Genomic DNA, 72,089 nt, shown 5'->3' with positions numbered 1-72,089 from the left:
ACACAGTAACACCAAATACAGCTGGAAACAATATCCAACGCTTCTAGCTAGGAGTGAAATCTGTAGTACAATCTCATGTTCGGCTATTGGGTGACTGAGTTAGGCTCAAACACAGCGTTTACTTGCAGCAGGTCGAGAGTGAAGTCAGACAAAAATTGAGCTGATGTTATGGCGTGCATTGCAGTTGAAACTTGCCACTCCCGGTCGTTGCATTTTGAGGCAGAGCAGTCAGTTTCTTTTATGAGAATCGCCTAAATGCTTAATCATAGCTCTTTTCTTTAGGATATGGAAAATCAAACGTGAGGTGACTCAGGAGACATTATGAGATTACTCTGAACAAAGTCCGTGAGATAACAGCCAAGGATGTGGGTATCTAGGCTGTATTACTGTTTCATTTTTAATCTACAATAAAAGACTAAGATACCAGTGATAATATGATATGAGAACTCATGCCAAGCTGCACTCTTCTTATGAGGCTAAATTAATGAAGGTCTGCATGAGCCAAAGGGCAAGCCTCGTATGAGGTACAGTTTACATTGGTTATAAAGACAGTGATTCATGGAGGGTAAACTACCTTACAAAGGAGCAACCCGGATGGGTTCAACAAAGCATGGAAAGTACTTAGTTTAGTTACTGCAACTATTAAGGTCCTATGTAGTCATTTTCCTAACTATGTAAATTTAATTGATCAATGCGTGAAAAATATGAATATAATCAAACATATTCTTAAGCGTACAATGTAAGACTACGAGTATTTGTCATCTGTTTCTATGATCAGTAGTATGAGAGTAGCTGCCAGACAAGTCACATTCAAATTAAATGGAATAGTTCAGTAAAAATATACAATCAGGAAAAATGATTTTTTACAAAATAATGTTATGAAGATTTGTTTATTGTAAAACCTGGTGAGGGTCATTTATGAATGTGACCCCGTACTTCATCACACCACTTAGATCCTCAGATTACTGAGATAAAATCAGCTGAGGTGGGAATGAAAGAATAGTACCTCCCCTGTGACTGTGACATTCCCGATGCATTTGTATTCAACTTTAACTATCCCTGATGCTTAAACAGTATACCAAACTTGAAATAGCCTGGTAGTTTAAAATGGATTTTGAACTTAAAAGAGAGAAATGAAGTCAAAATGTGTAGTGAGGCTTGTTGGCTGTAAATTACAGCATGAAGGTGCCTTGAAGTATTTACGTACCGGTACTGCGATGAGTAAGGATGGAAGTATGGAAGTTTCAAGGATTACTTGTATCAATGGGTACATCAGTGGAAAAAAGGCTTCTGGTTCAGTGAAAACAGTCGTAAGAAATAAGGAAGTGAGTGTGGAAGAAAAACAAAAGTCGTTGCATAACAGTATTCATGTGAAACATAGAGCCTGGTGGAAGGACACAAGGTTGGAGTAAGAGCAGCAGAAATATTTAAGAGGAAAATGTGGAATTTTATGTAGGGTCAAACAGACAACTGTGGAAGTGCAGGAGCGTTGCCATGTTGATGGAGATACGACTGAAAACCATAGGAAAAATAAGATGCTTCGACCATTTGGAGAGGATGAAGAACGAGAGGCTGACTTGAAGAGTGTGTGTAAGCGTGGTGGAGAATGGAGGGGAAGGGGGAAAACGAGGATGAGATCAAGGGATGGGGTGAAGGTATATATGAAAGAGTAGGAGGTGAGAGTTAGAGATAGAGCAACTGAACGGTAGCGGAGAGAGCGACAGGAAGGTGATTTGTTTGTGACTCTGTCTAACGGGATTAAGATGACTGGCTATAGATAGAGAGAATATTCTTCATGTACAGCTGTTTGAAGAATTTCATTTTTTTTTTTTTTAGACTGTTAAGCCTATAACTTTAACCATTTATCTGTGATGACGTATTTTCTCCTGTGTACTTTATCGCGAGATAGGTCATCATTACTAAAGACTTTTCGTGGTAAACAGGTCGATACTCATGCCATGTAAGAAGAAGATTTTGTCATCATTCGACTTGCCCTCCTCACTCAGAGAACATTTTACCCTAAATCACGGGTGGGATTAATTTCGTTCACGTTTCGTACATTAAGTAGTGTCATTTTATGGTGCAAACAAGGCCGTGCACACGGAGGAGGGTCGGTTTGGAGGGCATAACCCTCCACATTTGGAAAATAATGAAAAATTTAATTAAATAACAACGCAACTCATTAAATCAATTAAATCCTGTTAAGCATGTTACGACAGAAAAATAATAGAAAAAGTTAAAAAGTTCTACAAAATATAAGTTAATAAGGATAAGGTAGCAAGATCTTACCCCAGAATCCACTAGTTATAAGTCTCAGATAGCATATATTCTCAACTGGTGTACTTTGCTGTACTAAATATCTAGCTTTTAAAAGAGTTTAGAGTTCAAAGGGTTAACCTCATTAGCCTGAGGGAAGACTTTATTTATGTACTTGACACGTTTGGCTGCTTTAATTTAGTGGAGGAGAGTTTTTTTTTTTTTTTTTTTTTGTTTGTTAGAGGTGAGGGGTTCAGTGCAGCTTTTGTTAACCCCATGAACATGAAATGTTTTGTATTCTAAATAAAAAATCTAGAGGTAAGAAGAACAGATCAGGTCATCATGGTTAAAGGTAAGTGAAGTGCAGTAATTCTTTTTAGGACACATGTTTTGATGATCTGTTGTGCTATTCATTCCTTGGTAAATAATAATTCCTCAGTAAATTGCATAAAAATTGCACGGATAGATTAATCTTCGACTGCTACATGGAAATCAGTTAAGTGAGTTAGTTGTTAGGGCAAAGGTGTAATATTCTGAAACATCTCCCATATTTATAAGACTCCCTCTCTGAATTGCCTTAACTTCCTAGGTGGTCTGTCCATTGATATCCACATTGCTTTCACTACCAAGGTTTTTGTATAGTTCAGTATGTTGAAGGTTGGATTAAAACAAGAATGTGTCATGTTTCCATGGTTGTTCAGTCTGTATATGGATGGGGTTATAAAAGAGATACAAGGTCTCAGGTAGTGGGGTGTTCGTAGGAAACCCCAATTTCAGAAGGAAGAGGACAACGAACGTTGACGTCAGCAGCATTTTTATTCAAACGTTTCGACATTTAAAATCTTATATGTAGACCGTATGTCTGTGTTTTTTTCACTCGCACAATATTGTGTTTTTAGTGTTTTGACTTGATTTTATGTTTCCCATTTTTAGATGATGACATTTTAAATGTCGAAACGTTTGAATAAAGATGCTGCTCACGTCAACGCTCGTTGTCCTCTTCCTTCTGAGATACAAGGTAGGGCAGTGGATGTTGGAGCTGCCCTCGTGAGAGAGGACAGTGTTTGGAAACTCCTTGTACTGTTGTTTGCAGATGATATTGTGTTGTTAAGTGAAGTCGAAGTAGAGCTGGAAGGCTTGGTGGATGAGTTTGGGAGAGTGTGTAAGAAACGGAATCTGTAGGTGAATATAGGGAGGAATAAAGTGATGGTCTTCGAGAGAAGTGAAGTCAGTGAATGAACAGTGAGGTTGGATGGGGAGGAAATGGAGCATGTAAGTGCCTTTAAATACTTGTGCTTAGTGTGATAAGTAAAGATGGAAGTTTAGAGGATGAAGTGCTTGAAAGGGTGCAGCAGGGTAGAAAGGTTGCTGGTTCCTTTAAAGCAGTGATAAGAAACAGGGAAGTGGGCATGGAAGTGAAAAAGCTAGTACATGACAGTATTGTGATACTAACTCTAACGTATGGAAGTGAAGCTTGGACCTTGTTGGAGGGACAGAAGTCAAGAGTGAGAGCAGTGGAAATGAGTTATTTGAGAGGACCATGTGGAGTCACATGGAGAGACAGACTGACAAATGATGAAGTAAAGGTGCGTTGTGGTGTGGAAGTGGATGTGATAGGAAGCGTTAGGAGAAACACACTGAGGTGGTTTGGCCATGTGGATAGGATGGAGAGTGAGAGACTGACGAGGAGAGTGTATGTGAGTGAGGTGGAGGGGGGGAGAGGGAGGGGGAGGCCGAGGATGAGGTGGAGGGATGGAGTGGAGACGTATATTTGAGAGGGGGGTGTGAGCTGGGAGCAGGGCAGTGAAATGGCGGAGGACAGAGCGACATGGAGGCAATTTATTTGTGACCACCTCTAACGGGATAAAGGAGTCTGGTAATAGATAGATATATGGTATGTAAATTACCCCGAGTTTGTACCTTTTCAGTACTTTAGTTAGTTACAGTACCTAAGTTTACCGTATTGCGTTACTTGGTTTAGCGGATAATTACGGTGCTCCAGTCAGATTAAGCTTGTGCAAGTTTTTATCCAAGGGATGGTTGGGCTTTATTGCTCACGTAATGCAGCTCAAGGATGAGTGAGACTGGTCACTTTCATCTTAAATATCAAGACCAACTTGCCTAGTCCCGGGCTTCTACGCTCCTCATGGGGCAACACAGGATTAAATGATGAATGAATGAGTGAATGCAATAAAGTGAATAAGCTATGTTATGAAAAAAGTATTTGTTTCTCAAGCCACCCCCCCTTTCAAAAATCCTGCACACCACCCTGGAAGCAGATACCTACAGATAATAAAACGCCAGAAATTGTGAAAGAGCAGCTATAGAGTAAGGTGGGACAGGAAAGGAAAGTGAGGTTATTTTGGAGAATCTAAGTGAAAATTTAAAACTACCTATAGTTTCCTCTTTGCCATGTATAGCGCATGGTGAATATAGTAATTTGGAGCATAGCTGAAAAAATAATGAAGGGCAAGATGAAACAGAGCGGGAAACAGATATCGTCAGTAATAAGGGAGATCCAGATACAATCACTATTTTGTGTGTGTGTGTGTGTGTGTGTGTGCAAACTCTGATACACCAATTTTCTCTTTGGATTATTTCAGAGAGAATGAAGAGATTTAAAAAAACATATTCGACTTCATTTTGGTCTTTCTCCACGGTTTCCTACATACCATTCTTCTTATCTGCATAGCATCGGCTCTTATTAGATACAATAATCAAATCTCAGTTAATAATATATTTAAGGACTTTCAAGGCTCAGAAGTTCTGTGAACCTGGGTATCTAGTTGAAATATTATCGCCTCTTGCATAATATACGCATTTTACTCTAGTTCAGAAATTCATTCTTAGATTTTTAGTGGAAAAGTTTCTAGAGAAGGGAGAGAAGTTGTATGCGGCCTTGACGGATTTGGGGAAAGCATATGACAGGGTGGTTAGACAAGGATTCTGGAAGGTATTGAGAATATATGGAGCAGATGAGAAGTTGCTGATTGCTGTGAAGAATATGTATGAGGATGATAAGGCTGCAGTGCGTGTAGATAGTGAACTGAGTGAATTTTTCTATCTGAAGACTGGATTGAAAAAGGGATGTGTCATGTCTCCATGGTTGTTCAATCTGTTTATGAACTGGGTTATAAAAGAGATACAAGGTAGAACAGTGGATGTTGGAGCGGTCCCAATGAGAGAGGGCAATGTTTGAAAACTCCTTGTACTGTTGTCTGCTGATGATACTGTATTGTCAAGTGAAGACAAAGGGGAGCTGGAAGGCTTGATGGACGAGTTGGGAGTGTGTGTAAGAAACGGAATCTAAAGAATGTAGGGAAGAGTAAAGTTATTGTCTTCGAGAGAAGTGAAGTCAGTGAATGTACAATAAGGCTGGATGAGGAGGAAATGGAAAATGTGAGTGCATTTAAGTACTTGGGTAGTGTGATGAGTAAGGATGGAAGTTTATAGGGTGAAGTGCTTGAAAGGGTACAACAAGGAAGAATCGTTGCTTGTTCATTGAAAGCAGTGATATAAAACAGGGAAGTGAGCATGAAAGTGAAAAAATTACATGACAGTATTGTGATACCAACACTAACCTATGGAAGTGAAGCTCGGACCTTGCTGGATATACAGAAGTCAAGAATGAGAGCACTGAAAATAAGCTATTTGACAGGAGCCTGTGGAGTCGCATGGAGAGACAGACTGACAGATGAGGATGTGAAAGAGCGTGTCATTTGTTAGGTAAACCCGCACAGGAAAATACATTTTGTGATTTTTAAAATCAGTATAATGATAAACACTATGCAAACATAAGATAAAAAAACAACCTATATCACAATATCATCTAAATGGTTAGTCTGATGGGGTGAATGGACACCCCGGGGGGGGGGGTGGAGAGTGCCCCTCTCTCACTACAGCAGAGACAGGACTAAACCAATCATCGTTGCTCCCTCCCCTCACAGAATCAGAGGAGTACTGGAACGGAGAGAAATATTCGAATTACCGGCTAGAAAATATGAGCTTTTAAAAAATCTGGAGTGCCAAAACACCCCACCTGACTAAGGAAGGGTTATTGATACAGACAAAACGATTACACTTTCCTGTATCCAAATACTTAGTCATGTTGCCCTCGGCCTAAGTTACAATCTGGAGGCGTTTGGGCATGCTGTATGCTAAATTGTGAAGTATTCAGCATTTATCTCCTTGAACCACATGTTGGGAATCTCATCCACAAGGCGAAGCACTGACGAGGTCATGCATGTTGCAAGCTTGCCCTTCATATAATTCCACGCGTTTTTTATGGAATTATTATCTGGAGAGTTACCTGGCTAATCCAGCACTTCAGTGTCATGATCTGAGAGGAATATCATAACCTCTTTTACCTTGTGACATGAGGCAGAGTTCAGCATAAAATGTGCAGCCATAAATGTCATAAAATTGTAGGAGATGGTTGTTCTTCACCTGCATATACTGATCAGCATTCGCCAGCATGTTTTTAGGAAGGAAGTAGAGGCCTACCCTTCTCTCTTCCCCACTAAAACAATCCCACACAATTAAGCGATCACTGTACTTGCTCCTGTCATAGAACATCACCTTCCACTAGTATTCTGAGACCCATTTTTTTTTTTTTTTTTTTTTGCAAAGTCAAGGCCTTTCCGGCGATTTCTTTGATTTCTAGACTGGTAAACGTGACGGCAGGTTCATATCTTTCTGCATCTGGTGTTGGATGGTGTAAATAGCGAAACATTTTAGGAGCTTGGGGTGATTAACTTTGAGATGTGCAGTCGTAATACTAGGAGTTATAGGCACCTCAAGTCATAGGAGACTCTTTGTAGCCTTCGTTGTCTTGTTCTGTCATTCTGGGCGAGGTTTTTTTGGCGGGACAACATTTAGTGGGAGGCCAAGGGCATTCTCCTCAGTGACCTTTCTGACCAGCTGGTTCATCGTGCTATTTTTATTGGTAAGGATGTTCTGCCTCAAAGCGAGAATAAACGTTTTTCCTCCTTACTCTGGCCGGATGCACCCGTATCTAATCATTTCAGTGTACACAGTAACACCAAATACAGCTGGAAACAATATCCAACGCTTCTAGCTAGGAGTGAAATCTGTAGTACAATCTCATGTTCGGCTATTGGGTGACTGAGTTAGGCTCAAACACAGCGTTTACTTGCAGCAGGTCGAGAGTGAAGTCAGACAAAAATCGAGCTGATGTTATGGCGTGCATTGCAGTTGAAACTTGCCACTCCCGGTCGTTGCATTTTGAGGCAGAGCAGTCAGTTTCTTTTATGAGAATCGCCTAAATGCTTAATCATAGCTCTTTTCTTTAGGATATGGAAAATCAAACGTGAGGTGACTCAGGAGACATTATGAGATTACTCTGAACAAAGTCCGTGAGATAACAGTCAAGGATGTGGGTATCTAGGCTGTATTACTGTTTCATTTTTAATCTACAATAAAAGACTAAGATACCAGTGATAATATGATATGAGAACTCATGCCAAGCTGCACTCTTCTTATGAGGCTAAATTAATGAAGGTCTGCATGAGCCAAAGGGCAAGCCTCGTATGAGGTACAGTTTACATTGGTTATAAAGACAGTGATTCATGGAGGGTAAACTACCTTACAAAGGAGCAACCCGGATGGGTTCAACAAAGCATGGAAAGTACTTAGTTTAGTTACTGCAACTATTAAGGTCCTGTGTAGTCATTTTCCTAACTATGTAAATTTAATTGATCAATGCGTGAAAAATATGAATATAATCAAACATATTCTTAAGCGTACAATGTAAGACTACGAGTATTTGTCATCTGTTTCTATGATCAGTAGTATGAGAGTAGCTGCCAGACAAGTCACATTCAAATTAAATGGAATAGTTCAGTAAAAATATACAATCAGGAAAAATGATTTTTTACAAAATAATGTTATGAAGATTTGTTTATTGTAAAACCTGGTGAGGGTCATTTATGAATGTGACCCCGTACTTCATCACACCACTTAGATCCTCAGATTACTGAGATAAAATCAGCTGAGGTGGGAATGAAAGAATAGTACCTCCCCTGTGACTGTGACATTCCTGATGCATTTGTATTCAACTTTAACTATCCCTGATGCTTAAACAGTATACCAAACTTGAAATAGCCTGGTAGTTTAAAATGGATTTTGAACTTAAAAGAGAGAAATGAAGTCAAAATGTGTAGTGAGGCTTGTTGGCTGTAAATTACAGCATGAAGGTGCCTTGAAGTATTTACGTACCGGTACTGCGATGAGTAAGGATGGAAGTATGGAAGTTTCAAGGATTACTTGTATCAATGGGTACATCAGTGGAAAAAAGGCTTCTGGTTCAGTGAAAACAGTCGTAAGAAATAAGGAAGTGAGTGTGGAAGAAAAACAAAAGTCGTTGCATAACAGTATTCATGTGAAACATAGAGCCTGGTGGAAGGACACAAGGTTGGAGTAAGAGCAGCAGAAATATTTAAGAGGAAAATGTGGAATTTTATGTAGGGTCAAACAGACAACTGTGGAAGTGCAGGAGCGTTGCCATGTTGATGGAGATACGACTGAAAACCATAGGAAAAATAAGATGCTTCGACCATTTGGAGAGGATGAAGAACGAGAGGCTGACTTGAAGAGTGTGTGTAAGCGTGGTGGAGAATGGAGGGGAAGGGGGAAAACGAGGATGAGATCAAGGGATGGGGTGAAGGTATATATGAAAGAGTAGGAGGTGAGAGTTAGAGATAGAGCAACTGAACGGTAGCGGAGAGAGCGACAGGAAGGTGATTTGTTTGTGACTCTGTCTAACGGGATTAAGATGACTGGCTATAGATAGAGAGAATATTCTTCATGTACAGCTGTTTGAAGAATTTCATTTTTTTTTTTTTTTTAGACTGTTAAGCCTATAACTTTAACCATTTATCTGTGATGACGTATTTTCTCCTGTGTACTTTATCGCGAGATAGGTCATCATTACTAAAGACTTTTCGTGGTTAAAAGGACGATACTCATGCCATGTAAGAAGAAGATTTTGTCATCATTCGACTTGCCCTCCTCACTCAGAGAACATTTTACCCTAAATCACGGGTGGGATTAATTTCGTTCACGTTTCGTACATTAAGTAGTGTCATTTTATGGTGCAAACAAGGCCGTGCACACGGAGGAGGGTCGGTTTGGAGGGCATAACCCCCTCCACATTTGGAAAATAATGAAAAAATTTAATTAAATAACAACGCAACTCATTAAATCAATTAAATCCTGTTAAGCATGTTACTACATAGAAAAATAATAGAAAAAGTTAAAAAGTTCTACAAAATATAAGTTAATAAGGATAAGGTAGCAAGATCTTACCCCAGAATCCACTAGTTATAAGTCTCAGATAGCATATATTCTCAACTGGTGTACTTTGCTGTACTAAATATCTAGCTTTTAAAAGAGTTTAGAGTTCAAAGGGTTAACCTCATTAGCCTGAGGGAAGACTTTATTTATGTACTTGACACGTTTGGCTGCTTTAATTTAGTGGAGGAGAGTTTTTTTTTTTTTTTTTTTTTTTTTTTTTTGTTAGAGGTGAGGGGTTCAGTGCAGCTTTTGTTAACCCCATGAACATGAAATGTTTTGTATTCTAAATAAAAAATCTAGAGGTAAGAAGAACAGATCAGGTCATCATGGTTAAAGGTAAGTGAAGTGCAGTAATTCTTTTTAGGACACATGTTTTGATGATCTGTTGTGCTATTCATTCCTTGGTAAATAATAATTCCTCAGTAAATTGCATAAAAATTGCACGGATAGATTAATCTTCGACTGCTACATGGAAATCAGTTAAGTGAGTTAGTTGTTAGGGCAAAGGTGTAATATTCTGAAACATCTCCCATATTTATAAGACTCCCTCTCTGAATTGCCTTAACTTCCTAGGTGGTCTGTCCATTGATATCCACATTGCTTTCACTACCAAGGTTTTTGTATAGTTCAGTATGTTGAAGGTTGGATTAAAACAAGAATGTGTCATGTTTCCATGGTTGTTCAGTCTGTATATGGATGGGGTTATAAAAGAGATACAAGGTCTCAGGTAGTGGGGTGTTCGTAAGAAACCCCATTTTCAGAAGGAAGAGGACAACGAACGTTGACTTGAGCAGCATTTTTATTCAAACATTTCGACATTTAAAATCTCATATGTAGACCGTATGTCTGTGTGTTTTTTTCACTCGCACAATATTGTGTTTTTAGTGTTTTGACTTGATTTTATGTTTCCCATTTTTAGATCACTGATGATGACATTTTAAATGTCGAAACGTTTGAATAAAGATGCTGCTCACGTCAACGCTCGTTGTCCTCTTCCTTCTGAGATACAAGGAAGGGCAGTGGATGTTGGAGCTGCCCTCGTGAGAGAGGACAGTGTTTGGAAACTCCTTGTACTGTTGTTTGCAGATGATATTGTGTTGTTAAGTGAAGTCGAAGTAGAGCTGGAAGGCTTGGTGGATGAGTTTGGGAGAGTGTGTAAGAAACGGAATCTGTAGGTGAATATAGGGAGGAATAAAGTGATGGTCTTCGAGAGAAGTGAAGTCAGTGAATGAACAGTGAGGTTGGATGGGGAGGAAATGGAGCATGTAAGTGCCTTTAAATACTTTGCTTAGTGTGATAAGTAAAGATGGAAGTTTAGAGGATGAAGTGCTTGAAAGGGTGCAGCAGGGTAGAAAGGTTGCTGGTTCCTTTAAAGCAGTGATAAGAAACAGGGAAGTGGGCATGGAAGTGAAAAAGCTAGTACATGACAGTATTGTGATACTAACTCTAACGTATGGAAGTGAAGCTTGGACCTTGTTCGAGGGACAGAAGTCAAGAGTGAGAGCAGTGGAAATGAGTTATTTGAGAGGACCATGTGGAGTCACATGGAGAGACAGACTGACAAATGATGAAGTAAAGGTGCGTTGTGGTGTGGAAGTGGATGTGATAGGAAGCGTTAGGAGAAACACACTGAGGTGGTTTGGCCATGTGGATAGGATGGAGAGTGAGAGACTGACGAGGAGAGTGTATGTGAGTGAGGTGGAGGGGGGGAGAGGGAGGGGGAGGCCGAGGATGAGGTGGAGGGATGGAGTGGAGACGTATATTTGAGAGGGGGTTGTGAGCTGGGAGCAGGGCAGTGAAATGGCGGAGGACAGAGCGACATGGAGGCAATTTATTTGTGACCACCTCTAACGGGATAAAGGAGTCTGGTAATAGATAGATATATGGTATGTAAATTACCCCGAGTTTGTACCTTTTCAGTACTTTAGTTAGTTACAGTACCTAAGTTTACCGTATTGCGTTACTTGGTTTAGCGGATAATTACGGTGCTCCAGTCAGATTAAGCTTGTGCAAGTTTTTATCCAAGGGATGGTTGGGCTTCATTGCTCACGTAATGCAGCTCAAGGATGAGTGAGACTGGTCACTTTCATCTTAAATATCAAGACCAACTTGCCTAGTCCCGGGCTTCTACGCTCCTCATGGGGCAACACAGGATTAAATGATGAATGAATGAGTGAATGCAATAAAGTGAATAAGCTATGTTATGAAAAAAGTATTTGTTTCTCAAACCACCCCCCCTTTCAAAAATCCTACACACCACCCTGGAAGCAGATACCTACAGATAATAAAACGCCAGAAATTGTGAAAGAGCAGCTATAGAGTAAGGTGGGACAGGAAAGGAAAGTGAGGTTATTTTGGAGAATCTAAGTGAAAATTTAAAACTACCTATAGTTTCCTCTTTGCCATGTATAGCGCATGGTGAATATAGTAATTTGGAGCATAGCTGAAAAAATAATGAAGGGCAAGATGAAACAGAGCGGGAAACAGATATCGTCAGTAATAAGGGAGATCCAGATACAATCACTATTTTGTGTGTGTGTGTGTGTGTGTGTGTGTGTGTGTGTGTGTGTGTGTGTGTGTGTGCAAACTCTGATACACCAATTTTCTCTTTGGATTATTTCAGAGAGAATGAAGATATTTAAGAAAAACATATTCGACTTCATTTTGGTCTTTCTCCACGGTTTCCTACATTCCATTCTTCTTATCTGCATAGCATCGGCTCTTATTAGATACAATAATCAAGTCTCAGTTAATAATATATTTAAGGACTTTCAAGGCTCAGAAGTTCTGTGAACCTGGGTATCTAGTTGAAATATTATCGCCTCTTGCATAATATGCGCATTTTACTCTAGTTCAGAAATTCATTCTTAGATTTTTAGTGGAAAAGTTTCTAGAGAAGGGAGAGAAGTTGTATGCGGCCTTGACGGATTTGGGGAAAGCATATGACAGGGTGGTTAGACAAGGATTCTGGAAGGTATTGAGAATATATGGAGCAGATGAGAAGTTGCTGATTGCTGTGAAGAATATGTATGAGGATGATAAGGCTGCAGTGCGTGTAGATAGTGAACTGAGTGAATTTTTCTATCTGAAGACTGGATTGAAAAAGGGATGTGTCATGTCTCCATGGTTGTTCAATCTGTTTATGAACTGGGTTATAAAAGAGATACAAGGTAGAACAGTGGATGTTGGAGCGGTCCCAATGAGAGAGGGCAATGTTTGAAAACTCCTTGTACTGTTGTCTGCTGATGATACTGTATTGTCAAGTGAAGACAAAGGGGAGCTGGAAGGCTTGATGGACGAGTTGGGAGTGTGTGTAAGAAACGGAATCTAAAGAATGTAGGGAAGAGTAAAGTTATTGTCTTCGAGAGAAGTGAAGTCAGTGAATGTACAATAAGGCTGGATGAGGAGGAAATGGAAAATGTGAGTGCATTTAAGTACTTGGGTAGTGTGATGAGTAAGGATGGAAGTTTATAGGGTGAAGTGCTTGAAAGGGTACAACAAGGAAGAATCGTTGCTTGTTCATTGAAAGCAGTGATATAAAACAGGGAAGTGAGCATGAAAGTGAAAAAATTACATGACAGTATTGTGATACCAACACTAACCTATGGAAGTGAAGCTCGGACCTTGCTGGATATACAGAAGTCAAGAATGAGAGCACTGAAAATAAGCTATTTGACAGGAGCCTGTGGAGTCGCATGGAGAGACAGACTGACAGATGAGGATGTGAAAGAGCGTGTCATTTGTTAGGTAAACCCGCACAGGAAAATACATTTTGTGATTTTTAAAATCAGTATAATGATAAACACTATGCAAACATAAGATAAAAAAAAACAATCTATATCACAATATCATCTAAATGGTTAGTCTGATGGGGTGAATGGACACCCCGGGGGGGGGGGAGAGTGCCCCTCTCTCACTACAGCAGAGACAGGACTAAACCAATCATCGTTGCTCCCTCCCCTCACAGAATCAGAGGAGTACTGGAACGGAGAGAAATATTCGAATTACCGGCTAGAAAATATGAGCTTTTAAAAAAATCTGGAGTGCCAAAACACCCCACCTGACTAAGGAAGGGTTATTGATACAGACAAAACGATTACACTTTCCTGTATCCAAATACTTAGTCATGTTGCCCTCGGCCTAAGTTACAATCTGGAGGCGTTTGGGCATGCTGTATGCTAAATTGTGAAGTATTCAGCATTTATCTCCTTGAACCACATGTTGGGAATCTCATCCACAAGGCGAAGCACTGACGAGGTCATGCATGTTGCAAGCTTGCCCTTCATATAATTCCACGCGTTTTTTATGGAATTATTATCTGGAGAGTTACCTGGCTAATCCAGCACTTCAGTGTCATGATCTGAGAGGAATATCATAACCTCTTTTACCTTGTGACATGAGGCAGAGTTCAGCATAAAATGTGCAGCCATAAATGTCATAAAATTGTAGGAGATGGTTGTTCTTCACCTGCATATACTGATCAGCATTCGCCAGCATGTTTTTAGGAAGGAAGTAGAGGCCTACCCTTCTCTCTTCCCCACTAAAACAATCCCACACAATTAAGCGATCACTGTACTTGCTCCTGTCATAGAACATCACCTTCCACTAGTATTCTGAGACCCATTTTTTTTTTTTTTTTGCAAAGTCAAGGCCTTTCCGGCGATTTCTTTGATTTCTAGACTGGTAAACGTGACGGCAGGTTCATATCTTTCTGCATCTGGTGTTGGATGGTGTAAATAGCGAAACATTTTAGGAGCTTGGGGTGATTAACTTTGAGATGTGCAGTCGTAATACTAGGAGTTATAGGCACCTCAAGCCATAGGAGACTCTTTGTAGCCTTCGTTGTCTTGTTCTGTCATTCTGGGCGAGGTTTTTTTGGCGGGACAACATTTAGTGGGAGGCCAAGGGCATTCTCCTCAGTGACCTTTCTGACCAGCTGGTTCATCGTGCTATTTTTATTGGTAAGGATGTTCTGCCTCAAAGCGAGAATAAACGTTTTTCCTCCTTACTCTGGCCGGATGCACCCGTATCTAATCATTTCAGTGTACACAGTAACACCAAATACAGCTGGAAACAATATCCAACGCTTCTAGCTAGGAGTGAAATCTGTAGTACAATCTCATGTTCGGCTATTGGGTGACTGAGTTAGGCTCAAACACAGCGTTTACTTGCAGCAGGTCGAGAGTGAAGTCAGACAAAAATCGAGCTGATGTTATGGCGTGCATTGCAGTTGAAACTTGCCACTCCCAGTCGTTGCATTTTGAGGCAGAGCAGTCAGTTTCTTTTATGAGAATCGCCTAAATGCTTAATCATAGCTCTTTTCTTTAGGATATGGAAAATCAAACGTGAGGTGACTCAGGAGACATTATGAGATTACTCTGAACAAAGTCCGTGAGATAACAGTCAAGGATGTGGGTATCTAGGCTGTATTACTGTTTCATTTTTAATCTACAATAAAAGACTAAGATACCAGTGATAATATGATATGAGAACTCATGCCAAGCTGCACTCTTCTTATGAGGCTAAATTAATGAAGGTCTGCATGAGCCAAAGGGCAAGCCTCGTATGAGGTACAGTTTACATTGGTTATAAAGACAGTGATTCATGGAGGGTAAACTACCTTACAAAGGAGCAACCTGGATGGGTTCAACAAAGCATGGAAAGTACTTAGTTTAGTTACTGCAACTATTAAGGTCCTATGTAGTCATTTTCCTAACTATGTAAATTTAATTGATCAATGCGTGAAAAATATGAATATAATCAAACATATTCTTAAGCGTACAATGTAAGACTACGAGTATTTGTCATCTGTTTCTATGATCAGTAGTATGAGAGTAGCTGCCAGACAAGTCACATTCAAATTAAATGGAATAGTTCAGTAAAAATATACAATCAGGAAAAATGATTTTTTACAAAATAATGTTATGAAGATTTGTTTATTGTAAAACCTGGTGAGGGTCATTTATGAATGTGACCCCGTACTTCATCACACCACTTAGATCCTCAGATTACTGAGATAAAATCAGCTGAGGTGGGAATGAAACAACAGTACCTCCCCTGTGACTGGTGAGTACACATGTAACTGACCTGAACTAAATTTATTTTGTGTGTGTGTGTGTGTGTGTGTGTATGTGTGTGTGTGTGTGTGCGGAAGACTCTGCACAAAGATATTAGAGTTAAAACATTCCTGATACATTTGTATTCAACTTTAACTATCCCTGATGCTTAAACAGTATACCAAACTTGAAATAGCCTGGTGGTTTAAAATGGATTTTTAACTTAAAAGAGAGAAATGAAGTCAAAATGTGTAGTGAGGCTTGTTGGCTGTAAACTACAGCATGAAGGTGCCTTGAAGTATTTACGTACCGGTACTGCGATGAGTAAGGATGGAAGTTTGGAAGTTTCAAGGATTACTTGTATCAATGTGTACATCAGTGGAAAAAAGGCTTCTGGTTCAATGAAAACAGTCATAAGAAATAAGGAAGTGAGTGTGGAAGAAAAACAAAAGTCGTTGCATAACATTATTCATGTGAAACATAGAGCCTGGTGGAAGGACATAAGTTAGGAGTAAGAGCAGCAGAAATATTAAAGAGGAAAATGTGGAATTTTATGAAGGGTCAAACAGACAACTGTGGAAGTGCAGGAGCGTTGCTATGTTGATGGAGATACGACTGAAAACCATAGGAAAAATAAGATGCTTCAACCATTTGGAGAGGATGAAGAACGAGAGGCTGACTTGAAGAGTGTGTGTAAGCGTGGTGGTGAATGGAGGGGAAGGGGGAAAACGAGGATGAGATCAAGGGATGGAGTGATGGTATATATGAAAGAGTAGGGGCTGAGAGTTAGAGATAGAGCAACTGAACGGAAGCGGAGAGAGCGACAGGAAGTTGATTTGTTTATGGCTCTGTCTAACGGGATTAAGATGACTGGCTATAGATAGAGAGAATATTCTTCATGTACAGCTGTTTGAAGAATTTCATTTTTTTTTTTTTTTTAGACTGTTAAGCCTATAACTTTAACCATTTATCTGTGATGACGTATTTTCTCCTGTGTACTTTATCGCGAGATAGGTCATCATTACTAAAAACTTTTCGTGGTTAAAAGGACGATACTCATGCCATGTAAGAAGAAGATTTTATCAACATTCCTCTTGCCCTCCTCACTCAGAGAACATTTTACCCTAAATCACGGGTGGGATTAATTTCGTTCACGTTTCGTACATTAAGTAGTGTCATTTTATGGTGCAAACAAGGCCGTGCACACGGGGGAGGGGCGGTTTGGGGGGCATAACCCCCTCCACATTTGGAAAATAATGAAAAAATTTAATGAAATAACAACGCAACTCATTAAATCAATTAAATCCTGTTAAGCATGTTACTACATAGAAAAATAATAGAAAAAGTTAAAAAGTTCTACAAAATATAAGTTAATAAGGATAAGGTAGCAAGATCTTACCCCAGAATCCACTAGTTATAAGTCTCAGATAGCATATATTCTCAACTGGTGTACTTTGCTGTACTAAATATCTAGCTTTTAAAAGAGTTTAGAGCTCAAAGGGTTAACTCCATTAGCCTGAGGGAAGACTTTATTTATGTACTTGACACGTTTGGCTGCTTTAATTTAGTGGAGGAGAGTTTTTTTTTTTTTTTTTTTTTTTTTTTTTTTTTAGAGGGGTGGGGTTAAGTGCAGGTTTTTTTAACCCCATGAACATGAAATGTTTTGTATTCTAAATAAAAAATCTAGAGGTAAGAAGAACAGATCAGGACATCATGGTTAAAGGTAAGTGAAGTGCAGTTATTCTTTTTAGGACACATGTTTTGATGATCTGTTGTGCTATTCATTCCTTGGTAAATAATAATTCCTCAGTAAATTGCATAAAAATTGCACGGATAGATTAATCTTCGACTGCTACATGGAAATCAGTTAAGTGAGTTAGTTGTTAGGGCAAAGGTGTAATATTCTGAAACATCTCCCATATTTATAAGACTCCCTCCCTGAATTGCCTTAACTTCCTAGGTGGTCTGTCCATTGATATCCACATTGCTTTCACTACCATGGTTCTTGTATAGTTCAGTATGTTGAAGGTTGGATTAAAACAAGAACGTGTCATGTTTCCATGGTTGTTCAGTCTGTATATGGATGGGGTTATAAAAGAGATACAAGGTCTCAGGTAGTGAGGTGTTCGTAGGAAACCCCAATTTCAGAAGGAAGAGGACAACGAACGTTGACGTCAGCAGCATTTTTATTCAAACGTTTCGACATTTAAAATCTTATATGTAGACCGTATGTCTGTGTTTTTTTCACTCGCACAATATTGTGTTTTTAGTGTTTTGACTTGATTTTATGTTTCCCATTTTTAGATGATGACATTTTAAATGTCGAAACGTTTGAATAAAGATGCTGCTCACGTCAAAGCTCGTTGTCCTCTTCCTTCTGAGATACAAGGTAGGGCAGTGGATGTTGGAGCTGCCCTCGTGAGAGAGGGCAGTGTTTGGAAACTCCTTGTACTGTTGTTTGCAGATGATATTGTGTTGTTAAGTGAAGTCGAAGTAGAGCTGGAAGGCTTGGTGGATGAGTTTGGGAGAGTGTGTAAGAAACGGAATCTGAAGGTGAATATAGGGAGGAATAAAGTGATGGTCTTCGAGAGAAGTGAAGTCAGTGAATGAACAGTGAGGTTGGATGGGGAGGAAATGGAGCATGTAAGTGCCTTTAAATACTTTGCTTAGTGTGATAAGTAAAGATGGAAGTTTAGAGGATGAAGTGCTTGAAAGGGTGCAGCAGGGTAGAAAGGTTGCTGGTTCCTTTAAAGCAGTGATAAGAAACAGGGAAGTGAGCATGGAAGTGAAAAAGCTAGTACATGACAGTATTGTGATACTAACTCTAACGTATGGAAGTGAAGCTTGGACCTTGTTGGAGGGACAGAAGTCAAGAGTGAGAGCAGTGGAAATGAGTTATTTGAGAGGACCATGTGGAGTCACATGGAGAGACAGACTGACAAATGATGAAGTAAAGGTGCGTTGTGGTGTGGATGTGGATGTGATAGGAAGCGTTAGGAGAAACACACTGAGGTGGTTTGGCCATGTGGATAGGATGGAGAGTGAGAGACTGACGAGGAAAGTGTATGTGAGTGAGGTGGAAGGGGGGAGAGGGAGGGGGAGGCCGAGGATGAGATGGAGGGATGGAGTGGAGACGTATATTTGAGAGGGGGTTGTGAGCTGGGAGCAGGGCAGTGAAATGGCGGAGGACAGAGCGACATGGAGGCAATTTGTTTGTGACCACCTCTAACGGGATAAAGGAGTCTGGTAATAGATAGATAGATGGTATGTAAATTATCCCGAGTTTGTACCTTTTCAGTACTTTAGTCAGTTACAGTTCCTAAGTTTACCGTATTCCGTTACTTGGTTTAGCGGATAATTACGGTGCTCCAATCAGATTAAGCTTGTGCAAGTTTTTATCCAAGGGATGGTTGGGCTTTATTGCTCACGTAATGCAGCTCAGGGATGAGTGAGACTGGTCACTTTCATCTTAAATATCAAGACCAACTTGCCTAGTCCCGGGCTTCTACGCTCCTCATGGGGAAACACATGATTAAATGATGAATGCATGAGTGAATGCAATAAAGTGAATAAGCTATGTTATGAAAAAAGTATTTGTTTCTCAAGCCACCCCCCCTTTCAAAAATTCTGCACACCACCCTGGAAGCAGATACCTACAGATAATAAAACGCCAGAAATTGTGAAAGAGCAGCTATAGAGTAAGGTGGGACAGGAAAGGAAAGTGATGTTATTTTGGAGAATCTAAGTGAAAAATTAAAACTACCTATAGTTTCCTCTTTGCCATGTATAGCGCATAGTGAATATAGTAATTTGGAGCATAGCTGAAAAAATAACGAAGGGAAGATGAAACAGAGCGGGAAACAGATATAGCCAGTAATAAGGGACATCCAGATACAATCACTATTTTGTGTGTGTGTGTGTGTGTGTGTGTGTGTGTGTGTGTGTGTGTGTGTGTGTGTGTGTGTGTGTGTGTGTGTGTGTGTGTGTGTGTGTGTGTGTGTGTGTGTGTGTGTGTGTGTGTGTGTGTGTGTGTGTGTGTGCAAGCTCTGATTCACCAATTTTCTCTTTGGATTATTTCAGAATGAAGATATTTTTAAAAACATATTCGACTTCATTTTGGTCTTTCTCCACGGTTTCCTACATTCCATTCTTCTTATCTGCATAGCATCGGCTCTTATTAAATACAATAATCAAGTCTCAGTTTATAATATATTTAAGGACTTTTAAGGCTCAGAAGTTCTGTGAACCTGGGTATCTAGTTGAAATATTATCGCCTCTTGCATAATATACGCATTTTACTCTAGTTCAGAAATTCATTCTTAGATTTTTAGTGGAAAAGTTTCTAGAGAAGAGAGAGAAGTTGTATGCGGCCTTCACGGATTTGGGGAAAGCATATGACAGGGTGGTTAGACAAGGATTGTGGAAGGTTTTGAGAATATATGGAGCAGATGAGAAGTTGTTGAATGCTGTGAAGAATATGTATGAGGATGCTAAGGCGGTAGTGCGTGTGGATAGTGAACTGAGTTAATTTTTCTATCTGAAGGTTTGATTGAAACAGGGATGTACCATGTCTCCATGGTTGTTCAATCTGTTTATGGACTGGGTTATAAAAGAGATACAAGGTAGAACAGTGGATGTTGGAGTGGTCCCAATGAGAGAGGGCAATGTTTGAAAACTCCTTGTACTGTTGTTTGCAGATGATACTGTGTTGTCAAGTGAAGACAAAGGGGAGCTGGAAGGCTTGGTGGATGAGTTGGGAGTGTGTGTAAGAAACGGAATCTAAAGAATGTAGGGAAGAGTAAAGTTATGGTCTTCGAGAGAAGTGAAGTCAGTGAATGTACAATGAGGCTGGATGAGGAGGAAATGGAAAATGTGAGTGCATTTAAGTACTTGGGTAGTGTGATGAGTAAGGATGGAAGTTTATAGGTGAAGTGCTTGAAGGAAGAATCGTTGCTTGTTCATTGAAAGCGGTGATATAAAACAGGGAAGTGAGCATGGAAGTGAAAAAATTACATGACAGTATTGTGATACCAACACTAACCTATGGAAGTGAAGCTTGGACCTTGCTGGATATACAGAAGTCAAGAGTGAGAGCACTGAAAATAAGCTATTTGACAGGAGCCCGTGGAGTCACATGGAGAGACAGACTGACAGATGAGGATGTGAAAGAGCATTGTGGTGTGGATGTGGATGCCATAGAAAGCGTTAGGAGAAACACACTGAGGTGATTTGATCATTTGGAGGGGATGGAGAGTGAGAGCCTGACGAGGAGAATGTATGTGAGTGAGATGGAGGGGAGGAGAGGAAAGGGGAGGCCAAGTGGGAGAGATGGAGTGGAGAGGTATTCGAGAAAGGGAGGTGTGAGTTGGGAGCAGGGCAGTGAAATGGCAGGGGACAAGGTGACATGGAGGCGATTTGTTTGTGGCACCCCTCACGGGGTTAAGGCGTCTGACAATAGATAGATAGACAGACTCTAGTTTGGCCTAAAACTGCCATCTCTCTGTCTTGAACACTGAATTGTTGGAGTAGAGAAACCTGTACTTTACATAGGAAAATCATCCAACATATTACCTTTATGCCGGGAATCAAACTCAGGACTCTCAGGTGAGAGCTAGGCAGCAAACCACTACGCCATGACCAGGTAAAAGTTATCGCATATTGCCACAATCTTGTAGCCAATGTCCTTCCACCCCCACTGTGGACCTGAAGAGGATGAGAACCCCCTGGCACTCGGGCAAGTAGATGCTTTTAATCTATCCCAAGTACTTACGGCAACTCAGAATGAAGACAGAAACCTGTACATTACACAGGAAAAATCATCCGACATATTAACATTATTCCGGGAATCGAGCCCTGGACTATCAGGTAGACCAGGCATCAGACCACTACGCCACAAGCAGGTAAAAATTTTCTCACATTGTCACAATCGTTTTTACAAGATTTAATTATAATTAGTCCCCCTACTGTTCAGGGGAAAAGCGTATGGCAATTGTAGACGTATTTAACCTGCACATGTAACAGGAATATAAAATGGCAGGATACGTACCGAGAGAGTTAGGAAAATAATTGAGGACTTATTTGAAAAAAAAAAAAAAATGTTCTGCAGAGTAGGTGATGCAAAATCAAATATTCGTTCTAAAATGTTCATTTACTTATTCTTTACTAGGGAATGCTCTTAAATGCTTTGAAATAATCTAGGAGCAGTAAAATCAAACTAACAAAACATGTCGTCACATTTCGAGGGTTCGCTGTTGATTACATTCTTTTTCAGAATACCAAACCAACTCACAGGAACTATCAGCAATGGCAACTCGTTGGGGCATCATCAGTGCGGGAAAGATTTCCTCCGACTTCGTGGCGGCCCTTAAGGCTCTCCCGACGTCGGAGCATCGTGTTGTTGCCGTGGCTGCCCGGTCCATCGACGACGCAAAGAAGTTTGCACAAACATTTGGAATTGAGAAGGCGTATGGCGACTACATGGACATTGCTAAAGATCCCAATGTTGGTGGGTGGATGTATATTGTTGTACTGTTCAAATATTGACTTGGATTATAGAGTCAATCCAGCTTTATGCCATTTGTTAGTTTCTTTCTTTGTATTATGTCAACAGCATATAACCGAAAATTGCCAATTGCATTTCCATTGACGGTTATAGAAGGTCACTTGATAATCCTCCAGTTTGCTCGTGCAACAGAGCCAAGAATTATAAAGGTATCGATGATAGTTTGATTGGTTTGGTAATTCATTGTTTCTAGACTCTGCATCACCCCATCCATACTGTTGGTGGGAAAAGGGTTATGATCATGGTGATGATAATGGTGAGGAGGAGGATAATGTGTTTTTTCTTTTGCTGCTCGTTTGATCCTACCCGTCCTATTTATTATTGGAGAATGGAATTATGGTGACAGTGGGAGTTATTCTTCGATAGAGACTATATTATCATCAACTTAAACCTTCATCATCCCATCCATCATTCTCAACCAAGAGATGGGGTGGGGTAGCTTAGAGAAATAAAGAGAAGCAGCAAACAGGAAGAAATAACATTAATGCAGAAGAAATATCAGGCAACATGCCCTGGGAAATGGACCACACGGTCATGCAGTATAATTACAAGTATACTACACTTACACTGTACTGTATATATTCTTGTCATCTCGAAACTATTATGTTCAGTTCAACGGAGATTTCTTAAAGAGTAGGAATTAGGTATAGCTTCCCCATCACCTCCAAGCTGCTCACCTGAGTTGAAGAAAATAAATTGGTAGCACCAAGAAAAAAGTTAACATAATTTCCTCTAAGTGAATGCATGAAGACCAAGGTATTTATTATCTATCTATCTATCTATTGCCAGACGCCTCAATCCCGTTTCGGGTGACCACAAACAAATCGCCTCCAAGTCGCCCTGTCCCCCGCCATTTCACTGCCCTGCTCCCAACTCACACCCTCCTCTCTCATATACCTCTCCACCCCATCCCTCCATCTCATCCTCGGTCTCCCCCTCCCTCTTCCACCCTTCACCTCACTCACATACACTCTTTTCGTCAGTCTTTCACCCTCCATCCTCTCCACATGGCCAAACCACCTCAGTGTGTTCCTCACAACGCTTCCTATCACATCCACATCCACACCACAACGCTCCTTTATATCCTCATTCGTCAGCCTGTCTCTCCACGTGACTCCACAGGCTCCTCTTAAATAACTCATTTCCACTGCTCTCACTCTTGACTTGTGTCCTTCCAACAATGTCCAAGCTTCACTTCCGTACGTTAGAGTTGGTATCACAATACTGTCATGTAGTAACTTTTTCACTTCCATGCTCACTTCCCTGTTTCTTATCACTGCTTTCAAGGAACCAGCAACCTTTCTTCCCTGCTGTACCCTTTCAAGCACTTCACCCTCCAAACCTCCATCCTTACCCATCACACTACCCAAATACTTAAACGTACTCACATTTTCCAATTCCTCACCATCCAACCTCGCTGTACATTCACTGACTTCACCTCTCTCAAAGACCATCACTTTACTCTTCCCTACATTCACCGTTAGGTTCCGTTTCTTACACACTCTCTCAAACTCATCTACCAAGCCTTGCAGCTCCCCTTCGTCTTCACTCAACAACACAGTATCATCTGCAAACAACAGTACAGGGAGTTTCCAAACACTATCCTCTCTCACCAGGGCCACTCCAACATCCACTACCCTACCTTGTACCTCTTTTATTACCCCATCCATGTACAGATTGAACAACCATGGAGACATGACACATCCCTGTTTCAAACCAACTTTCAAAGAAAAAAATTCGCTTAGTTCACCATCCACACGCACTGCAGCCTTCGCACCATCGTACATACTCTTCACAGCATTCAACAACTTCCCATCTACTCCATATATTTTTAACACTTTCCACAATCCTTGTCTATCCACCCTGTCATATGCTTTCTCCAAATCCATGAAAGCCGCATACAACTTCTTTCCCTTCTCTAGAAACTTTTCCACTAAAGATCTAAGAATGAATATCTGATCTACACAACCTCTTCCCTTCCTAAAGCCTCCCTGTTCTTTTCCAACTAATTTCTCTGTTCTTTCTCTAACTCTGTCTATAAGTATCCTACCATACACTTTTCCTATTATACTAAGAAGACAAATGCCCCTATGATTACCACACACTTCTTTTTCCCCTTTTCCTTTGTACAAGGGAATAATTATACCTGACTTCCAATCCTCCGGGACTCTACCTTCCTCCCAGGCCAATCTGCACATCTTCCACATCCAACACTATCCTCTCTCACCAGGGCCACTCCAACATCCACTACCCTACCTTGTACCTCTTTTATTACCCCATCCATGTACAGATTGAACAACCATGGAGACATGACACATCCCTGTTTCAAACCAACTTTCAAAGAGAAAAATTCGCTTAGTTCACCATCCACACGCACTGCAGCCTTTGCACCATCGTACATACTCTTCACAGCATTCAACAACTTCCCATCTACTCCATATATTCTTAACACTTTCCACAATCCTTGTCTATCCACCCTGTCATATGCTTTCTCCAAATCCATGAAAGCCGCATACAACTTCTTTCCCTTCTCTAGAAACTTTTCCACTAAAGATCTAAGAATGAATATCTGATCTACACAACCTCTTCCCTTCCTAAAGCCTCCCTGTTCTTCTCCAACTAATTTCTCTGTTCTTTCTCTAACTCTGTCTATAAGTATCCTACCATACACTTTTCCTATTATACTAAGAAGACAAATGCCCCTATGATTACCACACACTTCTTTTTCCCCTTTTCCTTTGTACAAGGGAATAATTATACCTGACTTCCAATCCTCCGGGACTCTACCTTCCTCCCAGGCCAATCTGCACATCTTCCACATCCATTCTACTACTATCTCTCCCCCATGCTTCAGCATTTCACCACACACTCCATCAATTCCTGGGGCTTTCCCTGATTTAACTTTCTTCATTGCTTCCACAACTTCTATCCTACTGATTTCTTCCTGTCTTCTCACCTCCCTCCTTCTCCCAGCCATTCCCCAGCCACTTATACTCGCATTACTTCCATCCTCTACGTTCAACAATTCCTTAAAGTGTTCTCTCCATCTGCTCACTTTTTCTCCCTTCTCCACTAGTAATCTACCATTTTTATCTTTCACTCCCCTGCTAACTTCACTTCCACCCTGTCATACTCTTTTCACTTCTCTCCAGAACATTTTCTTACAGTCCCTCCACTTTACACTCAAATTCCTTCCAAATTCCTCATCCACTCTCTTCTTACTCTCTCTTACTAATCTTTTCACCTCTCTCTTCCTTTCCACATATAACTCTCTCTTCCGCCTCTCAACTTCTTCCACGCCCCTATTTCTCACCCATTCATTGTATGCTTTCTTCTTTTGTGCCACAGCCTGTTTCACCTCTTCAGTCCACCACGCTGTTCCTTGCACCCCTCCGTCTTCTCTTCCTTCCACACACCACATCACATGCTGCACATATTTCTTCTGTAAATATCTTACACACACCTTCCACGTCTCCCATCTGCTCCAATTCATATTTGCCCAATCGTTCCTCCACTTCTCTCTTATACTCTGCCTTTTTCTCATCCTCTTGTAACCTTTCCACTCTCCTTGCAACTACTCCTTCCTCTCGTCTTTCCCTTCTTCTATTCCTCCATCTTACTTGCATCCTAATTCTGGCCACCACCAAGTAGTGGTCAGAAAGTCCACTCCCCCAACCTCTATACACTCTTGCATCCTTTACACATCTTCGCATCCTTTCATCCACACACACATAATCAATCATTGCCTTCCTTTCATTCAGTTCACCACCCACCCTTCTCATCACTCGCCATGTATACCTGTGGATCATTTTATGCCTGAAGAGGGTATTGGCTATCACCAACCCCCTCCCAGCACAAATGTCCACTAACGCACTCCCATTCTCATCTATCTCAGTAGGCACACCCCACTCACCAACTATTCCATCCACCTTCACATTACCAACTTTACCATTCATATCACCAATCAAAAACACTCTCTCATTCCTTCCAAACTTTTCCATGCACACTTCCACATTTGTCCAGAACTCTTCTCTCACTTTTCTAGCACGATCTTGCGTTGGCGTATACACACACACAATCGCCCACATTTGTATTCCAACTTTCAACTTTACCCACACAATCCTTGACCCAACTGATCCATACTGTCTTATGCTCTTCTTCCAGCTTTTTCTCACAACTATACACACTCCTTCCTTTGCCCTCTCATTCTCATCTACTCCTGCACATATACCCCATCCATACTCCCATTCTCTCACACTTTCTCCTCTCCATTTTGTTTCAGTTATTCCACATACATCCACTTTCGCATCCTCAAGCACCTGGACAATCTCTCTCTCTTTCACCTCATCATTCGCTCCTCTTACATTCCATGTACACATTACCAAGTCCTTTGTCCGGTCCTGGGTCGTCAACGTTTGGTCAGTCCTTGTCCGAGGCTTCTTGTTTGTTTTTTTAGTTAGTTGTTTTCCGGGGAGGGGCACTAACCCTCCGCCAACCCTTTTAGTCGCCTTTTACAACAAGTAGGGATTATTTATTATGAATTTTATAATACAGTCAGTCCAGGCAGGAGGCAAATGATAAAAATGCATTCTCATAACTGTACTTTCTAACACAGATATTGCCTACATCGGAGCCGTCCATAAGCAGCATTGTAAGATTGGAACCGCCATTATGAAGGGGGGAAAGAACATATTATGTGAGAAGCCACTGTGCATAAATGTTAAGCAAACCAAGGAGATGATTCGTGTGGCCAAAGAACAGAAGGTCTTTATGATGGAGGTGAGTTGAGAGGAACTGGAATGCTGAAAGGTATCTCTCTCTTTCTAGCTGTCTGTCTATGCCACAATATCTGTGTTGTCCATAGTAGCTACAGAAACATCTGTGTATTTTATCTGTCCATCTCTGTTTATCTATCTGCTATTCTTGCAATGAGCAGAATCAGTAACAATAAACTGACAAATAAATTGACAAAAATGGTAACCTGAATAGACATGTGTCTTGTTTGTTCCAGAGCTCTCGTGTATAGAAGTTGGTCGAATTCATCTACCGTTTAGTGCTTTTGTATCGGTGATGGACTGTGATCATTAAGAGGGGGCCGACTCATACGTGGCCCTTCCAGAAGTGGACATGACTCTTGTCTGAAAAATTTCACTGTGCTCATGCGGAAGTGGATTTTCTTTTTTCACTTGTGGAAATGATAAAGGTGGTCGAGAACTCCCACAAAAGCTATTAACAATTCCGAATTTTCAGAATGTTTTCGTGAGACGCGTCGAGATTACTGAACTGGGGATCAGTGGTCTTTGTTAAGATTGCCATCACCGAGGTGGTGAATGTTATCCTACCTAAGAAGGCTTTGGCTTTCCTAGACCAATGGAATGTCACCTGTAAGAAGATTATTTACAAACCTGGGTCGAAGACCACCTGTGGACAGATGGGTCCTATCACTGTGCCTGTATCTTGTCACGATGTCCAGGCCAGCCTGTCACCCATGGATGAAGGTGGTACCGAAATTCTAGAAGTTCACTGCATTCTAACATGCACCCCGACACACATACTGGCAGGCAGGACTGCCTGGAAGTGCATTTGTGCTTTGCTGGCTCTCTCCTCCTCAGGGTCATTTTTGGTGGTATGATATGTAGAGTTTAGCACCCTCTTACAACTGTCATCTCTTTGGTCACTGCCGTATCATGTGCTGGAACAAGGTCTTATGATTGAAGTGTAGTAAGTTTCACTCATTCGACTTTAGTAAGAGTCGGGCCTAAAGCATTATTTTCTGCTGTTGTCTGTGTGGAAGCAACCGTAGAATTCTTTCCCGACTTAGCACAGTTCATAATATAAGTACCTTTCTCTAAGCCTTGTCTTATAAGGAGACATCCACGCTGCAGTTCCCTCATTAAACCTTTCCAGCGACCATTATTCATTATGCTGATTCGCTGGGGGCATCACTTGTCAATAAATACCTTGTATGAGAGACCAGTGCATCCACTGTCATTTATTTCTCTCTGCTTCTCCAAGATGGAGTCGTGGAGTTTCTCGTCGATGTTCAAACTGTAATGGTTACCTTTCACAAGACTTCTGACTCGCCTGATTTGCTTTATGCCCCCCACGACGATTTTTGTGGCAGCACTTACCTCTTCTTTGGACTATCTCAGGCCAAGAGCTCCTTGATCAGACTATCCAAGCTAATGTATTGTGAAGTTGTCTACCTTCTTCCCCATAACTTGGACCACAACACTAATTCTTCTCTCCCGTGCCTATACTCCCCTGCCTGATCCTGCCCAAGCCAAGGTGACTACTGCATGTGAAGATCAGGAAAGTAATATGTTCGTAGTCCTAAAGGCAAACGAAACGGGAGCTTCAGCTCTCCTAATCACATGCTTTCCATCCACCTCAGGAATACCCCGCTGTGCAACTGGTGCTGTAGTCTACGTGTGAAGGGACAATGAAACAGGTCATTTAACCACACATTTCTACATACACTTGTGTTACAAAATCTCACTTCCTTCATATAGCTGGTACGTTTAATAAGAACTTTAATCGAAGTTTTTCTGTAATTTAGTATGTACCCAGTATCGAGAATGAATGTGTCAAGAGGCAACTGTAACGAGGACATAAAATGCCTTATTATTGATCTTGAATAATGTGAATGATTGTGTTGCCCATTTCACAGGAAATGAAGGTAGTACTTCTTCCCCATTCTTACTACCTCTTTCCTTGTTTCTGGATATTACATCACCTCATCTTAATTCCTTCAGACCGATGATGTTTATTTAATTCCGGTCCATGCAACTGACTAACACACACGTTTCAGTGTAAACTAACTCCGACGGTGTCAACAAGAAGCACGGCGTATATTGGTGCCTATTTTTTTCCTAACTCGTACCACGCTGGGCAAAAAAGAAAACTGATACCCTTCTATGCCAGCCGATTTTTTTTTTTTTTTTTGGTTAAATGGGTCAAATATATCAATATAAAATCCCTGGCACTAATAAAAGTAATCACTAAAGCCAGAAAGTTGGTGGAATCGAGTCAGGTTGGTGCCACTCTACCTGTGAAATCTTCGAGGTTACTTAGAGATCAGAAGAGCTTTGAGCTTGTGAACCGATATTGGATTTTTTTTCCTGGCCAAATGGGCTTAAATACATCAATATAAGATCCCTGGCACTGATAAAAGTAATCACCAGAGCCAGAAAGCTGGTTGAACTGGGTCCAGTTGGTGCTACTCTACCCGTGAAATCTTTGAGGTTACTGAGAGAGAGCTGAGCGTCTGTGAGCTTGTGAACCAATTTTGGATTTTTTTGTGGGTAAATGGGCTTAATGCATCAATATGAGATCCCTAACACTAATAAAGGTAATTACCGAAACCAGAAAGTGGGTTGAATCGAGTCAGGTTGGTGCCACTCGTCCTCTGAAATCTTCAAGGTTACTGAAGGAGCAGAGCGGCTGTGAGACTGTGAAGACCCACTCGCCTCCCGCCCTCCTAAATCATTGTTGTAAACATAGCGGAGAAATGTCTGAAGTTAGCGAGATACGTTATTATCTTCCAGTTTACTTCGGTTGCTTGCAATGACTTCTCCATGCTGCAGGACGCAGATCTACATCACCGGCGTTTTTGAAAGGGACGTTGCTAGCATGGTACGCATTAAAATATATAGATGCTATGTATAAGTTCTTAGCACACCCACATTTCAGTTACTGGGTCCACTTCCGGTCACCTTATCATAAATAAGATATAGAATAGCTTAGTATAGTGATGAATGACAAAAACGATACCTAGATTAAGAAATAAGCCATACAAGGAACTTTTTGAAGCAATTAATTAAAATGATTTTATCTAAAGACAGACTACGAGGAGATTTAATTCAGCAATTCTGTATCATTAACCCGATGATTGCGCAATTCCTTTTTTTTTTCCCACCCCGTGGTGCACAAAAAACGAAGGAAAAAAGTTTTTTATTTTTTTTTTTAGTTTTTGTTTATTATAAACTTGAAGATAAACATCCAAGGCATCATCTGGTGAAAAGAAAAAAAATCTCTCTCTCTCCGTCATTGCATAGTGCCATGCGTAAGTTTGCGTAGGGGTAGAGTTGTTTACGTTGATGCACGGCCAGCACAGCCTGAGCTGCGGCTCGCAACGCGATGCCACCCTGCCTAAGTTGTGGTTCGCAATCCATGGGTTAAGGAACTTGTAAATCTGACTGTTAAGAAGTATTTCTTAGGAAACTGATCGAACTATATCAGATGCAATGGACATAAAATTGTTGCCAATCATTTCCAATCAACGGAAGAAATGGATTTCTTCTTCATCAGAGTTGTAAATATATGGCACGAACTGCACCTCCATGTGATAAGCTTTGATATAATAATAAAAACATGTAATAGGCATTCACATTGAAAGTGTGGAACGTGTTCGAGCAAGCGAGTGAGCAACTCAGGCAGTGTTGAATATTATCTTATGTGGCCCATCCTTCTCTTCTGATTTCCTGACCTGAAAACACTAAAATGAACTTATTAGATTACACCAGAAATATTCTCTCACACTTCCTAAAACCAATACTTCTCTTGTATTAATTTTAGGTCCAGGGCTTGGGACCTAGCAGGTTAATAAGGACTTTGCTTTTTGCTCACTCACAAAAGTTACTTTCATCAAATCTCTCGGTGCGCTCCGATTGGAATAAGAAATAAGACATTCAGAGTTTCTTTTGTCAACCAGGATATTGTATTAGTTTGACTCGGATCAGTCAAAAATTTCCCAAGAAAAAGCCAAATAGAAGGTATTAGTTGTTTTGAAAAGGCAAAACTTGGTTGCTTTCGGCAATCGTTGGAAAATACCGCTGCGCTGCTCACGCAACCTTAGACCGTTACTTCTGGCGCAGCTGACTGTTACGCTAATCTGCCTTATAAAAAAATCGTTTCCTCGATTTATGGAAAAGCTATTGGGGATTACCGGCTGTCTATGAAATGAAAATAACTGAGGATTTCTGTGCGATTTCCAATTTGGTGTATATCTTTCTTGTAACTTCAGAATTATCTGAGATATCCAAAAAAAGGTCGCTATTTTACTATAGAGTTTTCCTTCCGACCCCTACCCCCCTTTCTTGCTGATTCGATAAAGTTTTCACTCGGGTACATATGTCGGGGGTCCAAACTGTGACTAAATTTGGTGATCGGTCTCGCTTCGCTCGCTTGAACACTTAAAGATCACTTTGTAAAATATTTGTCTTCAGATCCCCAGCTAAACATGTTCACTCCTGAACAATACATTCTTAAAGTTTCCTGTCTTTTACAGTATAAAGCATGAAAAACACATCTGCAGAGCCACATCAGTATATACCAGTAACTAATACTGACCTTTTTTTTTTTTTTTTTTTCACATTCCAGGTTAGTGTGTGAATATTTTTTTATCTTCCATCCTTTCCTATATGATTTCCATGGTGTCTTTTCTATGATCCATGGTATTCCTTTCTAGGATTTTCTGTCTGCTACAGCTGGAGGGATGGGTGAGTAGGAGAAGTCTTCCTGCTTTGCTGTCCTTGTTTTAGGCTCACAGAAGGTATGGTTGTTAAACTCAATCGTTTAACAAACAGCCGCGGCAGAACCAACGGAGCTGTTACTGCTTACTTTCCTTTGTACTATTTTTACTTAACATGCAAATTAATATGAAGGGATGATGGTAAGTTTATGTTTGCACTTATCAATTGTATTTTCATTAGACTGACAGCTTTATACGTGGTAACTGCATATGATTATTATTAGTGACTATGTGATGTGATGGCTAGAGAAATTAAATACTTTTGAATATTGGATTCTGATTCCCACAGACTACAGTTTTATAATTAATCAATAACAGTTGCACACAAGGCCAACTCTGTCTACGCCCCATCGAAATCAGCCTCCTATTTTCCTTTGTGGACCTGTTTTCTTCCCCATAAGCCCATTTTCATCCATGGACATAGTTTTCCCATTTGGCCTAAACCATCCATTGACCTATTTTCCTCATGGACCTATTTTCTCCCATTCTATAGTTTCCACCATGGACGTGTGTCTCAGATGTTCCGATTTTATCCCAAGATTTTTCCCATATGGATTTGTTTCCTTTGTGGATTTATTTCCCTCATGGACCTATCTTACCCGTGAACCTATTTCCCCCCATAAATCTATTTTTGCCAGTGGACCTATTTTCTTCCAAGATCCAATTTTCCCTTTGTAGACCCTTTATTCTTTTGGATTTATCTTCCCCATGGATTTATTTTCTCACTTTGGTGAAGCACCGAGTCCCCCTTGGAAGTATTTTCAGTCACTGACATATTCCTCTTGTTTATGTGTTTTACTTACTGGACCAGTGTTTCTGCTTTGACCCACTTCACAGGAATGTAATTACTATTATCCTATTTTCCACATAGAGGTATTTTCCACATAGATGAATTTCCCTCACAGATGTATTTTTCCTATGGCACTGTTTTCCCCACGCACCTACTCCTGAGTGTACTTATTTTCCTCATTCACCCACCAACTCATATACCTAGTAATTTTCCTGGTGTAGTTTAACTCAGTGGCAACATGATGACCCAGCAACTTCACACACAGTGGCAATGCTGTCAAAGTCTAATAAGTATGATCATGCAGTTTCCCATATTAGTGTGGGAAAATAACTGCATTTTGTGAGGTGTTTGTGATAGTGGGGGCATAAGAAATGTGATGGTATTAGAGATAGTTAAAAAAAAAAAAAGACTGTGTGCGTTATGTAAAGGAAAGCATATAGAAGCAGGCATGCAGTAAAGGGTTAACCCATCGACTGTGGTAGGGGGGTTGCAAGACGGGCTTTGGAGTACTACAGAATGGCCGAATTAGTGACCACTGGAAAAATAACTTTACATGTACTTCATCGTCTTCTTGATTATATTATATACCTATCCTTGAAGTATTTTCGCTAAACTCACCATAGTTCCGAAGTTGACGGGAAACCGGCTATTGCACAAGCAGAATTCGCTCCTGCCAAATCCTCGGTGAGTTAACAATTAGTTCAATATACCTCAACTTGAGCGTGATGTGTTACTTTCAGGATTTTAATCTTTTTCTCTCTTCCTTTAGCCACTGTCGGCCTTAAATTTGGGCTTATCATCAAAATATTTCTTTTCTTTTTCTTAACAGGTTTAAGCATTCCGTGTGTACTAACACCTTTGTAAATGGATTAGGAACTGCATGAATTTTGTTAATTGTAGGCACTGTTGCTTTGTATCTGGGCTGAACTCAGAGGGTGATGGGGAACCTATATTAAAAACTGTGACTTCCATAGGAAACTCTGTGGTGCATTATTAAGAATCTCACTCATAATAATTATGAAGTAGGTTGCATGTACCTGGATTTGACTCAAGTGAGGTTAGTTGCATGCCATGGTGGAGAGTCTTTTGAATGTGTGGACGACTTAAGTTGAGGGACATGATATATGATGAAGGTGGGCTGGAGCTGGCTCAGTAGTAACGGTAAGTAATTGGAGAAAGTTCAGAAATTTGTTGCCCCTCCTACCATTGAGAGGGCTCCATGCTAAGGGGTCATTGTATGCAGCATGTGGTAGGAGTGAAATGATGTATGGTACTGAGACTTGGTCAGTGAAGGAGGAAGATATAATTAAGCTCGATAGTACTGAAATAAGAATGTGTACATTGATTTGTAGTGCATCCATGGATGACGGGGAGGGGGGAGATCTGTGAGTGGGAATGAAGAGTTAAAAGGAAGGATGGGCCTTGAATATATTTGTGGTGTATTGAGAAAGGGTAGATCGAGATGGTTTGGGGATGTGAAGAAGATGCAGGATGGTAACTAGGTGCGGAGGAATGAGAGGTGTGAACATTAAAGGTAGAGTTGTGCAAGGCAGACCAAAAATACTTGGAAAGAGATTATAAAGTGCAATATCTGGATCAAGCTTCTGATTAGAGAGGCTGCTGGAGATCAAGCAGAATTTAAGTGATGAAAAGCCGACATATGCAAGGATGTTGGAGCCTTTATAAACGAATGAACGACGATGATTATGATGGTGATGATGATGGAAGAAGAGAACTTTTGGTTCTTTTGACAATCCTTTCAATAACATTCCTCTGTTCCACCCTCCAGTGCAGTTTGTATACACATGCATGAATGCGTAGTCACTAAAGACATATAAAAAGCTCAGCTAAACAGCATCCTTCATGAACGACCACCAGATAGCCACTCATCAGAATCTGCCTTACCTAGAGAGACATGAATGCACCTAGCCAAGCTACAATGTGGCTATCACCATCCCTGCTTAAATTCAAACACAAAATACAACCCACAACTAGAAAGCACTCAGAGAGCTCATACCTCCGCCAATGCCATTGCCAAAAACAAGGACCCTGATCCACGGAGATATTGGGTGGAGGATGTAGGATCCTGATCCACCCCTAAATTTAATCAACTGTTCCTTGACCCATGGCCCACTCTTCAAAAAAAAAAAAAATATATTGAAATTCATTGAGAACTTTTGAAGATATCGTGTGGACAGACAGACAAACACAAGTGAATTTATAACCTCCACCAACTTTGTTGGTGGAGGTAACAATCCCCAATTCACTCACTGCAATGCAGACCCCATCCCACAACCCACCTACTTGTGTCATGTACTTACCTATCACTACACAGACAGTCCTTCAATATAACATCAACACAAGAACTCTTGGAGCTGCGGATTGAAGTGGATGGTTGCTCAAGGTACATTGGGTTGATATCTAAGTCTGGGTTTGTAACAACAGCATATTTTATTTTTACAGTCTTTGGCTGATGTTACTTATATTTAACTCTCACTGTCTCTGAATTCGTTAATTCAGTTTGCAGGAAAGACTTCTTCAGCTGGAGGGGTTAGATATACTCTTCATCAATCCTTTAACAACTACAAGTCATCCGTAAGGCGATGAAATAATATAATGGCAGCAGAAGTAGGAGGATAATGGTGATGACATGGAAATAATATATATATATTTTTTTTTCTAACCAGACAGCACCTCTAAGTCCATCTATCTTATCGGCTGAAAAAGAGTTGGCACAATGGAGGATCAATTCTACTAGTAAACAAGAAGTCTCATTCTCAGCTCATAACTAGGACTTACCAACTCTAATGCACGAATGGCTTACTTGCTAGGTCGTGGGATTATCTGATATTCCATCAAATGAATACAGATAGATCTTAGACACTTAAAGTTATTTTGATCCGCAGGCAGTGTGGTCGCGCTTCTTTCCTGTCTACAAGGAGCTCGAGAAAAGAATTAAGAGCGGAGAGATCGGCGAAGTGATGCATGTAATGGCCAACTTTGGGAAGGACGTACGAAACCTCTTACCCAGATTTCTGTGAGTTGCTAAGTGTTGGGGACGTAGAGAAAGAGTTTATTATTTATGCGTAAAGTATGTGTACAAATGTAGCAAAGAACGTGAACAGCAGTAGACATAGTCCTTTGGAAGCTGTACGATGTGTGATTGTTTGTAATTAAGATACTCAGTTTAAGAGTCGAACTCAAGGATATACAAGCAAGAAGGTCCAACCCTCAACCCACGAAAACCTTTCACAATATTGATGATAAATTTTTATTAAATTTTCTTACATATTTTTATTTATTTTATACATTTATTGAATTCAATAATTAATTTTAGAAAAACAAATAAAAAACATGGGCATCGCTACACCATTGGAACCCTCCACCTGACCAAGCACATACCCCCCCCCAACTCCCTTCACAACTAACCAAGTGCATAACGGCCCTCCCCCCCTCCCCCCGTGTAGGCCTATAACACAGAAACATTAAAACTTAAACAAATCAGTAGTTTATCCATGGTAAACATAACCTGATCCCTTCAGATTCCTTGTGCAGGGCCATTGAAATCTCTACGAAAAAATTTTTTTTGGTTACTTTTTCATTATTCTTTAAAAACTACTTAAGGAACAGCATTCTACCTATCAAAAGGCACCATTTCACTATAAGACACATAACTACGTGAATATTTCATGACAAAAATTACCAGTAATACTTTCTGAGGTATGCTCTGGAAACAAATTCTCTATGCCTTTTTACATTTTTCATAATTTTCAAAGAAACTACTTAAGGCACAGCATTCTATTTATCAGAAGGCACCAGTTCACTATAAGACATAACTATGTGAAATTTGATGACTACTGTATAATTAATATTTTCTAAGATTTGCTCTGGAAACAAAATCTCTACACCCGGCCAGCCGCCCTGACGCCCAACTCTACAGATGGACTCCGTTGATAACAATACCCATCTCTGTCTTTTTCAGGTGGAGGAAAAAAACAAAATCCTAATCCATGAACCTAACACTGATACACGTAACTTACATTTTGTTACCCTACACTAAAACCAAAAAATCCTAACACCTAAATCTAACTAAACAGTCACATCACGCCTAACTAATGGGTGCAAAATACCTTGCCCAACAGAACACCAGCCCTACAGTCATCACCAGCTGACTGTCAGGCAAGGCACATGTATTAACCGCCACACGCCGGGGTTTTTCTTACATCGCCCACTCATCCCTATGGGGGATTTCCATGATTTGGGAAAAAATACCCTTACTTCAAACCCTAATATCTGCCAGCCTATAATAGCTAGAGAAAAGAGTAAAGATACATAAGACTCATCAGCTCTTCCTCTTTCAATGAAGGTATCCCAGCATCTCCACATGATCCCGTCGATGAGTAAGGATAAGCTGAAGATGACAGGTTTTTCATGTTTTGGTGGGTTGCGTCCGAGCCACTGCCAGTGACGTCGGACTCACTGGCTAGCGTTGGCAGCACTGACTGGAGCGGTGATTGTAACACTGCCTGGGCATCCTTGGAAGGAATGTGAATAATTCTACTCGATCCTCGATCTTTACTTACCTACCGTCATAAGGATGAGTCATCATCCTGTCCATGTAGTTCCCCATAGGGTTTTCCGGCCATTTCATAGTGCCAATATGCCCTGTAGGTGTGTGGGAAAAGAATAGCTCTTTGATTTTCAGTACTTACTTCTTGCATCAGATAAAATAATTTCCCTCCGCCATGACACATATACAGTACTTGCACTTGACATCACGATTACGGTTAATTGCACTTTGAGAAGTAAATGCTGTGGCTGTTTCATGCAGTATGGTTGAGTATGAGGTTTTTACCTGTACTAAAATTGTGAGTGATTAGTAATCAGGGGCATCATGAAAATATCACTAATGTTACACACAACTTACAGTATTTGTACTATACATCTCAAATATGCTTACAGTCACATTTTCAGCATTATTTTCAGAGTAATGAAGGAAAAAAAATTAATTCTAGCCAACCAGGTAATTATCTTTCTCGCTCTCTCGCTCGTGTTTTTTTTGTTTTTTTTTTCATGTAACCAGTACTCTAACTCAAGATATCTCCAGTCATTGTTTTACCAGTAACCATAGACAGTAACACTTATTGCACTGCCCTTGTAAAACTTATTGTAAAACACTTATGACACTAGAAATAACATATTTTACATTTCACCTAGGTATAAAAATGACATTTGTGCATACCTGTTTGCTATTTACAATTTCCCACACACCTGCTCAGCACTCACACTGGGAGTGATACTCGCTAAAACATTCAGGGCATAGGGGAACCTTGCACTCTGCACACTGGCAGGCTGTCTCTTTTTATGCTGGGGGACAGCATTTGGTGGTGTTAACTGCAGACGTGGCACCGCCTTTACGCCTGACGACCTGCAGTGGTACGGCCAATCTCTACCAGCATATGCCACCAGAAATACTCGGCACAGTTTAGCCTATCAGCTGTAGGCACTGTCTGCGTCCCCCGCCTTGCACCTGGCACCTGTGCAGTTGAATACTCTTCAAAGAGTTCACATGCAATCTCTCTCTTGAACTATCATTGAGTGAGAGAGGTTTCTTGACGACCTCCTTGAACAGCATGAAACTGTCCAGGACGGTGATATCGAGGTGTATAAACGCCTTCTTGTACCACCGGCAAAACTTATGAAGGCAATCAACCTCACCAATCTGCATGTCGAACTTGTCAACAAGCTGCATGTTGGTACTATAATCATTGACAGCATCAGGCTTCAACACGGGTTCCCCGGTCCTGTAGTCTGTCTTTCCCCGCTCAAACGCACCCTTGTGTATTGTTGACAACATGTTAACCCGTCTCTTGTCATGCCAGAGAAGGGCCACATTTCTTGGTAAGAAGGGCACCTTTCTCAGTATTTGCTGGTAATACAGGGAATTTTTTTCTGTTTGCCTGGACAGTTCCACACGTCCCAGTACCGTGTTCAAGCAAATACATGGTCAATGCCGGGGCTGTGTAATAATTATCGATGTGCAGAATGTGGTGCTTGTTAAAATACATTTCCATCAGCACTTTCACAACTGATGCTGAGAAACCGTTAGGATCATCACTAGGTATATCAACATCTGTAACCGAATAAACTATCATATCAAGCACATAACCAGTTTTGCAGTCACAAAGAACAAAGATTTTACTCTAAAGCGATGATGCTTGGACGGCACATACTGAATAAATGCCAACTTGCCCTGGAAAAATACCAGCGACTCTTCAATAACAACTTTCGAAACGGACAGAAAACCCTGGAAAATGACTTCTTGAGCATTGCCAGGATGGGTCTAAGTTTCCATTACCAGTCATTCGGTGCAGGCCCAAAATTTCTATTAAACTGCAGGATCCTTAGGATGCCCAGGTTCCTGTCGCGGGCCACATACTTACTGAAGACTGGTGTGCCTACAAGTTCATCAACCGATCAATAGTCATGGAGCACATGTTTTCTTAAGTGCACCATCAACATGTAAGGGCTAGCCACATAAACAGCTCCCCCCTCCTCCACAGATATCAAGTCCCTCATGTGCCTGCTTTTGCTGGCAGGCACGTCCAGCCACCTCACACTTATAGCCTGGTGGAAATCAATTTCATCCACCAGGTACTGCATAACTGCAGTGGTAAATATCACCCTGAAAATATTACTAATAGTCTAGGGCCTGGGAGGAAGCTCATGCTCTTGAACACCAGCCCCTTCCTCATCGAAAACAGGCACAGAGGGCTCAAATCCCACTCCTTCCTCCCTTCCCAAGCTGTCATATGGCTGCAAGGTCTACTCCTCTGCCACAGAGTCCAGGCTAAAATCTCTAGATGTTGTCTATCATGTTGGTCTTTGCCTTGCAACTGGGTCTTTTTAGTCATCTTCTATTCCCAGCTTGTTGGGGGAAGCTGGTGTGCCACCCTTAGATTTACTGCATCAGTCTGTTGCAGCACGGTGCTGGCTCCGGATTTATCATCTTCCAGACTCACTTATGTGTGAGTGTGTGATGCAACGGTCTTGTTGTTTTATTTTTTTAATTATAGTAGATACCTTCTCATCCCTCGTCCGTTTGGCTACAGGGTTCGGGATATCATGGAGGAGTTTGGTTTGTCAGCAGTACCTGTCAGTCCTATTTGGATCCCGAGGGTTGCACCATGGATCTTGCCCAACGTAAATTTCTGCAGGTGTTTTGCAGGCTCAAAGGATTCTGTCGCTTCTCAGTTTCTTTTACAGTAATTTTTAGAACATTCTTCTAGCCATGGTGGTTCTGTGCCTGTGTATACTGATGGCTCTATATCTGCCTCTGGTGTCGGTTTTGGAGTGGTCTTTCCCAATTTTAGCCGTAGAGGTAGTCTTCCTTTGGCTGCCTCAGTTTTTACTGCAGAGTTGTCAGCTATCATTTCAGCTCTAAAGTTGGTGTTTGTTCACCCTCTCTCAAGGGGCACTTTTGGCCCTGGACACTGTTAACTCTTCCCATCCTATAATTTTAGCTATTTTGGAATGGCTCTTCCTCATTCGTCGTCAGGGGAAGAGAGTGGATTTCTGCTGGGTTCTCACACATGTTGGTGTCATAGGTAACGAAAGGGTAGATGCGCTAGGCTGTGGCTTTGCGACCTATGCGTGCTCCTTGTCCTCTGCCTGCTACTGATTTACACACACCACTGTTGTCTGCTGTTCATGCTTGTTGGCAGTTGGGGTGGGATAGCATTCCTGTCAACAGGCTAAAGGAATTCACCAAGTTCGTCTCTCAGATAGTTTGACCTACAATGCCTCGTAAGTTGGAAACTGTTCTGGCTCACTTTCACATTGGATATACCAAGCTTACACATGAGTTCCTCATGTGTGGAGACGTGCTGCCATTCTGTGATGATTGTTTGGTTCCCTTACCGTCAGGAACTTGATCGATGAGTGTCCCAGTTTGGGCGACTTACGTCGGAGGCTGCTACTGAGGCACCGAGGGGAGGGTGGTTTTACTGTCTCTCTTCGATGCTCGAGGCAGAGCCTGGTACCTCTGAAGATGATGTGTTTTTATTTCTGAAGGAGGCTGGCCTCCTTCACCTTTTATGATTGCATTGTTTTTACTTTAGTGTCTAGTTTTTATTATGGAGATTTGCATTTTAATGTTTTTATGTTTCTACTGCCGATTTTTTTGCCTATACGGCAGCATATGACCCTCTTATTGTAGTGTCATGTGTTCTATCATCAAATCAAATCAAAAGTCCTTCCTCCCACACAAAGGTATCAACTCTGCTGACACCTGGTAAAATGGGCTATTTGCCATGGCCAGCACATCTTTTATGAGTGTATGCATGCCCACATGCACACTTACGGGCAGTGGGTGAGGAAGAAGGAGAGGGAGAGGTGTGGGAGGTGAGAGAGTATTTGGGTGATGACGCACCTGATGCGGGCCTTCCCTGGGGAGAGCGCTGCCTGCTGAGTCACATCACATGGGACCTGAGTGGAAATTTCATTCCTGAAGGGCCTGGTTGTTGTAAGTTGGCCCTTGAAATACTAGCCTGAGGCAATGATGGACGTTCGAGGGCGAGCTGGTGGTGAGCAGGCTGTGAGAGTGGTGGTGAGACAGCTCGTCAGCGTTTATTTCCCAGATGGCCACCAACTCCACGCTCACCTGCCTGGGGTGCTAGGTCAACAACCTCCTCTTCTTCAGTGAACTCATCACTGTCAAAGGTCCTGCCCTCCTCCTAAAGCAGTTTGAGAGCCTTTTCAGTCATCTGAGAGTGGACGGGGAATGGAGGGCGAGAGTTCACTCTCCACATGGTAACTTCTTCTGTCTTCAGAAGAAGTACTTTCACTGAGAGTATGTGAAGACACTGTATAGTCCAAGTTACAACTGATGGCACTGTCATTGAGCCCTTTCCCCAGTGGCAACGCCAGAACTTTCGTGGGGGTCGATGATGCAATCAGCCCCGTGCTTGAGGGGATGGAGTCTGACGAGGAGGATGAGGAAGACATCACTCTACGCTCTGCTAGTGCCGTGTACAGGCTGAGCCGTGCATCAATGGGGTACCTAGGGGACGTACCTACCTTATGGTTGTCACAGAAAATGGTCGCGGGTTCAAAGGGTGGTGGGAAGATGCAAGCAGCTATAAACATTAACCGACGGTGCTACACGCCCCAAATTGTGATGGCTATACACGTCAACCGGCGCATAGAGGTTAATATAGAGGACATCAATATTTGGAATAGAACCAGATGAATCAGGAACTGTTGCATTTATGTCAGCTGTTGACCTTAGTTAAGAAACTTTAATATATGTGTAACATTTACATATATACAAATAATGGAATACCTTGTCCAACAAAACACCATCGACTGAAAGTGCCCAATGCCTCTCTATCTTGGACACTTGCACTCCTCAACTGGTGACCGTCAGGTGATGCACGTGGTTTAATATACAGGGCATCATTACAAGAAACAGAACCATCAGAAGCAGGAGCTATTCCAAATGTGTCAACTGTCATCCCTACTTAAACTACACATATACATATTATGCTCGTAGGAGTAGGATAGTGGTATATCTCAGGAGATATGAGGAATATTCTAGAAAGTTTGTGTTGTATCTGGAGATATTAGGATCGTTCAAGAAATTAAATAGTATTCAAGAAGATCAGGTTAATGTTTTATATTTTGAAATGTGAGGAACATTCTAGGAAGGTCGACATATCCATTTTGTTTTCTTTCTTACCTTAGGAATAAGTTTTTGTCATTATTGCTAGTGTGGACTTTTAATCTGCATGCATTATTCCTGGGGAAAAATGAATATTTTCATGGCTTCAGAATACATAATTGTGCGAGAAAATGTGAGTTCTTTCCTAGGCTCTGAAGTGTTCTAGCCTGTACTGGAAGGTGGAGTTGAGGTGGGGGAGGTATTTTAACCCATCACGTCCCGAGGTTTTCCGCACCTCCGACATCCCCCAGTCCCGAGGTATTTTCGAAAAATTTTTTTTTGGCTAAAACCTTCGCTTTTGGTGAGAAACATTGAAAATTCATAGAGAAATCGCTCACCTGTGGTTTAAAATACTCAATCCAGGTAGGAGTTCCTCCTTACCTGACTGGGTTTTCTAACATGCTGGCACCAAAGAAAACGAGTTCTATGGGAGGGTAACTATTTTATCCACTTATAAACGGTATTTATTTATTTACTTGGTACGAATGTATATGTCGTATGAGAGTATATTGGTTTTCAAGCAGTAACAAAGGCATTATAAGCATTGTTTCACTCACTAACTACGAGTAATCACCATACCTGACCTTTTTTTTGCCACATTACCTGATCATTATTTCTGGCTGTTTCTTCTTCTAATGCTATGTAAACATTGTCCTCCACATTGTCATCGATTGGGGAATCACTCTGGCCCTGAATATCTTTACTAACCAGGTCACTGGTAACAGGTGAATTGCCGAGACAATGGTGTGAGGGGGGAGGGAGGAGGTTATGCGGTGTAAGGCATTGTCCCTGCTTGGCATCTTGTAGAGGAATAGAGGAAGGTGTCCCGTGTATACATACGAAAAATCATACGCGAAAATTGAAAATTGTGCAAATTAGGGACCTTGCAATTGCACGACGTACCGGTACGTCGCCGGGACTGACAAATGCAAATCGTTGCAACGTACCCATACGTCGATGGGACGGAGCGGGTTAAGGGACCCGCACCACTTGCTGGCAGTTAGTTGGAGAGTAAAGGACAGAGTGAGTTTGTGCACGGCAACCAGTTAAGTTTTAGTTAGTAATGGACAGAGTGAGTTAGTGCGTGCCAGTGGCAGGTTAGTGAGTGAGAGTCAGTCAGACAGCCAGTCAGAGAGTCGGTGATGGATAGTTATTGAACAGTGAGATGGTCAGTGAACAGTCAGAGATTTGAGTTCGTGAGTCAGACAGTGAGAGCTAATCATTAACGGACAGAGTAGTCAGTAAGAGAGTCAGTATGTGAGAGTCAGTCAGTCCGCAAATGGAGAGTGAGTGAGTAGTACTGAGGGAAGGATGGAGGTGACATGTGAGAGAAAAGTCAGTGTTTTGCTAGCGTACCTTAGATGTGCCGAGAAGGAATAAAACCCTGAAATGTTCAGCGGCCTTTGGCTAACATCTTGGTTTGTCTATGCGTCGTTCTTGACGTATCAAAGAAACCTGATAAAAACTATATAACCAAAGAAGAAAGTCTCAGCACTGATCAGTCTCATCTCCCTCAAGAAAGCCTATAGTTTAACAAGATCCCCATCTTCCGAGATGGTGGAAAGGGTGAAGGGGACATCTATCGTTTCACAGTAATTTATTAGTGAATTAATGTTCACGGATAAATGGCTGACAGTGGAGGATGATATGACCACTAATGAACGCTGCACCACAGACGTCAGAATGTGGTAAAAATCGTTTTTCAGGATACGAGTATGGGAATATGATGGTGGTATGTGTACAGTTCAACCGCAGTTGTACCAGTATTATTTCTTCCAGGAAACTGGGATGATTTGCAGTATCCCAGTCCCCAAAGAGTGGCTCATATGTTGTATTATTCAGTCTGGTTCACTGGCCCAATCTCAGATGATTTACTGATTTCTTTCTGAGTGAGAGACTCAACCATAGAATGTTCCAAGTCTCTCCGAGCTTCACAGACGGATTCGCAAATAAGTCAGCCTGCTCAATGCCATAGATACGTCATTGACAAGGTACCCAGATCAGCGTGAAGGGTTGCAATTTATTAATGCGGCAATGAATCTCATTAGAATCATTAATGCAAGAAGCAAGTGTCTGAAGGGTTGATATACTATTGAGACACAAAATATGACAAATGAGTCATGTTGAGAGTTTAAGGCATAGTTTATGGCTTTATAATTGCAAAACGTTCAAAGGTAAACTCTCATGTACAAGTCGGCAACAGAAACTTGAGGACATATTCAATAGACCGCACACTAGCACCCACACATTCACTCAATTTGGAGGCATCATGTATACAACTGGTGGGATCCCAAATGACGTACGCTGATGCTATGGAACAAGTTGTGGACCTCCGCATCTGGCACCTTGGTCTTTGGTGCTGGGAGCCATGAAACATCAACTGTATATTTGGATGGCTCCCAAGGCGTTATATTTTTAAACACTAACTTGTCGTCTCCACACCAAGCCTTTGAGTCAGTACGTGGAGGCAAATGGAAAGTGATCAGTGAAGCCTCCCCCCCGCCTCACCCATAAGGTGTTGGTGTTGACACTTCAGCCAAAGTCGGTAAGGATATTTGTAAGAACCTCCATGCAGTAAAAATGTCATGGAAAATTCAGAGGAAAGAGTAAATGGAAGTTTACATTTTGCACGAACATATTCTGTAAAGGACAATTGCTGTTAACTGTTGAATGACGCAGTACTGTTTTAATATTTTAGAGGAAACAAAAATAATTGTTAGATATCTTTTATTCAGCTATGAAGGTGGTTGGCAGGTGATTAGAATATATCAATCTATCCATCTATTTATTTATCTATCTATCTATCTGTCTCTGTCTCTGTCTGTCTGTCTGTCTGTCTGTCTGTCTCTCTCTCTCTCTCTCTCTCTCTCTCTATGTGTATATATATATATATATATATATATATATATATATATATATATATATATATATATATATATATATATATATATATATATATATATATATATATATATATATATATATATATATATATATATATATATATAATAAAGGCGAGTGCTTGTATGTAAGGGGTGCGAATGGTGAGGTGAAAGAGAGAGAGATTGTCCAGGTGCTTGAGGGTGCGAAAGTGGATGTATGTGCAGTAACTGAAACTAAATGGACTAAATGTGCAGGAGTATGTGAGAATGAGAGGACAAAAGAAGGAGTGTGTATGTTGGGAGTAAAAGATGAAGAACATAAAAGAGTGTGGATTAGTTGGGTCAAGGATTGTGTGGGTAAGATTGAAAGTTGGAATACAAATGTGGGAGATTGTGTGCGTGTATGCGCCAACGCAAGATCGTGCAAGCAGATTGAGAGAAGAGTTCTGGACAAATGTGAGCGTGTGTATGGAAAAGTATAAAAGTAATGAGAGAGTGTTTTTGATTGGTGATATGAATGGTAAAAGTAGGGAATGTGAGGGTGGATGGAATAGTTGGTGAGTGGGGTGTGCCTGCTGAGATAGATGAGAATGGCAGTGCGTTAGTGGACATTTGTGCCGGAAGGGGGTTGGTCATAGCCAATACCCTCTTCAGGCACATAATGATCCACAGGTATACATGGCGAGTGATGAGAAGGGTGGGTGGTGAACTGAATCAAAAGAAGGCAATGATTGATTATGTGTGTGTGGATGAAAGAATGTGAAGATGTGTAATAGATGCAAGACCTTATAGAGGCTGGGGGAGTGGACTTTCTGACCACTACTTGGTGGTGGCCAGAATGAAGATCCAAGTAAGGTGGAGAAATAGAAGAAGGGAAGGACGGGAGGAAGGGATAGTTGCAAGGAGAGGGGAAAAGTTACAAGGGGATGAGAAAAAGGCAGAATATAAGAGAGAAGTGGAGGAAGACTTGGGTAAATATGAATTGAGGCACATGGGGGACGTGGAAGGTGTGTGCAGGATGTTCACAGAAGAAATATGTGCAGCATGTGATGTGGTGTGTGGAGTGAAGAGAAGGCAGAGGGGGGGTGCAAGGAACAGCGTGGTGGAATGAAGAGTTGAGACAGGCTGTGGCACAAAAGAAGAAAGCATGCAATGAATGGATGAGAAATAGGGGCGTGGAAGAAGTTGAGAGGCAGAAGAGAGAGTTATATGTGGAAAGGAAGAGAGATGTGAAAAGATTTGTAAAAGAGAGTAAGAAGAGAGTGAATGAGGAATTTGGAAGGAATCTGAGTGTAAAGTGGAATGGCTATAAGAAAATGTTCTGAAAGGAGGTGAAGAGAGTAAGACAGGGTGGCAGTGAAGGTAGAAGGGGAGTGAAAGATAAAAATGGTAGATTACTAGTGGAGAAGGGAGGAAAAGTGAGCAGATGGAGAGAACACTTTAAGGAATTGTTGAACGTAGACGATGGAAGTAATGCGAGTATAAGTGGCTGGAGAGTGGCTAGGAGAAGGAGGGAGGTGAGAAGACAGGAAGAAATCAGTAGGATAAAAGTTGTGGAAGCAATGAAGAAAGTCAAGTTGGGGAAAGCACCAGGAATTGATGGAGTGTGTGGTGAAATGCTTAAGCATGGGGGAGAGATAGTAGTAGAATGGATGTGGAAGATGTGCAGATTGGCCTAGGAGGAAGGTAGAGTCCCGGAGAATTGGAAGTCAGGCATAATTATTCCCTTGTACAAAGGAAAAGGGAAAAAAGAAGTATGTGGTAATCATAGGGGCATTTGTCTTCTTAGTGTAATAGGAAAAAAGTATGGCAGGATACTTATCGACAGAGTTAGGGAAATAACAGTGGAATTAGTTTGAGAAGAACAGGGAGGCTTTAGGAAGGAAAGATGTTGTGTAGATCTATTCATTCTTAGATCTTTAGTGGAGGAGTTTCTAGAGAGGGGAAAGAAGTTTTATGCGACGTTCATGGATTGGGAGAAAGCATGTCAGGGTGGATAGACAAGGATTGTGGAAAGTGTTAAGAATTTATGGAGTAGATGGGAAGTTGTTGAATGCTGTGAAGAGTATGTGTGATGGTGCTAAGGCTGCAGTGCGTGTGGATGGTGAACTTAGTTAATTTTTCTCTCAGAAGGTTGGGTTGAAACAGGGATGTGTCATGTCTCCATGGTTGCTCAACCTGTATATGGATGGGGTAATAAAAGAGGTACAAGGTAGGGCAATGGATGTTGGAGTGACCCTGGTGAGTGAGGTTAGTGTTTGGAAACTCCCTGTACTGTTGTTTGCAGATGATACTGTGTTGTTGAGTGAAGACGAAGGGGAGCTGCAAGGCTTGGTGGATGAGTTTGGGAGAGTGTGTAAGAAACAGAATCAAAAAGTGAATGCAGGGAAGAGTAAAGTGATGGTCTTTTAGAGAGGTGAAGTCAGTGAATGTACAGTGAGGTTGGATGGTGAGGAAATTGAAAATGTGAGTACGTTTAAGTACTTGGGTAGTGTGATGAGTAAGGAGGGAGATTTGGAGGGTGAAGTGTTTGAAAGAGTACAACAGGGAAGAAAGGTTGCTGGTTCCTTGAGAACAGTGATAAGAAACAGGGAAGTGAGCCTGGAAGTGAAAAAGTTACTACATGACAGTATTGTGATACCAACTCTAACGTATGGAAGTGAAGCTTGGACATTGTTGAAAGGACACAAGTCAAGAGTGAGAGCAGTGGAAATGAGTTATTTAAGAGGAACCTGTGGAGTCACATGGAGAGACAGGCTGACAAAAGAGGATGTGAAAGAACGTTGTGGTGTGGATGTGGATGTGATAGGAAGAGTTAAGAGGAACACAGTGAGGTGGTTTGGCCATGTGGAGAGGATGGAGGGTGAGAGACTGGCGAGGAGAGTGTATGTGAGTGAGGTGGATGGGTGGAGAGGGAGGGGGAGGCCGAGGATGAGATGGAGGGATGGAGTGGAGGTATATGTGAGGGGGGGGGTGAGTTGGGAGCAGGGCAGTGAAATGGCGGGAAACAGGGTGACGTGAAGGCGATTTGTTTGTGGCCACCCTGTACGGGATTGAGGCGTCTGGCAATGGATAAATAGATAGATAGAGTGTTTGTGTGTTTGTGTGTTTGTTACCTATAAACTCGGCTCCTCAGATATGGTACATATTCTGAATCAGCATGATCCAGGGAGTGTTTTGGTACCATATAGGATTAAACATTTGTTGAAAAGTTTTTATTGGCCGAAGGCCCAATCAGCCCTCCACAGGAGCTAGCCGAAAATGTCCGTCCAGAGGGCGGACTTTTTTGGCAAGTATATATATATAAATATATATATATATATATATATATATATATATATATATATATATATATATATATATATATATATATATATATATATATACTTTATATGATTATGTGAGAGAGAGAGAGAGAGAGAGAGAGAGAGAGAGAGAGAGAGAGAGAGAGAGAGAGAGAGAGAGAGAGAGAGAGAGAGAGAGAGATTGTTTGCTTATGCATGAAGAAGTGAGAGTTTAAATTTAATGTGTGTGTTGTCTGTTGACGTATTTCTTGTATGTATGTTTTTTTTTAGTTACGTAAATTACAGTACTACCACCATATTTCATATCGGTACATAATACAGACCATTTTCCTTGTGGCTTAGCAGATTTATTAATATTTCCTCTTCAGTGATATACTTTGAACATTATATTTTGTATCTTATAGCACTGCCAGTAATAGAAAGAGAATATTACGTTGTAATGGGAATATATATCGGTAAGGAAGAGTTGCTGTGAAATCATTCTTGCCACAAGGAGTCCATGTCAACAAAAACACAATTGAGGACTGTCTAGTGATTAGATTGCCCTAGTCTTCCGTAGATTCGATCTCTAGGAGATGATTGTCGGCTTTTCGATTATGTAGTGTCACCAAGGGCAATAGAAAGGTTATCAACCCTTAACCCCTAGGCTATGGCATACTCGTATTTGGCAGATGGGACGTCTATGGTGCGAGAGATTTGGGAAAAGCTGACTTTAAGAATCGATCAGTCAATCAAATGACATCCGTCCTCATTTTTTCTTCTCTCTGAATTGAAAGCTAAACGAGGTGACAGATCAGCTAATTACAGTACGGTACTGTATTTCCCAACAGTTGCTTGATAATGTTGGAAACAAGAAATATAAAATGTATAAGAAAAATAGTAACAATCTGAGCTCCTAGGTAAGATTTTTAGTCTGTTTAGTTGTGACCAAATGTTTCATGCCGGAGAATGAGTATTGTGTGACGAGTTATCAAGCTTGTACTTACATTTTACTTTTAGGGTTGTGCCTCCCAAGGTCTGTGGTATATCGGGGTGTTTGGGATGTGGACGGTAGAATGGAAAGTACTGTTTGCGGTGGTGGTGGCTTGGAATGCATGAAAGAAGTTTGTTAACTCTGGGGCATCCTTAGTATGCAAGAATGGGATGATAGTTCATTCAGCTTGAGAATATTAGGAAAAGAGTAAGTTATGAAATAAATAATAATATATTTAGTGTTTGGGCAACACGTTAGAAAGGAGTGAAAAGATGGAAGAATTTTAGGGAACTATTGCTTCTCATGACTTTGAAGGACCTCTCCTGTCGTGCTTAGGATATTGAATGCAAAACATATGTAATAAATGTCATGTTGTATGATTATGAGATTTGGCCAGTGATAATAGAATACAAGTATTCTGGAACAAAGCGAAATGAAAATGTTAATATTAATTATTAGGCTTCCCTGAGTGAGAGAACAGAAAACAGTGTAGGGTACTGAGAGAGAGATTTAGCATAAGAAATATTAGGCACGTGAATAAGTTGGTTTAGATGATTTGGGCACGCTGAAGAGGAGGGAAGAGGGGGGGCTGCTTGAGAGGGCCACAGGTATGAATTTGGAGGGAAGAATACCTGGAGGCAAACCTGGGTATACTTGGGATGAGGTCCTGTGTGGAGACTTCTTGGGGGGTGGGGGGGGGGTAAGTTGGGAATTGGATCAACCTCTCGGCGATTGGAGAGCTGTCATCAAGTGAAAAGACCATATACAAGCATGGTCAGCGGTCTGTTAACATAAAACGTAAATGTACACATAAACGTATAAAAATAAAACAATCTTCCAACTTACAGTATTATTGAAACAGACTAGAAGAACAGGTATCCCCATTCACACAGCGCTAATTAGAAGTTCCCTTTTTTATCATCCAGGTAAATACTTGAGACTAGCTCTAGGTAGGTGAAAAATAGTCACCATCGACCATCAAATTGTGCATAGCTGACTCGGCACTCATAGACACACAGTCTGCATTATAAAGAAATCTAAAAACATTGAAATATTATGGAAGATTTTGGAGGTCAAACTACAGGCTACCGGAAATGCTGTCTAAAAGCTACGCCGCATACTGGGAGGTAATGAACTGGACTGCAGTAGCCTAACCTTGGATCTCTGCATCTCAGAGGGATTAAGTTGGAACTGGTTCGTACTGTTCCTTTTATTTGTTCTGTAATAAATATTTGGCATCCCACTGAACCTGGTAATCTACGGATAGATTCTGCCGTGGAGATGCATGTTGAATACATCCATAAAAAAAAAAAAAAAACAGTAAACAAGTGTAGATGGAATGAAGTACTGTACAGCCAGGATATTTTTGTGTGCTATTTCAATGGGCTTCCTGTTGATAGTCCTCCCACTTTCGCATTTTCTCTTTCCTTGTTTTTGGAACACAAGTTAGCTATCCATTCCCACCTCACCCTATCGTTAGGTGGGATTTAAGGTCAGGATAAGTAGTGGCTCTCTGATGGACAGGATGGACAATTTGCAGTACTGAGGGGACAGTTTAGTATAAAGTGTGTGTGTAACTTGATGTGAATGAGATGGCTGAAAGGGCAAAAACATGTGGAGTGAAAGTGAGACGATAACTGGGTGAAGAGGATTATGGAGAAAAATATTTAACTCAGAGTGTCAAGCGACAAACCTAAGAAGACATGGGATTAAGTCTTACATAAAAATCTAAAGAGTATAGGAGCTAATCAGAGATGCCAATAAAAACTGAGCAGCTTGGGCAGTACCCAGAGTGTGACATCTTTACATATTAGCATGCCCAATAAAATCAAGTTGTAAAGATGAGAGAAATGTAAATGTATGATGATGATGATGATGATGATGATGATGATGATCCATATTACTCATCTTTCTTTTTTCCATTCATCGCCAGGAGTAACCAGACAGGGGGAGGTGTGACACTGGAGATTGGCGTATACCCTATCCAGTTTGTGTCGTATGTGATGGGCGGGGAGAAGCCACTTAAGGTCATTGCAGGAGGACATCAGAACACTGGGGTTGGTGCCTAGGCAGCTTTTTTACTACGTCATTTATTAAGAGTCTGTCGCACTTCCAGTGTAATGTTCTCTATAGTAAGTTCATCCAATCCTTGCAATGGAAGCCTACCAGAGTTTCTGTTATTGCAACTGTTTCTCTCGAAATGGTGATTCAAGCAGCAGAAAACAACTCATGTTATCATTTCTGACCTCATTTTGTACCTATAGATAACATTAACAGGTGAGTGTTAGTTTCAAATCATGACTTAAACTGGAAAGTAGTAAATGGTAAGTATGGAAAACGTAATAATAAAATGTATATCTCAAAGAGAATCAGACTGACTTAAAGTACAAAATTTACACACCCACCTGTCCCAGATTTCTCAGATTTATGACACTGTTGCTCTGTTTCTTAATCATAGTACATCTTTTTTTGTTGGCACAATAAAATAAGGATTTTGCACAATTGCAGCATCTCCAATGCCTTCGTTCCTTCTCAGAACACTCAGACGGGGGATGACCATGTCAGAACCGTCTCCTGGCTTCTTTATCTTCACATACCTCTGCCGCTCTCAGACACTCCTCCTCTTGCTTTACTCTCGCCAGTGTACTGCTCCATTCTATTCTTTTCCATGGTACCACACAAAGTCTGCATCTACCAATATTGCTCTCGATTTTTCTTTCATTGACTTCTTTTGCTACGCAAAGTGCTTTATTACTTCACTCGAACGGAGTTCGGCGAGGTATTCTTTTTGGCCGACTTAATTTGTTTGTTTGTTTGTTTGTTTGTTTGTTGGCAACATTACGGAAGAACGGCTGAATGAAATTACACGAAACTTTCAGGATATGTGGGCACTGGTCCCAAAAGAAAGTGAAAAAAATTTGAAGGTAATCGAATGACCCTGAGAGGTCAAAATCAAGGTCACGGATTTTCAGAGGACTGTAACTTGAAACCGATTACTAGTATGAACAAACAGGAACTCGTAATATGGGCTTTCATTGGCACCAAGATCTTTGATCTTGGGTGACCTTGAAAGATCAAACTCAAGATCAGGGGGCTACAACTCGAGATTGGTTTAAGATAGGGACATATTTACTATTATCAACAGATATTGGAAGTCTCATATGGGTTTTTAATTGGTGCTATGACCTTTGACTGTAAGTGACCTTGAAAGGTGAAACTCATGGTCACGGAAACTCAAAACTCACTGAAGATTGAGGTATTTACTATTATCAAGATACAGAAAGTCTCATATGAGCTTTCATTTGGCATCATGACGTTTGACCTGGAGTGACTATGAAGGTCAAAAGCAAGATCATGGATTTTCAGAGGGCATAATCTGAAAACATTTGCACCATTACCTTAGACTTTATGTACAATCATTAAATAACAGTACCAATTCAGTATTTAGCAACAATTATATAACTGCTGTTGGGCGTGGTTTGTTGTGCCTGGCACCACTTGTTTCCAGATGCCTTGACTTTCTCAGTTTATTCTTTTTTATCAGCTCAGTATTTCTACATCTCACTCCAATGGCTTCTACTCATAAATTTTCCAAAATATTAAATACAGTTTTCAATTAGGCTACACCGTCGATCATCCTTAGGTCCCAAGCTGTATAACAAAAGGCCACTTCTACAAGCTAAAATTTGAATTTTCCCTTTCTTCTGAATGTAAGAACTCTTTAGTTTTAGAATTCAATCCCCCTCCCCCCCCGTAATCAGAATAAATTTACACCGATGAAAGAGGAAGCGTTAGGATGAAGATGATTCAACTGGTTTGTACCTCAGATACAGCGGCAGAGATACCCAGAGACGTCGATAACATTAGTGAAGGGAATAAACAGTACGAGGGGACAAGTTGCAGACTGTGATTGCGACTCTGTATAAAGGTAAAGGTGGCGCAATGAAAAGAGGTTATAGCAGTGGACTGAAATTTATGATAAGGCTCGTTGAGAGCATGATAGAGTACGTATAAATTAAATGTAATTTGGTTTTATGGCAGCCAGTGACACAACTAATATAATATTCATTAACCAAGAGTTGCAAGAAAAATACCCTGAAAAGAATATAAAGTCATACCGCATGTTGGCGGACGTAAAGAAGGTGTCTGAGTCTCCGGGATGGTAGTAAAATATGCTATGAGAAATCTGTGTGTTGAAGAATGGAGTGCCTGATTGATGATATCTTCCGAAGGGGCAACTACTACTGTGAAAATATGGCGAGTCATAATGTTAATACTCTGCTAGTTTGGGAGTATATCACGGTTCCATATCGAGTCCAGTGCTGATATCCTGGCTTTTATGGTACTTTCAAGAGAGTTTTGAGGGGGATTGCCCAGGTAGCTTTTATATGCTGTTTCTTCTATACATGGTCATTCACATTTCGAGAAACTGAAAAAAATATAATTATAAGTGAAGATGAATATGATGTTAAGAAATTAATTTTAATAATGCATTTTCAAAACATAAGTTGAATCTTTACCGAACTATAAGCTTGAAAGAAGCTAAATTCATTTATATGAAAATGATGAATGAACAAAAAGGTGCCTAGAATTTTCCTGTTTTGAGAAGTTTGATAATTTTAACAAAAACAAATGATTTATTTTTATAATAGCAAACATGACAACCTTGATAACTAGGTGGATGTTAGCCTAGGTTTATTACATTGTTTCATACCCAGTATGGTTATAATTTTTACCACTGGTGCGCCGGCTCAGGAATACTGTGCAAGTCGCTTGCTGCTGCTACTGTGTGTCATTTCTGAAGAAGCTTGCTTGGCGAAACGTTCAATAAAACGGAACCCTTCTGTACATTTGGCGTTTTTCTAAATGTCATCATTGCCAGTGCCGAGTATACTATCATTTAACCAGTTTCCGTCTTCTCCAGTTGCGTTAACATGATTAACGCTCTTTATGATTGTTTTCCTTGCGTCCACACTTCCATTGTTTTTAAATACCGGCATAATATTTGCCGATATTGCAAAGTAATAGGAACCTGTTACCAAACTTTACTGAATTTACATCTGTAGCTTGTCCTCTGGGCTTTTGATATCCTGTTACATAATATATAACTGTTTTGGAGTTCGTTCTACAGTGTTGAACCAGACTCTGTATTTGTGACTGGATGAGAGATTTGACATCAATACGGACACCTTCCTTATCGATTTCAGAGAGAGAGTGGGAGAGAGAGAGAGACAGGGGAGGGAAGTTGAATTATTATATGATAACTTGTCCCCGCAGAAGGGTGTCATATGGCTCCGAAGAAACGTTATAACCAGCTTTCAAGAACAGATAATTTAAAAACTGGTAATGTCGAAAAAAATTAACTTAAGTTCAGGTGGCACGCTCTCTTGAGAGAGAGAGAGAGAGAGAGAGAGAGAGAGAGAGAGAGAGAGATACTGCTGACTCTTCAGTAACAATAATATCGCGAAATTAAGCTGTTCATTATGGTTTACCTAAAGGACTTTAAGAAAGGTATAATGAATTGTAAATGCAAATCCTTCATGTGGCATATTTTCTGTCTCAACTGTCTGTCAGTTTGTATATGTCACACACACACACACACACACACACACACACACACCGTTGGTGAGTATCATATTCCGGTATTACACTTGTTTTCGGAACGTCTTCTGGAACAATACAGATTTCTGTTTTCGAAATAATACTGTCTTCTATGCGTTCAAATAATCGAAATAGAAATATACGATATCTCAGATGAATTATTAGGTACATTTTGTGCATGTGTTGCCCTTTGTATAGTTAGGGGGAGTTTCATAGAGAGGAGCAGGGTCTTTTCTCCGGGTCTGTGGAAGTGGGATGAGTTTTAGGGTCCTAGGGCGTAGAACAACTTATTTCACCAATAGTACACGCGTATCTTTATATTATGTTACTTTCCATCCAGTTCTGGTAATAACTTCTGTTATCCCCAAATGTTTCGGTAATACCCGGGACCATTTTCGTTGTGTATGTGTGTGTGAGAGAGAGAGAGAGAGAGAGAGAGAGAGAGAGAGTCATATAGTTATATAGATGCACAGACCACACAGGCCTTTCGGTCCCTACGAGGCTGTCCGGCCTAAACACTAAAGCAGTTCTTAAGTTTCATAAATAAGAAAAAGGATAGCACAGCAGAAGGCTGTTTCCCCAACCCCTCCATATCCTGCGGCTTTTGTTGTACATGAAACGAAAAACAGAAATAGCACCTTACAGAGTTTCAGAATCCTAAAGGAAATTCCATAGGATCGGCAGAAGGTAGAGTATAATTGAAATGATAAGTTTGAGCATACAGCCAAAGCTAAGAATACAGCCAAATAAAGCATTTGATTACACTCAGTTACGTTTTATTCATAAAGATAACAGTAAATTTGTACTGTGTAATTAATTGCCACGTATTTATGCAAAAATTTTGCACACCGATGCATGTGTACATATATACATAAGCCCATATACGAAGGGGGACACTAAAATTTCCGCAATTACTAGCAAAAAACTTCATTTCAAAACTTAGAGCAAATCAGTTTTAGTTTTCCTCGAAGTACTTCCCCTAAGACGCTATACACCTATCCCAGAGTTTCCCCATTCCTGGTAACAATTTCTGTTGTTGTCTTTTGTCACCTTGTCCAGAGACTCCTGAATTTTTTCCTGGATTTCCTCTATATTTTCAGATCTTCTGCCTTTCAGTTCTAGATTAACCTTGGGGAACAGAAAATCACAGGGAGCGAGATCAGGAGAGTACTGTAGCAATAACAGTGCTATTTTCGCGAATCGATATTAAAGTTTCGGAATTCGCTGAGTACATTTATAATCATCCTATCAGCGGCAGATATGAAGCTTGAGGGAGTCAGGTTAGCCAACCACGAAGACATAGTTATGGCAGAACTCTCATAATGTTTCACGTATTACACTTAGTCTTCGAAGAAAGCCACGACACTACTTTTGTCGATAATTGTACAAACTTGAGAGAGAGAGAGAGAGAGAGAGAGAGAGAGAGAGAGAGAGAGAGAGAGAGATTTTGCTGGGTGTTATAAGTCTCTGTCACTCCGATATCTCACTTTTGTGTATAACACCGAGTTCTTTAACTTTGTGATATTATGTGATGAAACATTTTTGTGGTTCAGTTTATGTGCACAGGTTTACTTTATTACAGAGCTTGATAATGATGATGATGATGACTGCTGATACACTTAGCCCCTCTAACAGCTTCTGCTATCTACAGGGTGTGGAGGATTGCATCGGTGCGACCCTACTCTATCCCAATGGAAAGATTGCCTCCATCACGGCCTCCTTTAAGTCCGACCTCCCCTGCGAGGCACATGTGGTTGGCTCTAAGGGTACATTGAAGGTGGGTATGGTGAGAGAGAGAGAGAGAGAGAGAGAGAGAGAGAGAGAGATGCTTGACTGAGGGATTATGGCTACCTTATATGTGGAAAGAAATTTTAGTCTGGATGTAGAGAATGTGGGGAAGATAACGGCCATGGTTGGTGGAGTGGATGGAGGCTGTCTTTGGAAGAGTGGGCAGTTTCCTTGTGCTGTTCTGTATGGAGAAATGGTGTTGGTATAGCCAATCAGATATAAGCTACATCCATGGGCAATCGTATCGGCTAACCAAGGCTGGAAGAGACAGATGTTAGAAATGTGGCAGTTACCTGTACTGATGTTTTAAAAACTCTAATGAAGATAGTTTAAGTTGGCTATGACGATATTAAGTTCGACAAATCCATTTCCCAGGTGCCAAATCCAATGTGGTGCCCAGAGAAGTTAGAGTCACCATCAGGAACGTTCACACAGCTTCTTCCCAATACTGGACACAAGTTCATCTACGAAAACAGCCAAGGACTCATTTATGAAGCTAACGAGGTTCGCCGCTGCCTGAAGGAAGGTATTAGATCGTTACAGATACTCTGTTGTTCCTTTTACCTCTCAACTTTTATTTCAAGATCATATTGAGTTCTGCATGCTCTGAGGACGGTTAAACTTGTACATACCACATTTATTTCAAAGTTATTTTAAAGAACCGGCTTGGAGGATGCTTAGATTTGCAAGATGCAGTTATAATTATATGCCTTATGTCGAATGGACAGCCATAAGCTCTCCTTCCTACCACATTTCCCATTCCATCCCAAACGGCAAAGTGTATCCTTCCTAATCAAACTATTTAGTTTTGTGCTTCATATTCCTATTGACACATGAATAGTTCTGTAGCATCTTCCACTGTGACATCCGGGAGAATAATGTCAAGGAACTCGTCTCATTGCCGTACAGTTACCGAGATGTATTATACTGTTTTCTTCCTTTCATATTCGCAACACAGGATGACGAATGTGAGAATAAGAGAAACTAGCACGCAAAACCTTCTCTAGCAACACTTCCTAGGGATCATCCTCACTCCCACTTACTTTCCCTCCATGGACCTTTTTCTTCCATGAACGTATTTTTTCCCATTGGACCAGTTTTCACCCATGGACGTATTGTCCACTTTGGACTTTTTTCACCCTGGACCTGTTTCCTCATGGACCTATCTCCCCCTTGAACCTACTCTGCCCGTGGACCTATTTCTCCAATGGACCTTTTTATGTCCACTGAACGTCTCTCCCACAGGGACTAGTTTTCCCCGTGAATCCACTTTCCACAAATAATTTTCCCATGGACCTACTTCCGTTCATGGGACGATTTTCTGTTTAGTGGCAGGTTTTCCCCTTGAACCTATTTTCGCCTTGATCATGTTTTCCTCATGGACTTTTTTTTTCGCCATGGAGAAACATGAATCCCCACATGAACGTAGTCTCTCCCATGGACTCTTTTTTTTTTATCTTACATTTTCACTCGAGCTACTTTCCTCCAAGTTTATTCGGATATTACACTATGAGCCTGTTTTTCCTACCCATGGACCTATCTCCCGTGGACTTATTTTCTCTCATCCACTTACCCACTCACTCACCAACCCTTATACCTACCTACTCACCCATCGACCCTTATACCTACCCACTCACTCACCAACCCTAAATACCTACCCACTCACCCACCAACCCTTATACCTACCCACTTACTCACCAACCCTAATATCTATCCACTCACTCACCAACATTAATACCTACCCACTTACTCACCAATCCTAATACCTACTCACTCACCAACCCTAATACCTACCCACTCACTCACCAACCTTTATACCCATCTACTCACTCACCAACCCTTATATTTACCCACTCACTCACCACCCTTATACCCACCCACTCACTCACCAACCCTTAGATCTTACCACGCACCCAGCGATGCAAGCCCGTCTCCTGCCTTGTTCTCTGGCAAATCACACATCCACCCATCCACCCACTCACCCTGCCAGAAAGCCCACCCAACCATCCACTTCATTCCATCAGACACCCAACCCACCCCACCCACCCAGTCTACTGTACCAATGCCTCCATTCCTCTCACCCAACCAGCCACCAACTCACCCAATCCATCCACCCAACATCCACTAAATTAACCCATATCACCCACTCAACACTAGTATCCACCATTAAAATTATCAAATCATCATCATCATAACTTTTTTCTTTCAGCCAACCCCATTCCCCCTTACCTATTCAGCATCAGCACCCACCAACCTAACCGTGTTTGCTACACTCCTCAGGCCTTCTGGAGAGCCCGGGCATGCCACATTCTGAATCCCTCACCGTTGCTGAGATTATTGAGGCCATTCGTACCCAGTCGGGCACTGTGTTCCCTGAGGACAAGTAAGAGGGGTTGAAGATGATGCACCTGGTTTGCTGTTTTGGATTTTGTAGATATCTTCATCATCACTGCTTACTTTAGTGTACTGTTTGTTGATGGGAAACTGTGTTGATCAAAGTAAAGAGTGTAGCAGTATCATCAACCCAACCCAAGTAGCAGCAACGCAACTGATACACAGATAACATTGGTTTCAGAATTAAGAATCAGTAAGATAATATCCGAATGCAAACATAAATATAATGCAAAATTGTATCGTGGTTAAAAATAGTAATTGCCTGTTGCCCAGTTAGGGCTTCCAAGACAACGTTTCATATGAGCTTTGCCGTGTGCAGTGGATTCTTAGTTATGCACCGATATAAGAATTTGTAACTATTATGTTAATCTGTATGATATTCTCACTGGGACTTACAAATGTTAATCCTTCAATATACGGGTATTAAGGAAAAGCGATCCCCCCCCTTCCACTGTCTTCCGGGCAAAAAAAAAAGGTGGGTGTAGAGTGGACAGGACGGGGAGGGAGGGGTTGTAATTTTTGGTCGGCTTGTTGGCTGTCACCTGTGACAGATACATGATGTCACAGGACTCCCTGCTTCTTTTCGGTCACTGTGACCTTGGGGTTGACATGTCACCCACAAAGGTAAGCGAACACCATCAGCTGCAGAATATTTACTTAGCATCTTAACCCTCAAAACTGTTCCATAATTGTTGTCTCTGCAGTACGAACGAACAGATGGATGGATATAAGATTGTTTTTCTGGTCATCTGCACCAAGACACTCAACTTCGTCTTGTGGAATAAAGTGCTTACAGCGAATACCTAGAATAAAAATAACCCCATCTTTAAGAATGTGTTCCCACGGGATGAGTAAAGGAGTCGCAAATGGTGAACTCAAACCTTGTCTCGTATATTTGTAAATGCTTCTGTGTTGGTACCTTATATTGCTGTAGCCAGTTAAATAACCACATTCTTACAGTGAGGGATGTAATATTGTGTTTTTAAGCTTTGATCCATGAGAATTGCTGAGACCCTACACGCTGTATATCATTCTGTAAGCAAAATGAAGTCACTGAAAAATGAAGCGCAGGCCAGAAGATGTCAGTATCAAGTGACAAATATCCGATCTAGTGATTTTTAAAAACGATATCGTAATACTTAATAAAATCAACCCAGTTCTTAATATATCATTGTCAGACAAGAAAAGATCCAGTAACAGGTTGATACTGTACCTCCGATGAAGTAGCTGGATGCAAAGCCATGAGCTCAATAAAATAGTAATAACTTCAAATTGGTGTTTTCGTATAAATCATTATAAGTGGCCACACATCTATGTTTAAGTGAGTTAAAACTCTAACCGCACTAGTTATCTTTGTGCTTTGTTGTTATGAATTTTGTTATAATTTAATTTTTAACACACACACACACACACACACACACACACACACACACACACACACACACATTGACAGACGACATATTTATATATTCTGAGATTCCATCGCAGATAAAAAATATGGACATTTTCAAACTCACATCCCAGTGAACTTACATCCCATACCAATCACAACTCTCTCGCTCGTCCACAGACATCACTTGTGTTCACCCACATTTTCACTTGTTACCACCTGGAGAACGGCACCAGAATTCTCATCAAATCATCTCCCTATCATTATCACCAGAGGGATGCGTATCTTAACCAGACCGATCTCACACTACTTACAGAAACTACAAAAACGCAGACTAGAGAAAATTCACTGAAAAAAACAAAACAACGCCACAGCACACTAAACAACACACCCATCACTCGGGGCTGTTCAGCCAGATTGCCTTGGGAACAAATACTACACACCCATCACTAACATTGAGAGACATATTAAGATATTAAACATCATATTTAACCCAGACATGCAAAACGTTCCACGAGGCACCAGCAGACAAGACAACCTAAGTTTTGTACAGCAGACTGCTTGTTTCACAAAGCAACATAAAACCCTTAAACACAGCTACAACCCAGGTTTTACACAGCATACTGCTTGTTTCACAAAGCAACATGAAACCTTTAAACACAGCTCCCCTCCCCCCCCACACAAGAAACCATTACAAGGCTCAGATAATTAAACAAAGAGACTTAACAAAATCAAAACAATAAGTACAGAAAACTTAAAGGAATTTGTAACAATACTCAGTCACTCTGCTCGACTCTGCAAAACAACAGTATCAATAAAGACAGTCACCTTCAAGACCCATGCTACAGTCCCCCAACACGCAACACATTCCCTGATATATACTAGGGAATCACTATACTAGCGTAAGTCACTGTAAGGATAGGTGGGAGGGAAAAGCAGGAAAGAGCTTAAGATTTTTATTTTTCTAATGTTTTGGACTACACAGAGCCGATCCTCAGAGAGAAAGCACTAAAGTGAGGAATCACAGGTACTGTATTTATACATAGGGGGATTCTGGAACCCTTTAGGTATCTGTTGCTGATTGGTTGCTCTCCATTATGGCACTAACCAGACCTGATGTTTTTACAATGACCTGACCCTGCTCCTCCTTATGCATTATGTACTTCTCCACCCCTCCCCCCACCCAGCATTTGGTGAGATCAAAGCTGATAATCCTGCCACAGTAATTGCCCAACACATAATGCCATCTCTGTGGTTAGTGACTTTCTTTGTACGTGTATGTTCTGTTTCTAAAGATCTCATTTTTTTAAATCAACCCCTCCTTTAAAATTTTAGATTCCTGCCATTTTGGCAGATGCTGACACTGATTTATATGCAGGAGTAGAGCATTTGAATTGCTGTCCTAATGCACATCTGTCTTAGGTTCTACTATTTTTTGCACTGGACCTCTCCCAGTCTCACTTACATTTGTCTTTGGGTAATGATTTCTGGGTAGAAAATAGATATCGCTCTTCTCATTTACATTTTCTTCTTTACATTTTAATAGTTTGCTGATCTTTACCCATGATGAGGCACCAACTCTTAATCCCTTTTTTGTAAGTGGTCACTTATTATGGAAGCCTTGACCGAGTCATACGTCACTGTACACTGAACACCAAAACAAACCGAGTTTGAAAAAGAAACTTTCTTGCGTAGACAGTCCTTTCCACTTGACCACAAGATAACTTCTTTTGCTCCAGACAGATACACAGCATTATAAGGAAAGTAAAGACCTCTACAAGCATAGGACTGGACAGCAATAGCAATTTATACCTAAAATATTCAAGACTGTGGCATCCAGTCTCTCAGTGACATTAGCAACTATTCATACGAACACTACCATTACCAATGTTCGCAAACATGGAACAACCATTACTCTACTCAAAGCACATAAAACACAGCACACCCGTCTTTATACAGACCTATAACACTACTTAGCACACAATCCAAGGTTACTGAATGCCCGACTCTTATAAGTCACACCTCATATTAATCTTGCTAACTGACAGTGCGGCTGAAGAACACTAGACTCCAATTACACCTTAAAAACCAACCACACACAACAGTACCTGATGCTTCAACTCTGCAAGACTTGCACAGCGTTCACTTCTTACAACAATGGACAACAGTAAAGGCTTGGTTTCTATTCACGATGCAGCCTAGCCACTAAAGGCTATAACACAAATATGGGGAACAACAATCCCTGGCTTGCCAACTAACTGTCAGGCAGACAAGCCCACTTTACACTCCAATAGACGCCATCAGAAACGCGAAACTTTCCTAATGGGGATTCCTTGGTTTTGTTCTCACATCTACACTATTCCACCTATACATGCATGATCTTCCCACACCGAAACCCCCCACAAACACTGCCACATATGAAAATGATATTACCATAGTAACTACATAACACATATCAGATACAGCTTGCTTATTCCAACCTGATTACCTCAGTAGATTTTAGGCATTTCTCGAGGACAACAGGCTGACGATTGCTCCACCCACATCCCTTACCACACTCATCACCAGTGGCAATCACGCGCACAGGTGTACTAACATCATAATTAATGATGCAACTCTGCCACATACCAGGGCTTCCACTAAGATCCATGGAGTGACATGACAGACCACACCTTCGAGGACCACATACAAGACAAAAAGAGGTGTTGCATTCCCCAGAATAACTGCACTTAGGGAACTTACATAGACAGACTTGGATAACTACATGAATCCCTCTACCTACTCTACAAGCAGTATAGACAATCAGTGATGTCCTCTGCTTCCCTAGCATGAGCTCCCATCGCATCTAACATTGACTACAGCACATTGCAGACCATGCAGAACAACACGACATAGCATCACAGGTTGCACCAATTTTCCTCTCATGGAGTACTTACAATTAAAAGAAAAAAAATCCGTTTTCGAGACTATATCGATATGAAATGCGCAGTTTTATGCGGCTTCCTGAATTAACGCACAACTCCCAGATATTCATACACAGACAGTAAGGAAACATTTGTTTACACAAGTCACGCGCAGGGAACACCTTGATCGTATGATAGTACTACAAGCCATTCCCCCCCTCATGACGTCCACCCATCACAGGTATCCTTAAAAGAGCAGATCGACTTCCTCTAGATAGGCTTAGATCAGGAAATCACCCAACCCTTTTGAGTTACCAGCTTAGATGGGTGGAATCACAGACGACACGTACCCTGCTGTAAAAAAGGCCCACACAATATAAGACACATTGGAGCACCGCACAACACACTGAAACACAATTACTGCCTCATCAACGTAGGGTCCCTAAGGCACTTGTCGTTTATCTGTACTAGAGTTTGCTTGGTCAGGGAGACCCGGGTCAAGCACCATCATTATCATCATCATCATCATCATCATCATCATCATCATCATCACCACCACCACCACCACCACCAACAACAACAACAACAACAACAACAACAACAACAACAACAACAACAACAACAATAATAACCTATGTATTAGGCAATGAAGTATAAATCTGTTTAATATATTAGTATCATAAAATATAACAGTAACGTGAAGACTGTATTAAAAAGGATAGTGCAAACACAGCTACTACCTATCATCATCATGATCATCATCATCATTGTCCACTTTCACTTATTCATAGAAAATCGAGCGATGCAGAGAAAGAAATATCTTTTGGGATATAAACTTATCTAGAAAGATAATGAGAGATACAGACTCTCACCTTTATGGTCCGCAATAAGTAGCAGGAGTAGAATATTTCAAGCATGGCGGAGGAATATTGGGTATGTCTTGTATGCAAAGAAATTATCTCTTCTTGTGTACAACGGCATGGTTAGGGTCGAGGTATGTGTCTATAGGCACAATTATTCGAGGTCTGTGTGTGTGTGTGTGTGTGTGTGTGTGTGTGTGTGTGTGTGTGTGTGTGTGTGTGTGTGTGTGTGAGTGTGTGTGTGTGCGTGTGTGTGAAATATTTGTTCTTTGCTTTGGTCAGGAGGGAAGTTACCCAACTTCCCCTCACCTCTTGCTGAACTCTATAAGTCTTCAGAGCAAGTCGTGTGGAAAATGAAGCATTATTCATTCAGATGTTTTCCCGTTCTGTCTGCCCAGCAACAACAACGTTGTTTCACGAAGGGATTTTTTTTTTTTTGCTTGAGTATTTTGTCAACCTTTTCTTCCCAGCGAATATTGGTAAATTTCTGTCGAGACCTCTAGGTTCACACGGGGGGTCGGTAGTGCATGGGTTAGCATGTCTAGCCAGCAACTGGAGGAACCCAAGATCAATTTTTGTGCCGGTCAGACTCTTGAATAAAGTTAGCTCACCCATCTGTTTATTCAGTAACACAGGTGGGGACTTTTACATGACATCGTATTCCAATGAGAGACTGGGACTCAACATTTAACGGTCTGGCTTACTAATCCTTGTGCAATAAAAAACATAAAACCTTAGTCTGCCTATGTATCTACAATAATTATGAAGGCCAGCAGTCTCTTTTCTACTGATATCCTTTTGTTGACTGTAAATTGTGCACAGTTGATGGCTTACGTTGCCGGTTGCAACAGGAGCTCAACTTTAGGGTCAGCTGGAGGGAGGTATGGTTTTGTTGTCCAAAAGGACGCGAATCTGATTCCAGGCAGGATCAATGAACAGTCTGGTTAAGCTTGGATAAACAGAATTCAGTGATATTCCACAAGAACGTAAAAACATCCACACTAATATCAGCTCATTCCTGAACAAGACAGCCTTCATAGGTAATGAGTATGAACGTTGGGTATTAATATCGAAATGGTGATATGTGAAGGTGCGCGATGTTGGCTGCCGGGAATGTGTTGTCAAGTCTGCTCAGTCAGACTGAAGGCAGAAACTCCAGTAAAATAAAACTACTATAAGCAACACAGTATTACATGATTCATTAATGCTATGGATCAGAGGATGTACTGTACTTTTTTTTTCTTGTAATCTAAATTCGATTTTATTGACTCAGAGAGATACTATTCGATTTGGGGGTGTCAGATATAGCCTTCACTAACTCCTTCACTAGCAAACACCTTTCCATTCGAAATATATATATATATATATATATATATATATATATATATATATATATATATATATATATATATATATATATACAGTAATTTTTGAAAATACGTCATGGCATTTAAAGGGCTAAGGACGATAAAACAAAGAATTAAGGAAAATATGCACGCAGACAGTGCTGGCAGACAGATCCAGTAAACTCCGGCAGCTAGTGTGTGCTCCTCCTGCCAAGTGTTTGCCTTCAACTCGCTTCCACTTTGTTTACATTTCTCCGTTTTCTGTCGGCTCAAAGTTGAGAGGGGGCACGTAGGAAGAGTCACGTCGCATCGAGAAATTCAGTGAACCTTCCATATGGCTCAATATGATTGAATCTGCAAAAAAAAAAATCCTTTAGAAAAAGAAGGCATCTTTGTTCTCAAGAACAACGTTTTCACTTATTTACAAACAATAATTGTGTATGTAATAATGCTGTTACTAATGTTACAGACATTTGTCTTGTTTTTACAAAAGTGAACTGGATTTGATCCAGTGTTTTACAAGTGAAGTGCTTGGAAGCTTTAATGTGAACAAAAAATTTACTGCCCTTCAATTAGACCCAAATACAGTTTATTACACCAGCCCTGAAAGAGACTCATAGAACATTTCAGTATAGGCTACGTGGTTCAGACGTTCAGTATTCCTGCAAAGATGATGACATGAGGCTTTGCGAGGCCATCTTTCGGCACGTGGTATAACGTCCAAGCCATAGGAAACGGAATCACTAGAGCGACATCTGTATCTATCTCTTTCTCACCCACTCCATTATTGCCACATGAGAAGCATAGCGATCTGGGTCTAAAGACTCAGCGAGTACCTCCCCACACAGGGACTTGGATGAATGGTCGTGGAGAGAGCGAACGTGCGTGCTGAGCTCTCTTCAAGCTTATACGGCTCTCATTGGCATGAGCTTTTTGCTCACTTCTAGGGTGCACTTAATTTAAGCTACCTAGTTTTAATTTTCCTCTCTTCCTCATATAGAAACATAGTAGCAGCCTTTATTTATCGCCCACCTTTAGAAGGCAGAGCGATAATGTTTTTGCCTGCCTGTGTGTGTGTGTGTGTGTGTGTGTGTGTGTGTGTGTGTGTGTGTGTGTGTGTGTGTGTGTGTGTGTATATGTGTGTGTGTGTGTGTGTGTGTGTGTGTGTGTGTGTGTGTGTGTGTGTGTGTGTGTGTGTGTTCCCATTATATTACAGGAACGGCTTGAGCTATCAACATGAAACTTTCAGTGTATCAAAATATGGCCTAAATCTTCACCGACTTCGAAAAGGGGCACTCAGTTTTAATCATTCAAGCCGTAGTTCTTGAATCTGTAAACAGGGTGATATTCTCAGCTTACACATAGGTAATGATAAAATGTATACTAGGAGTTGTATTATGTATTACTACCGGGTATAGCTGGAGATGCAGAAGAATGTACCCATACATTTCTTGCATGTCATAAATGTAAATGTTCACTAAACGGTATAGAATGAATGAATGGACAGTCATTTTTTCGTATTGCTGAACGGATTTATCAGTCTCATCACCATCACCCAACATTTATCGGATTTTTTGTGTCTGGTACACTTCTCTCATTTTTATGTAATTTTTGCCACTAATGTAGTTTTTTAATCTGATTCCAATTTTGAATTTATTTTGGGGGAGAAATTGTTTTGTTAAAAGTTAGGTTAGGTTAGGTTAGGTTAGTTAATAGTAATAATTAGGTTAGCTAATAATTACAAATAATATTTAAATATAACATTTATTTCTCAGTATTTCAGTATAATGTTTATTTATTTATCTATTTATTAAAACGCCCAAACATACGCCGTTCTGGGACTATGGCGTAGAAGATACGAAGATAAGGACCTATTCAAGAAGATTTTGCAGAGCATTTATGAGTTAAAGCATTAAACAAACACTGAAATTTTTGTTATTGTGAAATAAAGATCATTTATTTAAATAATACTATTTGTTACTAATTTTAACTAACCTAACCTAACTTTCTGCAAAATAATTTCTCCCCAATATTAATTCAAATGCAGACTCACCTTATAATACTGTATTAGTGACGAAATTTACATATAAATGGGAGAACATGCACCAAACACAATGGATCCCAATTGTCTTCCAAAAATGTTGTTTTGTAGTGTACCTTGTATAAAAAAAAGAAGCAAGATTACCTGTGGATTGCCCTTGATAATCGTACCCATGCAAAGATGGAAAAGTGGGAACAGATAACAATGATGATGTAGTTTATTATTTTCTTTATTTATTTCCCGACACATTTGTCCAAATTACCCATATGGGGCAATTACCTTGGGTGGGAAGTCCCTACTCCAGACGATTTTCTCCTGGTTAAGAGAGACTTCTTACATTATAGAGGTAATGTAATGTTTTATTTAACTTCTGGTGGTCAAAAAGCCTTCTCAACCTGAATGAAATCTCTTGGGAACCACAAAATTATACAATATTGAAACAAATTATTTATTCTCCATTCCTTCTTGTCATTCTCTTTTGCATAGTCAGCACATGATGTTCACTTCAATAACTGTCTCCTGCCTTTCTCGTCCAGCTTGTTCTTCTCATACTTTTTATTCCTTCTTTCTCTTAACCCCCATCTGCCAGGTAACTTGTATACACGTCACAATTAGGCTGCTATAAGACCGCCGGGTAGTGGCTATACGTGCAAATTAATGTTCTATCGTCACCGTCTGAACAGGCAGCCATTTCATCTTGCCAACAAAAGGTACGGGAGGAGTCCCTCTATACTGCACAAGTGAGAGTCAGCCTGTTCCTTGTCAATGCCATGTGTACAATGCCTTCTTCAGGTTACTCTTTGTCTGATTCCATCCACGTCACCTGCAGCCAATTACATCATCCACCCCTGTCAATCCTCTTTCCAAAGATACTAGAAAGGGTTCAGTGACAGTGCCATAAGGTATGCCTTGGATGTAATAGTGTCTACTTTATCTAGTAGTGGACTAAGTTATTACAATGAAAGCAAAGCAATAGTCGCCGCTGCAGGCAGACGCACGAACACGTCCTGCTCTCACGCTGCTCCTGGGGGGAAAATTAATTATCTTCCTCACGCATTATTCATCAACACAAAGACCTAGGGACCTGGGGATACTTCATTTGCAAGAGGAAGAGTTGGTGGGTAAAATGATAATTAATTCGTTTTCCTAGGACTATAGTGTTCGAGATATTAAAGTTTAAAGACAGGCAATTGTCTGCGGTCTCCGAAAAATTGCCCATAGTGAGGTGACGACTTCGTTAAATATTGCCCGGTGTAAAACAATTAACTCTAAGCCATTGGCCACCCCGTCTGGGATACATGGCGTCTGGCAATGAATGAATGAATGAATGTTTGCGGGTTGACTTTTATCCTCAAGCTGTTGCCCTCTCCTCTTTCATCCTTGCCTCCTTCATTTGCTCCTTGATTCCATGTTTCTGTTCCCTCCTTCACAGCATCTCGTATGATAACTTCTCTACTTTTTTATATCCTCCCCTGTTTCTTTGCCTCGTTGTTCCTACCCTGGTCTTCATGTCATGATCTGTCTCGTAATCTCTGTCTCTATCGGCTTCTCTTTACCCCATCCTGCGTTGTATCTCCTCCTCAACCATCGTTCCCTTGCTTCCACTTGCCTACCACAATCAGCCAGATCTGCACTTCAGATGGCCCAGTAATATCAGTTTGCAGGGAACGTGAGGCATTAAATAGAACATCCAGTTAATAACCAGAAGAACTCGAGATTGATTCTCCTGCCGATCAGGTTACTGGAGAGTTTGTTTCGCCCTCATCGTTGTTCACCCAGTACTATCACTAAGGGACCTGAATGCTTAGTCACTGCTGCGGAAATTAGCAAAGAATATGTTTACTACCTTAGTGACCCCTTTCACATCCACACGTCCACTTTTTTAAAACCCAGTGCGTATATCCTTATCACCTTCTCCTATTGCGGCCTCTTCTGTTTCACACCATACCTTTATTTTATGCATATCTTGGCTGCCTCAACTCATGTGTCTAACTATGCAATTTCCACTTTTCATGTTTTGCCATGTCGTTTTATCTGATGCCTCATTTTACGTCTGCTTTCTTTTGATGTTCTTTTTTCATTCATTCTCTTATTTGTGCATATTACCCTCCCATATGATGCAGCATCTTCACAGTTCCTTATGAGTATATGTTAATTTTCCATGTTGAAAATTTCCTTTCGTTTTGCTTTCTCCTTCAAATTTTGTTACTGTTCCACTCTTTGATTCTTTTCATTTCCATTTTCACCATTTATAGCCAAAAACTTCCCACCTTGCACTATTCTAGATGAATGAAATTACGTTACTTTTACTCTAACGTGGTCCAGAAATTCATCCTTGGGCAGCTTATTTCACGTAGTTCAGTGGCTGAATAAGGCGATACTGCATGTCCATGTACTTTCCGTGACACTTCTTTGTGATTAACAGCCTATTCTAATGTTAATTTGTTACAACGCAGACACAATAGAGATGTCAATTCTTGGTCAAGTTAAAGTATAAAAAATACGGTATAGTTAAGGTACAGTCCCCTGCAGTATTTCTTTTCCTCCTCCTGCCTTCCAATAACCCATAAAGGTATATTCGCTTGAGAGATGTTGCGTGTAGCCAGTATAATCTTTTTTTTTTTTTCTAAAGTTACTTTTAACTAGCTTTCATTTTCCACTATAAAACTATTACAGTGTATTGAGCTACAAATAGAAAGGAAGAGTAATGGATCTGTCGCATGGAAATGTACATTCATCCCATTCAGACCTACCGAAGCACATATATATTAATTTAGGCACACTTACGCATGATTCGGTATAAGTAAATATGGCGACAAGACAGACTTGTGAAACATACGGCATCAACTTAGTTGGTTTCCTAGAAGCTTCATGAATAGATGTGTATTATCTTGCGTCTGATGATCAAAGGTGACTCCCGTGGCACGTAATGGTCTCACGTTCATAACCAGCGCAAAGTTTATTACATTCTCGCCTCACAGTGCCGCTGCCTCCCGCAAACTAAACTAACACTAATGGTAACGTGAGAGAGAGAGGGAGAGAGAGAGAGAGAATTTATGGTGGCACTGTCCGAATGATATATACTAGGAATGTTAGGGTAGAATCAAGAAATATGCAGTGGGGAAGAATATTGGCCACTTAACAGAATGGTGAACGAGAAAACACACACACACACACACACACACACACACACACACACACACACACACACACACACACACACACACACACACACACACACACGCACACAATCCATATAAGACTTTAGGCTTAAAAAAGTGAAACTTCTTACCCTGAGGGGGCACGGTAGCTCAGAGGCAGAGCTTCGGGGTCGGGACCTGGAGGTCGCGAGTTCAAGCCGCGCCCGGAGACTACAGTGCCTGGAGGGGTAGCTCCCTCCTGTAACCTAGCGGGGCGATATGATCCAATCCAGGGTCTAGCTCGGGGGAACGCCATTTCTCTCATTTCTTACCCTGAGGTTTTTTCTACTAAATTGTATTCAAGGCTAGAAGCCTGCAAAAGTTGTTACCTTCAAGAAAAAATAAAAGCAAGATAATAGAGAGCTACATTCAGGACTGTATCCATTCATTTCGAGATGGACACACTGTGTTTAAAAGACTGGGGGTCATAGGCACTAGGAAAGAGAGGCAGGGGAAGACAGTTCCAGAGGTGGTCTGTTGCATACATGAAGGACTGGGACTAACGGTTAACTTTTGCACTAGAAAGTTGGACAGAAAAGGGATGAGAGTTTATTGCTAGACCGATGCTACGCGCCAGTCATAGAGGTGAAGGGATGCAAACAGACAGTTCATAGGAGTAGTGACCAATGAAGAAGTGACAGAAAAGAGATAACGATGCAACAATGCGGCGAAGAGACAGAGGTTGAAGGGAGCTAGTAAGACGAGGAGAGTTAATGAAACGATAAATCCTTGATTCCACCTTGCTGGACAGAGCTGTATATGGGGAAACCTTCTCACAAACGACAGTTGCACTCTTCAGAGGGACGAATAAAATCCGTGTATAAAGTCAACAACTGTGCATGGGTAAAGCAGGCAGAGAGTCGGCTTAGAACATCTAATCTTTTGGAAGCAGATTTTACAAGTGACGTAATATGATCTTTCCATGATAAATCCCGGGATAATGATACTCCCCAAAAATTAGAGGATTTTCCTGTGGTAGATTTTGACAGGTAGAAAGATGTAAAAACGGATTTTTTTATTCATTGAAGACTAGATTATTTTTTATCCCAGTCAGTGATATCAGCCACGTCAGACATTAAATGGGCCATAGCCCATCCCTTGTTTATTGAAGCAACTGCTGAGAGGTGGATGTCAAGCTGATGACAGGAAGAGCTGGAACCCTCGTTTCACCAGCC

The 72,089-nt window shown here is 40.9% G+C and overlaps 1 protein-coding gene across 1 annotated transcript; it reads left to right on the top strand.

Moving 5' to 3' along the window:
• Positions 1 to 21,929: 21,929 nt before the first annotated feature.
• LOC145413178 (trans-1,2-dihydrobenzene-1,2-diol dehydrogenase-like) lies at positions 21,930 to 59,167 on the top strand. Its single transcript, XM_080282904.1, has 7 exons — positions 21,930 to 22,131; positions 26,804 to 26,967; positions 35,417 to 35,547; positions 51,325 to 51,448; positions 56,644 to 56,769; positions 57,156 to 57,306; positions 59,061 to 59,167. The coding sequence occupies exons 1-7, from the start codon at positions 21,930 to 21,932 to the stop codon at positions 59,165 to 59,167; spliced, it is 1,005 nt and encodes a 334-aa protein (XP_080139030.1).
• Positions 59,168 to 72,089: the final 12,922 nt, after the last annotated feature.

This window comes from Coenobita brevimanus, chromosome 95, assembly GCF_032717465.1.
Source record: "Coenobita brevimanus isolate Jiangsu-jjx chromosome 95, ASM3271746v2, whole genome shotgun sequence".
Taxonomy (NCBI): Eukaryota; Metazoa; Arthropoda; class Malacostraca; order Decapoda; family Coenobitidae; genus Coenobita; species Coenobita brevimanus.
This window is presented reverse-complemented; position numbering and strand designations above follow the sequence as displayed.

Excerpts from the sequence above, each read along its gene's own strand:
- LOC145413178 (XM_080282904.1), top strand. The coding sequence starts at position 21,930 with ATGGCAACTCGTTGGGGCATCATCAGTGCGGGAAAGATTTCCTCCGAC. Across the intron at positions 51,449-56,643 it reads GAGGACATCAGAACACTGGG|GGTGTGGAGGATTGCATCGG; the intron begins GTTGGTGCCTAG and ends TGCTATCTACAG. Across the intron at positions 57,307-59,060 it reads TCGCCGCTGCCTGAAGGAAG|GCCTTCTGGAGAGCCCGGGC; the intron begins GTATTAGATCGT and ends TACACTCCTCAG.